This window comes from Passer domesticus, chromosome 2, assembly GCF_036417665.1.
Source record: "Passer domesticus isolate bPasDom1 chromosome 2, bPasDom1.hap1, whole genome shotgun sequence".
NCBI classification, from domain to species: Eukaryota; Metazoa; Chordata; class Aves; order Passeriformes; family Passeridae; genus Passer; species Passer domesticus.
Window position 1 is genome coordinate 35,011,609 of NC_087475.1, and position 60,948 is coordinate 35,072,556.

Here is a 60,948-nt window from a genome sequence, read left to right on the forward strand (position 1 = left end):
TTGAACAATCTGCAACTTATTAGCACTTTGCCTTCAATAGGTCACCTTTCATGGTATAATACTCTGTTTTCATTAACGACTGAATCCAAAAAGGCTATATTTTTAGAACTCAAGCAAAATATATTACTGATATTGTAAGCACAAAGATAAAGAAACACAAAACACTTAACTACAAAACTCGTTTCTTACACAAACCTGTCAGATTCAATGCTTTTCTCTAAATGCAGTGATCATTACAAGAACAGCTTGTACTCTTTAAACTTGAAATGTTAGGTGTAATATTTGTTGTCCAGCCAGGAAAGAAAGGGGGGGAAAAGAAAGCAATAAACAAAAATAAACAGAAATGTCAGGCTTTGACATGTTCAATCTGGTCTACATCTCACAATCAAGCACACCTGAGAAGAAAGAATATGAGGTAACGTAAAACTTATTCTACTTAGATTTTAATAGATAAAACTATGCTAGATACCAGTTATGTCAGTTTTTTTATTTCTTTGTGAGTCCATTTTGTTTCAGGTTTGCTCAAAAAAATATTTATATTATTAATAAAAAGCTCCTCTCATATTTTGTAACAGCAGTTACTCTGAAACATAAAAACCTGACATTATCCTCACATTTCTTAAAGACTATTCCACCATATGGACTTATTATTATTTTCACTGGTCATTTTCTTTTGAGTGCTTGTACTGGTCCAGCCTCTTTTAAGACACTCTTTATATGGAGACTTAATATTCTTCTCCATAGAAGGGAAGGAGAAGGAGGAAGGGTAAGTAATCCCCTCCTGCTTCATCCTTTGCAAAAGTGAGGTAACACCTCTAACCCTTCTACTGTACAAAGTGTGCTGGTTCCTTTAGGAGTAATACATTACTTATTTTGACCAAACAATCCTCCCAGCTGATGAGACACATGCAAGCAGTTGCATTTGCATGGGATGCACTGATAGACACTTGTTCACTGTGGACTAAAAGAAGTACCAGTAGCAGGTGGCATCAATAGTATCTGTCAGAAGAGAGAAAAGTTGAAATTCTCTACAGCTCTGCTTCATAAGTGCAGCCTGAAAGCAGAAATCAGTACTTCCTATAGTCCTCTGTACCATAAACAGTGGCAAAGAATTTCAAGCACCAGCATTTTTTTCCTTATTTCAGTGATGTTCAGAGGGATTTTAATTTTTTTATTTTTTTATTCTGGAATAAGATCTTGAAAGTTGACACATTGTCTCTTCCCAGTCAGTGCACTAACCATGACACAAAATACACCCCCACACATTTTACTTCCTGAAACAACAAATATGGGGAGATATCCTCAGTTCTTTGCATCTCATGAGGGGAGCACATGCACTGAAGGATAATCTGCCTAAACCATGTTGAAGAGGATGTCAGCAACAGTGTTCAGCAATGCCCAGTTATCAGAGTAGGCTGAAGAAGCTGAAAACATGCTGGTCCTCCTTCAGATCACCAGCAGTTTTGATCTGAGCACTGTTCCTCCCATCACCCTCAGAGTCCCCTCTGCACCTGGTTCCTCTGTGAGTCTGTGTTTTGAATGGGGTTGTGAAGTACACATGACTTCAGATTTAGCTAATCCCAACGACATGTGCAAAGCCAGCAGTTCTTGCCCTACTGGAGACACATCTCTGTCTGCATCCTGGCAGTATGTTTGCCATTCTCATGCCAGTGTCTCTCTCATATTGCTCATTCTTTGGTTAAATAGACTGTGAATAAAGCACACACACAAAAGTTTAATATATGAACTATAGTCAAAAATAGGAAATCTAAGGGTTGGTAGTCCCTAAGTAACACTTAGAGTCACTCAGGAATAAGTTTTAGAGCTCAGAACTGGAATACATCCTTCTCTTCATGTTGTCCCTTTCTCTTCCTTCTTTGCCTTCAGAGCAATGGATTTCTGTTGCTTGTTTTTTTACATGCCCTTTATTTTTACATGCCTTATCAGATGAGTTACGAAAGTTCTGATTGAATAGAACTATCAAATTTCCCAAGCAAGTGCTCTTAGAAGAGGGAGGCAACTGGTTAATTTGGAGTGATCTACCATTCATAATTTTATCCCATGTTTAATTTACCCCAGTGACTTACTTGTTCGTCTGTTCAAAATACATTAGCAGTACCACTCCGTAAAGGATCAGCAGTTCATTGATTAATGTTTTCCTTTCATGGTTTGTGGTTTGATTTTGTTGTGGGGGCACTGTTGGGGATTTTTTCTGTTTGGTTTTTTAATAGACCAGGAATTGAAGGTAATTTCAAATGTTAAATCCACTGTCTGAAACAGTAGTACATATTAATACAGTAAAATAGGTAATATTTATACATAAATTGCATGCAGAATGTACAAATTTGATCACTATATTAATGTCTGAGTGAAAAACAGGTAAGATGATTTATATGAGAGATTTCTTTGTGCAGAAGCAGAATTTTAATTCTGTTTCCATTCTCAGTTGATTGGAAATGATTTCTCATAATACCGTGGATTTTAACTGCTGTGTACATCCTTGCAAGTGATAATCATACACGTTTGGGAAATTGCTCCCATAAATGTTTTTCCATTTGAGAATCTTATGTTTTAAGTATCATTTTCAGCACATATTGGAAAGAAGGTTGCAGTTAATATATGGAAACATAATTTGTATTTAATCATGCAGTTGGGAGTAGTTATAGTAACTAAGTAGATGCAGACAGTTTAAAATGCACAGATTGTTACTGCAACCTAGCTTGCCACGGGCACTTTTTCCCTTTGATAGCTCAAGTGCCGAATAAATAAAGTACAATCAATGCTCAGAACTGGCCAGAAAAGCTGTTCCATGTAGGTTATGCTGTCAGCCCCGTTAAATAAGGCCGCACGGCTTAGCTATGATAGTGTGAAAACAAAGGGCATATGGGAGCTTTATTGTTGCCTTTTGCACGTTGTCTCTGGCATCCAGAGGGCACAGCAGCAATTTCACCAGGCTTAGCTGGGCTCCTCTTTGTGCCTGGGTGTTTTTTCCAACAGATGGAAGCTGGGCCAGGACATTTGCCATGTCTCCAAGCATCTGTGTGATGCCAGCTGCACGCCCGGGGTCAAAGGTGTGACGGGGTGGCTCTTGTACTCGGTCTCACCTGGCAAATTCTGTCCAGCACCTTTCTGTTCACACAGTGTTTAATCCAGTGTTTGACAAATATTGGGAAATAAACATATGTTTTTCCAGTAATCATTCAGGGACTGAGTTTAAAGAAAAAATTAAATTAAACTAGAACCTGAAACTATTTTCTTAAATGTTACCAATCTACAGACACAGATACAACAGTGGTCAAAATACAAATATATAGACCTTTTTTTCTTATTAAATTTCCATAAAAACTGTCAGAATTAGGATGTTTGGTTGTTAAACCTTAATAAACTTTCTAAGTATAAATTATGCAAAATATATGCTGTCATATGTATGCATTGTGTATATGTTCTGATATGTGTGCAGATACATGCACATGCAACAAAGCCCTGCAAAGCAGAGAGCAAATGATTCTGTGTTTATATGAATACAGTAGAATTTGTTGTAAAGCACTTATACACTGCAAAAATGGCTATCAGAGAAAAGCTAGAAAAAGCTATCTATATCTAATCTGTACAGTACCATGCCTAGTTTTTAAAGACTCACTTATGCAAGCTTCCTATAAAACATCGAAACACATCTATGCCCTTATACTATGGCAGAATTGTTGATACAAAATTTGCTGCCTCCTACATTATTGTTACACATGATGTTTGTTTTTCCTTCCCTCCTTTTCCAAGGTATAAATGAACTGCTTATGTGGAGTTCAGTAACATAACTGTACAAAATTAGTGACAAAGAGAAATGTCAGAGTTGATATTCCTGACACAGCCTTTTTAACTCTTGTTATGTCTTAGGTTTGCATATCAGAGATGGAATAATGCAGCAGTCCAAGATCCCAGGAGGCTCTCTCTACCATTGTCTTTTAGGTTTTAGCCTGTGGCCTTGATTGAAAGGAGAGCTTCAATTGGGACTAGTCATTCATTATTATTAAAAAATGGGCATTCTGGTATGTCTTTGTGAGGAAAAAAAAATGGGGGAAAAAGAAAAGAAGAGGAGTTTAAAATATTTGCTCTCTGTTCCTGTGTAAAAACTTCTTAGATGGAGCTTGGCAATTGATGTTGAAGTAGAGTTAGACAGCCTTTGAAACACTTACCTAGTTCACGAACATTATGGAGGATCTAGTTCACTGCAGTTTAGATTTATAGACAGCATTTTGCTTTTCTGTGATCAAAATGCCTGTACAGTTTCAAGGGCTTATCATCAGAGTTGAATCCACACAGAGCCTAACCTAAGAACAGCAAAGAAAAGCATACATTTGAAGGGCTTTGATGCTCCATCACATAGCCATTCAGTGGCTATAATGGAAGAGGAGTACATGACAGACTTTGGTCGTACCTGTCATTCATAAATCTCAGTAACATACACCAAGTGTTCCAGATTTTACAGGAAAATTGTGCCAGTACCTCATTCGGCTGCAGAATGAACTCTCACTGCTTTAATCATGTATGTTATTTTTCTTTATTCATATTACTGAAGACATATATGTATATGCTAAAATTAGATTATTTTCTTTTCAAGGAGATCTCTTTAATATATTTACATAATTTGGAAGATGGTGCAACCTATCAGATCATAAGAAGTAGGAATATTGATATGTTTTATACCTCTGGTTAAAGAATAAATATGTGCAGGAACTTACAGTTGAGAAGGAAGCAGAAAAATTACTGACTTAGTATTAAATGCAGGATAATATTTTTCTTCTTCTGTCTGGGTAAAGTCCTTTTGAAAGCAGTTTGGAAAAGGATAAGGACTTGTAACATAAATGTGGTTGAGACAGTAAGTTGATTAGCCAGAAGCTAGGTATTTTTGCCACTGGCTTCAGCAGAACTTAGATTTTGGCCCATGATCTAATTCCGTAGTCTTTCATCAAGAAAAATACATGAGTATCAAATATATCAGAAGTGTTCCTGCACAGGTTATCATCAATGCTGTGAACCGACAGTGAATGAAAGAGAGAAAAGGGAAAACTTTTTTTTTTTAGGGAACACAGTCATTCAGATGAGTGGCCAGAGCCAAATGCTGCTCTGTTTGACTTTCTCAGCATCTTCAGATGTACTTCTGGTAACACAGCTTTCTGTTTTGCAGCATAATATGAAAGCATATTATCTTTCTTAATCCAAAAGCACTTATTACTTCTGTATTGTTCTATCTGTTTCTGTGTCTGAGATGAACATCACCAACTACATTTCCTGTTCCTTGATTCTCATTTTTGTGCTTGGTTTTATACATTACTGTGTGGCTTCATTCTGGTGAATATGTGCTGTTATACTTTTATTTTAATCCTTAAGAAGAATCTTTTATTTATTAAGAATACATATTTCAGCCCTGCATATTTCCCTCCTGTTTTACTCACAATAATTCAGCGTATTATTCTTATCAAAACAATTAGCAAATGTGCATTTGCTTCTATTAATTTGATAAAAAAGAACAGTTAAATTATTATAGCAGAGGAAAAGTCTTGTTATGCAAAAGCCTTTTCAATTGTTTAATTAAGTGGTTCTTTCTGAAACGCAAAACAAAATCTCCAGATGCTCATTAGTTATAAGAGTTACTAGGGATGTGCAAGTCATGCCCCACATTCCCTGAGAATTCAAAGATTCATCTCTATTAAAGAAGTCCCATAGCCTTCTCTTGGTATCAGAAATCCTTTTGCATTCAAATATGTGTATTACATCTCGGTGGAAAGCGTACCATGTGAGAGGATACTCAAGACCTTCAGAGAGCAAGAGTCAGGAGAGAGTGAATCCTTCCCTCATGCTCTTCCCTCATTCTGTGTCCTGTCCCTCCCTGGGTGTCAGTGTCCAGCTGCAGCCCTCCTCACCAACATTTCTCTGCAAGTCCATTCAAGGACTGCTTCTCTCACTTGGTGTGATATTTTTAGCAGGCCTTCTAGTCTTATCCTTAGAAGATGTCTGTTACCTCTGCTCTCTGGTGGCAGCACACAAAATTTGAAAAAGAAGAAAAAATCAGCCTATATATTTGTGTGGTAGCACAAACAGAAGTGGTTGTTGGAGCCAAGGTTTTACTGTTCATCGACACAGAGCTGAGCCTGAACCCTGGTTTTCCATCCATACTGGCTAGAAGGTTTCAGTCTGGTTGATGTATTCCCCTAACCCACATTCATGAGTAATCTTTTAGGCCCTGCCAGTGCAGATGACAACTAAGCTTGCTAAGCCCCCACTTAAACTGAGATATGAGTGGTGCTAATTGTCTGTTCATTGCCAGACTGAGCAATATGTTTTCCAGATTCCCGAAAAAGAGAGTGACTTGTTGGCTCAAAACTTCTTGTCTTCCTTCATCACTTCTAGTATTTATTATTATTTTATTCTCCAGTAATACCTTGGTTCTCAATTAGGTCAGTGACTCAGTAATTGGCAGTGTTTCTGTGACATTGCCACTGAAATGGTATGGCGGCTGATTTCTTCATTACTTTTATGTAACTCACAATACACACAAGTCAGGTGAGGAATTTTTCCCCTTGAAGACTCCAGGTTCCAGCCTCTGGTGAAGCCTGTCAAGTTTCCCCCTTGACCTGAGTGATTGCTGGCCTTAGATTCAAAATAGATAGTCACATAGGTTTTTATAAGATCTTTGGGATTTACAGCCAGAAATCTGTTTTAAAATGTGTTTTCAATCAAATTATATTGAGTAATCTGCCTATCTATTCTTTCTTAGATAACATTTTAAATTTTGTTTGTAAAATTTCTCCATTCCACTTTAGCTACAGATGTGCTAACTCCATGGAACAGAGCTATTAACAACCTCCATGATGGAGTTCTTGCATGCCTCACACAGCAGTGATTTCTAAATGGCTTAGGAGTTTTTGGAAAGCAAAACATTCACACAAATGGTACCATTTTGAATAATTTTTGATCTCCTGCACCATATGGGAGTTCATAGGATCCTACTGTTCATCTACAGGAAAAACATTGCTGGATTGGCCTGTTCATGTTGACTGTTGCTAGACTTAATGTGAGAAAATCAAAGTACTGTAATACAATAAAGTCACTCATGAGTGGAGTTGCATCTCTCCCTAAGAGGGAAACTTAAAAGACTTGAGAAAGTTTCCTTGTGAGTCCATGTAAGGTATATCATGCATGAAAGCAAAATGAGGAGGAAGGAGGTTTTCCCACCTGAAGGGACTTTATTGAATAAAGCCAAAGGGAAAATACAAAAGTTGCTCAATAACAAAAGGAAAAAAAAATGCGAAATAACATGGATCAATTTACTAGAGTTTACAGAGATTGAGTAGATCACATAATCAGAAAACATCTTAAGCTTATGATTCAATGTAAGCATGTAAGTAAGTCACTCTTCCCTCCCTCCATCCAAGAATAAAAGTACATTTTGACTATTTCTTCTGTAAAATATTGTCAGGAAAATCATTAAAAGAGCATTTTTTAACATAAGAAAATCCAGCAATGAATGGGGAGTGCCGAGACAACACGGTATTCAATAGGGTCAGCCAACCACAAAACCAGAAAATGGTATAGAGGTTTTTGTCCTTTATCTAAGCATAATTTCCTTGTTTCATAGCTTCCCATGGCTCATGTGCCTTCCAGAAATGCCACACATTATGCTGTTACTAATCTGTGATTTACTGCAACTGCAGAGCAATGAAATGATGCCCAAAAAATAAATGAGTGAGTGAACCACCTCTGCAATACCAAGCACCACAGGTTGTTAGACCCATATAAAAAATACCTAGCTTGAAATAAACTTAATACAAAAGAGACTTCCAGTAGATAGTTTGTCAGTAGGTCTGTGACTCCAGCAGGGCCACCCCTGATGCCTGTGGGTTGCCTTTTAGAAGTTGTCATTCCCTCTCAAACTCTGTTTTGGCGCTACTGCTGACCACAGAAGAGGGAAAGGAGAGCAAATGTAGTCCAGAGTAGGCACTGCTGGTGACCTTGACACTTAAAAGGAGGCACAATAAACTGGAAAGATGTGCAACCAACCAAAAGCAATGAAAAGGAAAGATTTTCAAGAATAATGTAATTAGGCTGTGTAATTCTCTGCCATAGCTATTATTTTTAAAAAGTGACTACATATGCATAACCTTAAAAAACAATATTTGGTTATCATTATTTATAACAACAGTTTGGAATGAGAACCTTGAAGATGCTGGTACTGGCATTTGGTAGAGACAGAGAGAACCCCAGGATTTATCCATTCGCATGATTTCTAACAAACCTAACCACTCCACTAACTATAGCAGGTCAGCTGTCATAATTTCAGTGTGCTCTAAAACTCTGGGAATAACCAAATAAATAAATGCCTCATGACTGTCAATGCCATAAGGATACTAAACAGATGGGAGTTGTTTCCCTCAGAACACCTATTACCCCTTTGAAAATAAAAAAATATTAGAGAGTTAGGTGAGCCTGATTTGCCTTTGATGCTTTGTTCTGTTCTAAGAAAAGCTGGTTAAAAAGATTAATAAGTAGACACACAACATGGACCAGCTGAAAGATTTCAATAACCAGGCATGCATTTAGGATGCTTTCCCTCTCGGGGCAAATTAACAAGAAGTTATTTTGTTATTTCATATTTTTGGTTTTTTATAGAGTATTTTTGTTTCTTGCTTTTACTGAAAGTTTGTTAAGGGAAAAGTGTTGCTCCCTCTGAAGCTGGCTTTATCATTTTGCCAGATGAAAGTATTACAGTGGTTGAGTGTGTACAGTAGGTCAAATCAGTGACTAATGCTGCTTTATCGTATTTTTTTTTCAAATAAGATTGTTGCTCTGTTCCTTTGGAAATCATACGGAGGATTATCTGGATTTTAAATCAATATCAATAAATCTGGGGCAATTTGCTTGGAACATCTAATTACTTTTCCCCTCCCACTAGATTTTCAGGCCAGCTTGTTACCTCAGGGCTTCAAATACCTTGGGATCCATCTTTCTCTCAGAATTGTTCTCAATTAGCTTAGCATGCTTGCTTCAAGATCTTGGAATTGGCAGTCCTAGGTGGCAAAATCTTGTATTAATTTATGGAGAGAACCATTCTAGTAATAGAGTATATGTTTTTTCTATGTATTTTTTTCACAATATGCAAGAGTGGCTTTCAAAACATTACAAGAAGGAACTGAGAAAGTTAAATTACAGTGTTCTCTGGGACGGAGAAAAGAAACCCAAACAACTAAAAATCAGGAACTTTCTCTGAATTACTTTGTAGACTACCATATCTAAAGCTGGTATTAGGTATCTAATACCAGCTTTAGGTAGTATTTGAACAGCAAATACTCTGTTCAAAATACTTTGGCACTGTTGAGATGGAAATTAAACAATTGGCAGAGCCTCATCTGGTCATTCAGTCTTGGTTTCTTCTGCTGGCATTCATCTTCTCTTAATCTGGGGTAATGGTAACCAATAGTAGAAAGTCATAAAAAGGACTGCAGCAACCTGTCTGCTTTCCCTTCTATCACATAATGCAGCTCCCTGGGATGAGCTCTGTGAGAATTCAGAATAGTTCCCCATAGGATGTGTGGGGAAGCCTCACCATCATTGTTCTCTTTGTACCAGTTACAGCACTAGGAAAACCACAGAGATATCCTTTGTCATCAAGGAAAATGACGAGATACTACATACTCAAATAATATCTAGATGTGGGAAAAAATCCACAAGTAAAGGAGTGATGGAGATCTGACAAGTTCTGAAAGGAAAGTCTCTTTGGAGCTGTTCACTGTCTCCTCCAATACAGGAACTAAGCCACATGAACATGCTGCTGAGAATTGCAAAAGGAAAATATGGGTAATTTCTAATTTTGTACTTTCTTGTTATAGATAGTATGGAAAACAGCACAAAAACATACACAGGTTCCAAATAGATGCTGAAGAAAAAAAGTTCTGTGCAAGACTTTTCAGTACAAAAATACCAGTTCTTGCTCAGGAGCATCTCAAACTTCAGTCAGCTGTTTTCTGTAATTCTGTACTGGGGAGGAAGCATCATGACACATGTTCTGAGTTGCATCATCTTCCCCACATAGGTGATATTGCTCACTGACAGGATAGATAACTAGGTAGTCTGACCTATTTCAGACATTCTTATATATTTTATGTGAAATATTGTAACTGACTGTGAACTGAAATATGTTCCTTGAAATATGCTCTCATTTGCTTTTAAACACAAGGGTTTGAATGAGTCTCATCACTATAAGCAAGGAACTCCAGGATGTTCAATTAGGTATCTGAAAGCCTAGTGAATGATTGCACCAGGATTTCCACGCATTTTGTAGCATGGAGGTTGGGGGTGGACAGGACAATAGGAGAATAGTCAGAGTTTAAGGCTGGAAAGAATCAGCCAAGCACCTACACTGCTACACAGATAAATGTGTGTTAAATACAGTTATTCACAAATAAAAAATATGCTTTTTAGGAAGATAAAAATCACCTATTGATAATTTCTTGGGTTGTTCTAGTGGTTGATGATGATTACTATTATAAAAACATACCATAATACTCATGCCTTCAAATACCAGCTATAAGCTGTTGAAAGACCTGAATTTGTAAGAGTGTTGAATCTGACAGAAGCTGCTATATTTTTCGTACAGATACTCTTATACTTTGTAGTTAATCTATCAGTCTTATTTTTCTAAAAACTCTACTTCTTTCTCTTTGCTTCTTAGGGAGGACACTTCATGTGTTTTTAAACATTTCTGTGACTCTTATGTATGTTTCAAATTTCTACCATTCTTTCCAAACTGTGATTTGCAAAATGGATAAATGACCCTAATTACAGCCTCACTCCACGTGTAAAATTAGCCTTCCTACCTTTTACCTCAGTCATCCCCTTAGTGTGGGATGGGAGTATCCTTTGGTATTACAGTACTGAATGGACTGCTTGTCTTCTGCTCTTTGCTGGTTCTGATGTCTAGGTCACAAAACTGATTCCAGTTCATTTTACAACAATGGACCAAAGACAGATATACAATTCAAACACATATTTGATTCTATGTGAAATTTGGAGGGTGTTTTTAGTTTTATAATGATGCCTTCCTTATTGCTATGTTAAAGTCAGCCCTCTAGACCAGTTGGTGCAGCTCACTGACAGTCAGTAGTTTATAAACACCATTTCCAAAACTACCCAGAAAGTAAATGTCAAAAACATAAACTACCATGGTCCTGATATGTGCACAAGCTAGCTACAGAAAAGTTGCAGTGCATGCTAACCTAGACTCCCAGGTGACTTCTAGTTTGTAGATTTATTCTAGGACCCTAGAATAGAGGGTAGAGAATACAGCACTTAAAATAAATGTGCGAATTAGGTGCCTCATACCACTTGGTGTTGCACAGGACTGATCATATATACATATGCACAACACAAAACTTTTTAATGTCTGAAGGCAGATGTATTTACCACAGCTCATCAGGAGTGTGACATACTTTACCAGCAAGGGGATAACATAGTGATTCTGCTGGGACCTGAACAGGACCAGCCACCAAGTCTATTGGTATCTGAATGGCAAGGCCTTAACAGTAAGCATAATTTGCACCCAAGTTCTCCAGAACCTGAGGAGGAATCAGGGGAGCATCCCTGGCAATGGGAGTAATGGGGGAAAGGCACGCTGTCCTTGTGTGTTAGCAGTGAAGCAAGATGTGTTTCACAAAACATTGTTCAATGTTTATTAAAGCAGCAGCCCTGAAGGAGACAAGCATAGAACACTGAAGCTCTGAGTTTCACTTCTCTTGTAATTATTGGTAGCTGTTGACTGTGAGTCAAGCAACAAGCTCAACACCTCGATGGTACCTGTAGAGTTTCTGGATTTCTTAGGAAAGAAATTGTTGGAGAAAGCCTGGTGAGAAATATGGACAATTCACATGCAGTCAAGTTTACTTTGACTTAACCAAGGGTATTTCTAAAAAAAATTTTAAAAGGGCGTTCCATTCAGCTGCCTGTAAAATTTCTGACATTTTATCTGTCATTTCTGTGGATTACACTGCATGCTGCAAAAAAACCCCCAAGTACTGAAAGAACTATATGTCTCTTCCTGCAGGAGGAGGAAAACATGATCCTGGCTAACGGGACATACTGGGCATATGGAATTTGTCAAGAAATTCTTGTTTTGAGGTTACCAACACTTTTTCCACAACTTCAGTCCTCACTAGCTCTAGCCCTCTTTCAGCACACTGTTCAATTCTTAATTGAGCATTGGGATATAACATGAACTTTTGACACAAGAATTTAATTTAATGAAAAGGTTTTCCATTTTATGGCTAGAGAATGTCAGAGGTGCTCTTTGCATAGACACTGGGGTTTTTTTCAACTGGTTTACCAACATCCGTTTCCTATTTGTACCTAGGGGATTTAGGAAAAACACAGTTCCTGACACAGTTACCATGAAGGCCTAATGTTCATAAATGCCAGGTTGTCAGTTTCATCAGGTCTAAGCAACTGAAATAGAAGGTGCTTTTTAATGCTACCCCAGAGTCAATTAAAATACAGTAATGCTGACATCTGCAGAATACAGAATGATCAAAGTAAAGAATGCCCATACAGCTTCTGACATAAAAACAGTGTGTTTGGCGGCAGAGTGACACAGTGTAACAGGTCAGGTAATTATGAGAAAATCTATGATGTATCTGTTGCAATTGCTTAGCTTCTTTCCATTATCAGAGCCATCAAACAGAACAGTGCTCTCACTTCTCCTGATGGATCGTAAAGCTAGTGACACCCTCGCTCTCCTGATACAGATGGCATCTCAGGAGCAGCTGAATTAATTTGACAGTAAATAGATGATAGCAAGTGCTGTCTTCTCTCTCTCTTTCTTTTCTTGTTTTTTTTTTTTAATATTATTTTTTTAATTGCACCAAGACAGCTCTTAATACTTCTGGGAATACCTAAGAAAGCCTAAGCCATGATTAGCAGTGTACCCTCCTCTACTCTAAGTCCCTTCCAACACATTTGCTGCTATTTTATTTATACGACAATTGCTCAATGGCAACAAAATTTTATTCTCCCACATCTCCCCACCCTAACTCTCGGTCTGAACTATGTGCATTAATTAATTTTTGCCTTGATATGTTTATTAAATTAATGAAGGAATCTGACAGATGGGTTTACATGCTTAGGGTACAGTTATGCAAAAGTCATGGGTGTATTTTAGATGGCTGTACATTTTCTGCCTTAGTAACATTATAATTGGCTTAATGGATTTTCAGTTATGTGCATTGGCTTTCTCCCCTCTATGAAGCATACTAATTACAGCTTTTTACATTAAATTCTAATAGATGTCCATTTATCTTCTCTAAATTATCACAATAATTACAGTAATAAATTAGGCATGTAACTGTCATTAATCTAAACAATTTTAAGTGGTTATCATAGCAGCACAATACAGACTATGTTTCCTAAATGTATATTCAAATATATTTCTAACTGCATAACTATTGTATGGCAGGGTGTAGTTTCTCAACAAGCTGCAAAACCCAGAAGGCAGAATGCAAGAAGAGAGGAAAGAAAAGGGCTTTGGAAGGCATGGAAATGGGATGACAGAATGGAGTAAAACAGACAAAATTTGACCAGTGAAGGACCACTGCATACAATCAACAATGTCTGAAGAATTGTCTTGGACAGTAACATCCTGGCAGACCTCAGATTCCATCAGTAATCCGTGACTGGTTTTTTCCATCATATAAAAATGTGTTGCAAATGTTTCTTTACTCAAGAACACCTACTTGAAATTATAGCTGGCTGAAACACAAAATTTTACCTTTCACAGAAATGTTGGCAGAGACAACTTGGTTTTGTTTCTCACTTAGCACAATTTCCAGTTATTCAGAATACATCACATAATGGAAATTCTGAAAAATTTCATGGAGGAAATTCATGTGATCATTGCTTTTAAAGTTCTTATTTTATCTTTCCCTCCAAAGAGAGTTAGTGAGAGGAATATTGACTAGAGTCCAGCCAGCTTTATAACTGCTCTTCAGCAGAAAGCTGAGGCACTGACTTTGTCAGTCCATTCTCATTGGTAGCTGCCAGGCTTGATGGATTCAGGCTTGGGACAAATGCCTTTGCATCCCTCTGTTTCTTCCCTTCCTCCCTAGGCATCTGGACTTCCAAAACATCTGGCTCTTCTTGTGCCTGAAACCCAGCAGATGGACCCTTCATCAGCCACACAGTGAGAACCAAATCTGCCTCAATAGCAGTTCAGGCAGGACTGTGGCAGACTCAGACCAACACTCAGCTCACTCCCTGACTGTGATGGATGCTGGGTTCTAGATTCTTACAGGTGTGCTGTTCCCTCCTCCACAAGAGGTTGCAGCTAGTTTGGCTGTGCCTACACTAATGCCCAGCCATGCTGATGTGTTACGAAGAAAGGCCACTGCTCAGCAGGATGACATGGCCAGGGCCTAGACACTCTTCTGGGGAGACAACCAGGCTGACTCTTTGAAAATGTGAAATGCATGTTCCAAGTGTCAGCTCCTTCCTAACTGCAGATTCATGAGGATGGGTGTGCACAAGAGTTTGCTGCCCTGGCAAAACTATGGACAGAAACATATGCGTGTTCCCACCTGTGGGGACATGTGGATGCCTTTCACTGTTACCAAAAAGAACCTCTAGGCTCTTCCTCTAATGAAAAGCATGCTGGTTCAATTAAGTGCAATTTCTTGGAGCCGCCTCATCTGCCTGAGTGCTTTCCAATCAGCTCCATTGCACATACATTTCAGTAACATTAAATACTGGGGTACTTTTATCCAGCAAAGGGGAGAAATAGATCTGTGTTGTTGTCAGCTCTGCTTCCTTATCCTAACATGTAAAAACAGAGGCCAGAAACATCTGAAAACAAATTTGTATGTACTGAATAATTATATATTTTCAACTACCAAAATATTAAGCATTAAAGATCCTTATATGGTACTATGAAGCTTTTGGCTGTTTCTGTCACAAGACGGCAATGGAACTTGTGTAAACATTAAAAGCATTAGAAAAGTGAACTTTGTATGGAACTCCAATTTTTAAACCACCTGCATTGCAGTTAAAGTGGTCTTAGAACACTGATACCACATATATGTGTGTGTATTTTAAATAATGTCTACAGCTTTCCTGAGCACTAAAAGGGAACACCTAATGTGCAGTTTGAATTGAGTTTCAATATATAAAAACACTAACTACATTTCTTTTATACCTCTTCAAGATGAAAAAGAGTCACTAACATTTTTCCTAGTGACTGAATCATTTGGCAAATTCAGGCTGTTCTGTGAATTTAGAGAGGTTTAAATTGGTAACACTTAAAATAATAGCACATTGATTTGTGCAGCTCTGCAGTGGAATTCCTCTGGAAGAATGTATGACCTCTCCATTAATATGAAATGAGCTCCTTGTGATACCTTAATGAATATGCAGCATCCCCTTAGTGACATGAGTAACATTTGAAACCTTTATGCATTTTCAACGGGCATTTACCTCAGCTAATCCTCAGAGCAGGTTCATTCATAGTCATATTTCCTGTTATCTGCTTACAAAGTTAAGATGTTCTTATGGTTTGAAATTTGTCACTTACTCCAGAAGAAGAAGGAAAACAAGGAGGCAGTGGCTTTAATAGGCAATGTGCCAAGATAAATGGTCCCTGCTGTGCATGCTTGATTTGATGCAAGTGTTCTTTCTGTAGATACTACTTCCTGTACAGAATATTGCAGCCTTATGGCAACCTTTGTCCTTTGTCTTGATGATTGTATGAAATATTAATCTCTGAAACAGTAATGCTAAAAAGAAGCATTCTGCAATGTATCTGGTGGCTACAGCTGTGCACAAGGATTCAGATGCTGGGTTGTCTGCACCACAGTCTGAATGGTTATGTTTTTCTGTGTCTCAGCTCCCTCACTCGTCAAAGAGGAAACATCACTGTAAATTGAGTCCTGGGGGTTTTTGTGCACCCTACCTAGACAAGCTGGTAAAGCACACTGAGTCCATGTGGGACTGGGTGGTAAAGCTTTCTGATTATTCTGATTAAAATACTGGACACAGAGAGAGCAACATTTAATGTTCATTCATAATAGTGAACACTGAACAACTTGACCTAGGAAATACTTTCCAGTCTTGAATTCTTGGAAAGTTGTTGCTCTTATTGCTCAGGCTAATTTAGTGGTTTTCTAATTGAGAGTGCATCCATAAGGATGTATTTGGGAGGCTTTGGGAGGCTGACAGTCTCACAGTTAATTTTCAATTTTTGGGCACTGACAAAGATCAAATTTTCTTTATGCCCATTGATAGTAAAAATTTAAAGAAGATATATTTAGAGATGACAGGAAAAAAAACCCAACAGGTTTTTGTTCCACACATCCCTCATGGAGAGTATGAAAAGCTGTTGGAGACTCTTATCCTGCTTGTCTCTATATGCCTAAGAAAAACACCAGACAAGTCATGTTCTATACCTACATATCCTGCATGAGTCAGTTTCCTTCCTTAAACTCTTATACACTCTAAATAATGTGGTGAGTACATCAGTTGAAGAAAATAAAGTCATTTGCTTCTTGTAGTGATGGGGTTTTCCCCTCACCTGATGGTCTTTACCCTCTTACATCTATTGTTATTTATTTTTCTCTTAAAAAAACCAAACAAAAACCAAATAACCAACCAAAATATCAACTCAATATATTACTTAAGTTTTTGGTGGGTTTTATTGCTCTCCAAAAAGCCTACTAAAGCCTGGTGTAGAAAGCAGAACAAAGAAAGGGAGAAGGAAAAAAGGAATGAGATATGTTTGGATTTTTTTCTCTTTTTTCAGCAGTCCAAAGCTTACAACAACCATTCCTGCTTATATGGCTCTATTTCTACATTGTTTATAGCCAATGGACACAGGGATGAAAGGCATAAGTAAAGGGAGAGGAAAGAATTGCATAATTAACTTTTTAAATTAATTCATGACCCAGTTAAAAGGACAAGGAGGGGGTTATTAATTAATTAAGGTGGGAAACCCTGTGGGCATGTGAGATTTAGAAAGTTTTAACTTACCAGCCAGGTTAAAAGGCTTTCCAAGGGTGCACTCAGCACTCAGTGAATCTGAAATGCAGTTAATGCAAAAAGAAAAGGTGAAAATATATTGTAAAGGTTTTTTCAAGGGGAATAAAAGTCTAAAAAGACTGAAAATTAATTAGGCAAAATTCTGACAAATGTTTCATCAGAATTTGAAAAAGAACCCAACTCAGTTCTCAGTTTTTAAAAGCCTGCTTAGCTCTATTGAGCACACTGGATGCTTGATGCTATAGAGATTTGTACCTGTTTTTAAAATCTTCAAAGGTCCCAACACTTTCAGCAGAACTGATGGATTAACAGCTATAGCGAAAGTAGCAATATTTGATATTACTCCAAGTGAACATTTTTACTCTCTGCAGAGAGTAAAAACACATTTTTTCTCAATCAAAACACATTTTAAATTGGCCATCATGGGTTCCCTCTTTGCTCAGGTATCTGTGACTGCAAATGTCCATTTACTGCAATATTTGTCATTATCACCTTAAAGCCTCACATCACCCCTGCTGCTTCCAGCACATTTCCAGGTACCACAGGGTAAAACTTAGAATCTAGGTGAGGTCAAGAAGTCCTTACATCTTGTTTTTTCTTCCTGTTGTTTTTCTTTTTTATATTTTGATGTCATCAAGGTTTGCAGCTTTTAAAGTCAGGGATAAACCTTCCATGAACTTGTGCCACAATCAACAACAAACATGATTGTTTGTCAGGAGTTATTTTATGAAGTTATGAAAAATAATGCTTTTTCTTTCCAACAGTATTTAGAGTGGAATGCATGGTTTACTACTTGTTTATTTAGCCAGTCTTATATTTCAATTATCTAAAGATAGATATATCAAGGCTAATAATTTTCTGCTGACTTTAAATGCCACATTCTTTTGTTAACTGATACTGGCTACGTGTCTGTCTCACTGGTGTTTGGCAAAATCTCCATCATTATTCAGACGTTGTCATAAAAGTTAATTAAGCAGTAAATCTTTGCCTTTTTTCCAGTTGCCACTTTGGAATAACAAAGATCTGAAAAAATCCTCAAACAAATAACCAAAATATGTCAGGCAATGTGATGTGAAAGTGTTACTACAAACTATTTGAAAATTACAGGGAAGAGAAAATTATGATTACTAAAGACAAGCCATTGCTAAGGGTATTTGGCTCTCTTTATGCACAAAAAATGCCCTACTAGCTGTGCTGCATTACTGCTCCCTAGACAAGCAGCAATCTTCATTGCTTTATGATTCTCCTTTTCTTTTTTTATCATACTGAAGCATTTTGGTGTGAGAATTTTAAAATTAAATCTCCTTATTGTGCAGGCAGGATGTCCAGATTTATTCTATCAAATGCCACAGAAACAAAGGGAACAATCCATTTTTCCTGATAGAAGCCAACAGTTCATAAGAGGTTTGAGATGAGTGTAAGGATACAATTTGCCTAGAGAGTGCCTGAGGATCAAGACAACCTGACTTTCCACGGAATGAGTCTGTCAGCTGGCATCTTGCAGTAATTGCTTCCCATGGCAGGACCTTACCAGCCAAGGGAGGACTGCTCTCGTCAACCCAAGAATCAATTTCTACAGTAGCTGAATGATAATTGTTTGCTAAGGCTTGGGGAACTTGTTGCCAAGACTGAAACGGGGGCTGGAGCTATGATTGGCACTCATTAACCCAGGATTTGGATTTGATCATTTACCTTAGTAGAACAGTGTGTGGGGGTAAAGAAGGGAAAGGACTGAAGAATGTTCTTTTGTTTTGAAGAAACAAATGAGATCAACTGCAGCATCAGTATCTGAATATCAAGCCTGAATCCATAATTGCCTTCACTCAAAGGAACCAAATAGCAGGACTAGGTGGCAATTTGAATGCTTTCCTTCAAGAACTAATATCTCTTTGGATTTTTTTTTTTTTTCTGATAGATACTTCTGCTTGAGTGTTTTGTTCATTTTGGTCACCAAATCCTGATGGTTGATGTCCTGAAGTTAGAGTCCTGAAGTTAGAGTGCTGACTTACACTGCAAAGAGAGTGGGAGAAGACTTGCCAGGGGTCCAGAAGACTAACTTCTGACTTCCATAGTCATGCAGGTGGTTTTGCAAGACAGTCACCTCTACCTATCCTCTGTTTCAGACATTTAGGCACTGAAAATTTAGCTGCAGTTGGGCTCTAAAATGTTTCTTGGGTAGCTGTGTGTGGCATGCTCTGATTCTCACTGAACTCTGCCTGGTGCCAGGTACAATAATTGCCTAAGTCCCTGTGGCACAGCATCTTTTTCAGGTAGATGCCTTAAATGTGATACTGCCTTTATAATAGTCTCTTCTAGTGCTTCTTGATTATTTATGTGACTGTTCAAAGTCTCTTGACTGACATACAAACATTTTTATTTCTGTATCACAATCAGTCCATTTACTTAAGTCTGTTGGTGCTGGTTCAGGGAGAAGCATAGGGCACTGACTAAGTGGACAGTATGGCATTTAGAAGACTGCTTCACAGTCATGCTCTCTCAGGAAGTCCATATATCATATTTAGTAACTATCAATGTTTTGGGACATTCCAAACCAAGCTTAATTCTTTTATTCTCAATGCACTACCAGAAAACAAAAAAACAGTCCCTTTTTCATTACTCTGGTCTCACCAAGGCTGTTCCTTCCAGATCTTTGTGTGTTAGGGTCTTGGAAACAGCAAACCTGTTTCAGTGCCTGGCAGACAGGATGTGGCCAAAGGTGGCTTTCAGTGATGCCTCTAAAGAGTTTTAGTTCATGGAGATCTCAACAGAAACTCTTGCAACTTGTGTGTCAGCATCTTTATGTGTGTATAACACAATGGAAATTAAAAATAACAATACTTTACATAATATGAACAGTAGAGTTTATTCACTATCAAGATAATACTCACAATATAAGGGTATTTAGCTGTTAAGTGACAGAACCACACACCCCCCCCCCCCAAACCAATCCTGAAAGAGTTATTGTAACTTTCTCCTTTGCAACCTTATTAGTGACCCCAAGCTGCCTCATGCAGAGTCCCATGACACTCAGCAAAAAGATAGGGTGTGGATCCTGCAGAGACAAGATGGATGTCCTCTCTTGCACAACCTCGCAGTGCTGGAAATGCAGCAAACTTGTAGCTCTTCTGTGCAGGCCTGGTTTGCAGCTCCTTCCATGCACATTAAAACTGGCTTACCCATCCTCATTTTTCATAGAAACATCTAGGGGACTGTTTCATCATCAAACGTAAAATATCTACTCAGCTGTTGTCTTATTCCACACCTGCAAGCCATGCGGATGTCTTTCACTTTTTCCTGCCCATAGATAGTTTGGAGTACTTTTCTAAACATTTCCATTTCCAGAAAGCTCTGAGACGTATCAGGCAGTAGTATCCATTGCATTCTGAATACAAACCTGTTTATTCAATTTACATTGCATGGTGCAAATGCATCCCTTGTAGTCCCATAGCAGATCATTCAGTGGCAGTTGTACCAGGGTATTTGGATGTGAATTATGCAGTTAGAGTAACTAAACACTAGATATACAAGGCAGAAGACAAACATCCTGCAATGAACCAGCCCAAAGAAGACTCCATCTTAAAAAGGACTCCCCTGTAATATGTCCTGATTTGGGCTGGATGACTTGAGTGGAACAGGACAGGTTCAATGGCTTAAAAGACCAGAATTCCTCAGAAACTGCAGACTGATTCTTCAGCTCATGTGACAATTATATCTCAATTTGATCTCAGGGGAATACATTTCCTCTTTTCTAAGAGTGTGGACATTACACACTATCCCTTCAGAGCAAGTCTACCTGAAAATCAATGTGAACAGATGTCAAGTTACAGAAACCCAGCCTTGGCAATGTGTTTGCATTCAGATTCAACTGGGGGAAAGCAGTTTTGTAAAAATGCCAACTTTTCTAAGATTCACAGCTGAGAAAGGTACATTAAATGAATCATGCACTTTCAAAAAGCTGATATCCCTTATTAAACCAATCCCAGAAGAGCTCATGTCCTTTAACTAGAAGTATGTATTATCTAAGGTACAAGATTTTCAATCTCAGTCTAGAGACTTATATGTGCAATATATGCACAACAAATGTAAACAGAACTTTTATGTCTGACATACTTTCTTACCCATTTTCCAACTGGTTATGAACTGCTCCTTCTTATACAGCAGATATGGTGCTTCACAATAGATCTGGATTATGAAAGGCTTGTTCCTTATACTGCAAGAAACACTACAAGCTGAGTTCTTCTGATCATGCATCCAGTGGTTTGTATAAAACAACTAGCATGACATGCCTCTTTGATGTGTCAGAGGTATTTAATACTGTAGACCTGATATTTTCAAAGAACAAGGACCTTAAATAAGTATCTTCAAAGGATCTGTGGGCTTCCAGCTGTTTTGGAGAGGTATTGCCTTGCCAGAGAGGCAAGAGGAGTGACACCAGGTCCAGGTAATTTGTCTTACACTGTGGATTTAAGATCCATGAAAGGAGAGAGAAGAAACCATGCTCCCCAAAGTTATGTCAGAGTGTTGCCATGGAAACATTTTGGGACAATGCACCATTTTGATGGCTGGTTTGGAAAAGGTAGTAGCTTCTCACCTGCACTCTTAGTTTTGTTGGGACCACCTCTGTATTCCCAGCAGGCAGGCACATCACTCAGAAGAAGCTGTATTTTGAGGGCTATATTATGTAAAAAAATGTAGAAGCCAACTTCTGTGTCTCTCATACTCCTGCCTCTAATCTGCTAGTGGAAAGCAAAGTGGCACTGGTTATCCCTGATGTACATTTTTCAGTCAATAAGCATTTGCATTCCATACCTTTATTTTCCACATTCTTCTAGAATTACAGGAACCTGTGCTATCAAATAACTTACACAGAGTCTGAATTATGTAGCTCACTAGGATGAGAATAAATCCCTGCGCACTACCTTGAAAACATTAGGTTTAAAGTGAACATTACAGTATCAAAGTATTGCACAGCCAAGGGTCTTTGAAGGTTAAACTCATGAAATATGATGAAATTAACAAAATTAAACCTTGTGCTTTCTTTGTTCTTGAACAGAACATCTTACATGAAGGTCTCTATTGGAATGCCCTCAACAGCATACCAAAATAACAGTATTAGGAAAAAAACCCATCAAGTTATATATTTTGTGGTTAGTGGATTTTGCTGTGTTTCATTTCAGAGGAGCAGTTCAAGAAATTCTTTCTAGTTTATGTTCTCCTTGGGAGAATTCCTAGTCCTAAACTTGTATTAATTTTCTTCAGTGTGTAAATCATCCTCTGTACATAGACCTCCATTTATATAATTGGAAATCATTGCAGTTATTGTGTGTCTCTATCTCCTCAACCTTCTGCTGCACCCATAACCAATGACATTCTATCTCTCCTCATGATAGTCACTGCACTCTCCTGGAATGAAAAGTACTAGAGAATGTATCACCATCTTAATTCCTAAGGGCTGCCTAAAAAGAGGATATAAAGTCAGCTCAGATATGGCTGATGGCAAACGAGGTATTTTCCATCTCCTCAGGTGTTGCAGGTGTCATTTGGAGAATAACCTCTTACGGCCACAGTGAAGCACAGAAAAATCAAATTGGCTGTAAATCAGGACTGTTTCACTAACAGTGAGGTGATTCCACGGTGCAGCCCCAGTAAACAATTAATGACAGTGTCAGCTTCATGGCATGAACACTTCTAACAATTGTGGCTTTTTCCTGAATGACTAGCCCAGTCAAACTGACCTCAAAAAATGGTAGTGTTTCCTCAGGAAAAGTTTCTCAGGACTTAGAACAACATTGATTTAAAATATAGATCAAGAGCTCATGAGGGTTTTTTTCCTGTGAGAACTTATGACTTTTTCCAAATTTTGTGTGGGCACATTTGTTAGTGTCCCCTCCATGTAGTGGATTTTGAGTCAGCAGGACTTAAACTGTCCCCTGTTGCCAAAAACCACATAGCTGCATGAGTGAAGTACTGAATCTGACCTTAGAAGCCCAGCTGGCTTGTGCACTCCTTGGAGGATATTTTTATTCTAACAATGATATTTGTTTTCTTTAAGCATATAAATCATTTAATGAAAAGTACTCCATTTACACTGGTGGTAATTATATCACTGTAAAGTGTAGTGTTATTAGCTTGGCCCTTCACTGTTGTTATGTAGTGTTATGGCTCTTGAGTTGAAGATGGCTTGTCTCCTTTTGGCTTAGGGCACAAAGATTCATTCTGATGCATGTCTCTCTATGGACAGCTGTGTACGCATGGGTTGTGCCTAAGGAAAAGCAGGCTAGTGGAATTCCTAGTTTTAGTTGATTTTTGTTTTGATCACCCTCTTCAATTTCTGCCCTTATGGTTGTGAATCACTAGGCAGAAATCCAACCTACACCAGCTTTTATGATAGTGTTATAAGCACGCAGTGCCTCTTTATTCCTCAGTCGTGAATAGTCCTCTGTTTAATAAAAAGTCCACACCACTGTTCTCAAGTCATTTACTATGAGTAAAACTCATTTCTCTTTATTATGTGGTGTAAGCTCCTTACCTCTTCCATAACTCAGCAAGTAAACTCTGGAGCTGGGCCATGGGGGCATTAATACCATCTTTATTACAGAGGTGGTGGTAGTGAGATCAGATCACTAATTACACTGCAGACAGTGTAATTCCCCCTCTGTTCTCACTCAGTGAGACTAGAGGGGGAATTACACTCTCTGCAGTGCCAGCCCTGCTGAGCTCACTGCAGTGCCGGCAAGGCCATGGCACCAGTAAAGCCAAGGGAGCACAGGGCTCCTCCGCACCAGCACTCTGGTAGCACATCACTGCCAAAGGACCCAGAGCCTGAAATCTGCCCTCTGTGTGCTCCCTGTGGCCCGTGAAAAGGAAACTAAAGGCCTCACTTGATTTTTTTTTTTTTTTGTTAGAAATCCCAATGCAGCAAACTCTTCGAATACAGACTGTGTGAGGAAGATTTAAATGTTTGAGAAAGGTTGTATTCCAGCACACATCACTGGAAGGCTGCCAGAGGCAGCCTGGAGCCAGTGAGGAGAAAAGTGTTTATTGCGGTCAGTGTGGTAATATTGAGGGCAGCAGGGACAGGCTGAAAGGAGACTGAAACCAGAGCAGTTGAATGCAGAAAGTACACAGAAATTATAATCTAATAATGAGCCTCTGAGAAGGCAGGCGTGAGAAGGAGATGCCTGACCTGTGGAAAAGCTCAGGTAGCTAATATCAGGAGCCTGGCAGAGGCAGAACAGCAGCTGTGGCAGGGGCAGTGATTTGTTGCCAACCTTCACACTAGCAACAAGGGTGGGTGCAAAGGGTCCTATCCATACACCTCTGGAGCTGCTTAAAAGCTCTGACCTCAGCATCTTCCCGGCTCTGACTGAACCTGCATCTGACAGCAGGCAGAAATGTTCTTCTGTGTTTTCCCTGCAAAAGAGGTTTACAGTTATTTTTCTGCTTCCTTGTAGTTGCCTTAGTTCCCTTCTTTTCTTTTTCTCTTTTTTTTTCCCTCTTATTTTCCCCTTTGTAATGGAGGAAAAAAAGGTTAGATTAGAAAACTTCAATTAAGCCTTTAAAAAGACCATCTGCTGAATGCTGACTGGGGTTTCATGTAAACAAAATGCCTGTGCTGGTTACAAACAAATGATCTTATCTATTGTATTGTGTTACAAATTAAAATTAGATTAAGCCACCTACATGGTACCGCCGCTGAATCTTAAATTTCTTATGGAAACTGAATGTTTGCTGCAAGTATTCATTCGGCCTGATGAGAGCCTCATTATTTTTGTACCAGCAGTACACACTGGGTATAGCATAATCAAAGCCTGGGGGTACGTATTAATTATCCTTTTGAATAGTGATGAAATTTTAAAAAGATCTCCTTTAGGCTCACATCATCAGCAGATGAAACAAAGCTTTGCACAGCTTGTGAGCAGTGGCTCACATGTGTTTTTACATCTGTTCAGGATATTTCAATTTGAAGCGCAACAAGCCAAGTCTGGGATTAAAGACCTGGAGAAAGAGGGGGGAAAAAATCTGCAACAATAACCAGACCCCTCCCCTTCCTGTCTGCAGCAAGAGGGAGAGCGCCTTCTTGGTAATAAAACCTGGCTCCATTTTGCTTTGCTTTTGGTGGCAGTGGTGATGTTATTTAGCAGAGGGGTTTAATGCCATGAGCCAGTGCATGGCCTGTGGGCGCTAGGGCTGATTTTAACCTGTCACCTGTTCTTGTCACCACACTGGTTCTCATTTAGGCTGCCAGTACAAGTGGTTCTCATGAGTTTACTTCCTTCTCTAGTGTGGATTACAGTCTGGTTAAGGTCAAGAAATGTTTGTGCTCTCCTAGACTCCTGCAGATCTGTATTTGTGAGCTAGTGAAACAAAAAGGGAAGTGGGGATGTCCCTTGTCAAGAGGGTTATGTCATCCTCTTCAAATGGTGTCAGCACGCACCATAACTGCTTTGCTGGAATTTAAAAGGATCAGTTTGAAATACTTTTTAAAGCAATGTCAAACCTGCAAGCCAGAAATTGCACAGGTTAAGTTCTACTGCTGTGACAAGTAAGAGCAAAAGCGGTCAGTCAGAATGGAGATGAATTAGCTTCCAGTGGGAAAGGATTGCTGTGGTTCGGTGCTCAATCAAAGGACCGGATTCTCAGGCAGCCATAGAGCTAGAACCCCTCTGAAGTCTGCATGAACTCTGACTTGATAGATGTTTAAAAATCAAGCTGACCATGTTTACAAGTCTGTACACATATTGCTATTTAGTGGGTCTTCGTTTCATATTTTTTGCACTGCATCTCTTTCAGCAAAATGAAAATAAGAGAAGCACAGGTAGAACAGGAATGGAATCAGTGCTGTTGACCAGACATGAATTTAGATAAGGTGCTTTTTAAAAGTTTATTCATTTTTGCTTAGCTGAGCTCGCTAAATTCTGCAGTGACACATGCTATTTCCTAAAGACACATCTTGACTGTTGCCTAGAATGACATACAGAGCTTAATTTTATCAATGGACTTGAGAGAAAGCGATATAAATAGCTAGCAAATAAGCTGTCCTTTACAGGACAGACACTTCAGGTTTTATGACAGAGCAGAAATATTTTAGATAATTGTCTTGAAAGTACAGAGAGAAAACACCAAACTTAAGCTATATAATTATGCAATTACTTAAATTCTTATTTCTTTGGCCATTTATAGCAGATTTTATTTTTAATAAAATTTTATTTTTAATAAAACCTTGTCAAATATATAATTTATAATTCATTTAGTAGGTTGAGGCTGGAAGAGTCCTAGCGATATAGAATTATAAAATGTCCTTCTGTGGACCATTTTGAGATACCATAAGCATCTCCCTTTTTGTGTATGTGGTAAAACAAGCAGGACTCAGGGAGGGATCCCAGACTTGCCAGAACCTCTGTTCCCCATGGGCCAGTTGTGTAGTGCTAGGGCATAACCACCAATTCAGTGAGAGCACAGTTTTGTTCACAAGTCACTAGTGAAGGATGTAAGCCCTTTTCCACTGATGGGATAAAAGTGAACTCTGTCTAAGTAGGGACTGGTGGGAGAAGGCCCTGAATACTCAGGGAAAAAAATATGAATGCTGTCATTATTAAAAATTAATTATGCTAATGAGCTGAAGACTACACTCCAAGTTGTGTGGGTTTTGCAAACTAACAGCTGTTGTGGTTCTTTCTCTGCACTCAAGCCTACATGGCCTGTCATTTACTATTCCTTACAGAGTCCAGAGCATGGATCATAACAATATAAATATGGATGTATGCTTAAAAACATGATTAAAAATAGTTACTGCTTATGGACAGTAGCCAATTTGCCAACATGAATAAAAGAAATGCTATTTTTAAAAATGCAGCATGGCATATAATGGGCAAGCCTATAAAATTCAGATAATTAAACTTTTTTCAGAGTTAAAAATGACTGAATGTTAAAATCTGCATTCATATAAAATAAAAGGTGACCAAAAGTTTTTGCTTTTTTTTTGTATTTCTAAAAAAAAAGTGCTTGCAGGCTGAGGCTTTGCATGCCAAGTTTCAGCCTAAAGCAAAATTTAACAGCTGAGTGATAAACCCCTAAAAATAGGGGATTTTAATGAAAGTGCTGACACAGCTATATCTATGACAGTAAGAATGGCACAGCTATAATAAAAAGCATGTAGTGTACTTTGACTAACATAAATAGCTGTCCAGATGGCCTTCAATACAGTTCTCTGTGTTATTTTGACTCCAACAAAATGGATGCAACTCCTAGTTCCTGCATGGGGAGACAAGTTATCTAAAATTATAGGGTTCTTGGATTTTTCTGCAAATAGCAGCCGAACATGCTCACAGGTTGATGTCAAGTGGCACTAAGAGTTCCAGCTGTTGTCATGGACAAGGATCTTATCCTGGTGCAACCCCATGAGACCAAGTTGCTTTACTTTTTCTGCTCCATTTCATTACTTGGATGATCAGTGTGTTTTCACTAAAACATCAAGGTAATGCCTATCAATTAGACCAATCCTTTGGCTTTGGGTGCCTTTAAGTTGCTAGATATCACCGTTGCTTCTTGCTTTTGCAGTGACTCCTGGTTTTAATAATATTTCACTGAATAGGTGATATGTAATGAAACTTTTTTGACAAAGCTTCTTCTTTCTGACTTTTTTTAACCCTTCTCTTTTAGGAAGAAACCCCACAATATATTTATGTATTTTATGATTTCTTTGCTTTGCATCTGGTAAATCATCTTATCAGGTTGGTTTTGCCTCTCACCTCTTTCTCCTTCTCTCTTCTCCCCCTTTCTCTCTTCTGCCTTTGTATGTTGCCCTCTTCTATACCCTCCTTTGCCCTCCTCTCTCTAGAGCTCCTTTTCCTCTAGGGCTCCCATCTGTCTCTTTCCCCCCATACTTTTCTTGTGCATCTGGCTTTTTCTAGTGGGGCTTCTTTCTGAAATTTTTACACATCCACCTCACTGAGACCAGTGAGTATGTGGAGTATTAGGTGCCAGTATTAGGTGCCAGACTCCTAACTCCTGTCTCCCCTTACCTGAAGCACTTAAGTTAAAACTAACAGTTGAAAAAAAAATTTCAAAAGTCAAGCTCCTTATTTTGCAAACACTTCTACACATGTGTAACTTGGTGTGAGTTGCATTTTATGACTTGAGTCTGAGAGGTTGGGATAGGGACACATCTTTGCAAAATACTTGTGATTTGACTGGTTATTTTGCAGACAAAGAGTCAAGGTTTCTCTGGCCCTCGTGTAACAATACCTCATACAAGTTGTGCAGTATGCTGCCATCTTCAATGGTGGATTTTAAAAGTGAATTCTGTCTAAAAAGAGGATTCCTACCCTAGAATGTGCTCTCAGCACAGGGAAATGCCTCACACCTCTGCTGATGCAAACACGAACAACTCCTTTGGTTTGTCTTCCAGGAGATTTAACTGATTTTACTGTTGCTGCAGCAATTTAAGCAGGAGGAATGTTTCAGAGACAAATATGGGATGCACATTGTTAACCATCAGGTGACAAGAGACAGAAAGCAGGCAATATGAAATGCAATAAAATAGATCGTAAGAGAAAAACAAGATAACATCCTTTCTCCAAATAAAATATTCTGTAGGAAGGACAAGAGAGAACTTACATTTCTGAAAATCAGTGAAAACCAGAACAAAACCCCAGAATTTTAGCCAGAGGAAGTTGAAGGACCTAAGATTTAAATAATTTTCATTCTGTTTTACATGTTTGGTTAAGAAATCTGGAGAGCTTTTATGAAATTTTAGGATATTAAAAAAAATGAAATTAGGATATTAGATAATTAATTAATTTTAATTAATTTATAGTGCTTATTTTTCACTTTTAAGCCAGTAGGGGGAAAAAATTAAATGGAGATTAAATAAGAGATGCTCTTTTATGAATTATGGTGCAATAAAAAGATGGAGATTATTTCTAGTTTTTGTGTTCCTTCCTTAATTCTCTCTTTTTTTAAATCCTGAGTCTACTCATACAGACACACTGGATGATGCCAAAAACTGGGATGATGCAGCATCCCGGGACAGACCCTCTTTCCAGGGGGTTTCAGCTTTCGATTTTCGGCCTCCTGCCTAGCACAGCTCACCCGAGGCGCGGCGACATCCCAGCATGACACAAACCTTGTCATGTCTCATTGCTTAAATAACACAATAAGGAAATTAAAATCCTTGCTGGTTATGACTTTCATTGTCACGGCTTACGAAGCCTTGAAGAATTTCAGGAAATTGATTACCCGGCGGGAGTTTGGTACCTGAGAAAACCCAACAAAACCAAACCAAGAGCAACAAAGAACCTCTAACTAAAAGCGTTTTGGCGTCGGTGGGACGCGTACACCCGTGTGGGTGCTGGGAGCCGGGATCCGGGGCGGCCCAGGAGCCGCGGCGCGGCCGCATCGGCGGGGGCCGCTCGCCCTCTGCCGGGGACGCGGCGCTCGGCCGCCGCTGCCGCCGGGCCGGGCCGGGCCGGGCCGGGCCTGGCGCAGGCCTTGGGGGCTGGAAGGCAGGCGGAGCAACTCCGCCTTACAGCCCCCCGTGTGCACAGCCCCCCGTGTGTACAACCCCCGTGTGCACAGCCCCTCGTGTGTACAGCCCCCGTGTGTACAACCCTCGTGTGTACAGCTCCCCGTGTGTACAACCCTCGTGTGCACAGCCCCCCGTGTGTACAACCCTCGTGTGTACAGCTCCCCGTGTGTACAGCCCCGGCGTGCCACACACTTGGCCAGGCTGCTCAATGCCCCGTCCAGCCTGGCTTTGACCGCATGCCGGGATGGGCATCCACAGCTTCTGTGGGCAGCCCCTCACCACTGAATAATTAACATGACCCATTATACCTGTACCTAATTCACACCTAAACCTAGGGGGAGAGGAGAAGAGACAAGACTCTAATAAATGCAGCCAGGAAGAAAAGCAGGGTGGCTCGCAGCCGCACTGCTTCAGTGAGTGAGGGAGAGGAGAGCACGTCGAGCTTCTCTTTCCCCACTATTGCTCCTGGCACTGCCCCGGCACTGCCCCTGGCAGGCACCTGCCCCAGTACAGCCCCGCTACCGGGCCGGGATCCTGTCCCCCGGATTCATGGTGTGAGCGAGCTCTACATATCTGCACTCTCTTGGGACTCGTGAGTTTAATAACACTGTGAGTTTTATACTATAGGAAGCAGGGGACACCAAACCAAAGATAGGGTGGGTTGCTGACCATGGTGAAAGGCAAGAAAGATGGCTGTGGGAGACCTGCACGTGGTATGGTACTGCCCACCCTGCCCTGCTGCTTGTGGCAGGGCTGCATTCACTCCTGACACCCTTCCTTGCCTCCACCCTGGCCCAGCGAGGGCAGTGGGAGGAAAGTGCCAGAGGGTTCAGGGAAGACCATGGTTCCAGCAAAAAAGAAACCCACCCGGGAAGAAGCTGGTCTTTGAGTGCCTTCTGCCTCCTGTGGGAGAGGGGGCCCATGGCCTACTGCCGGGTTGGATGGGGACCACGCAGCAGCAAGAAACAGGGAAAGAAAAACAGGTAAGTGTGTGTTTCCAGTGGGAAACACTCCCTGGGTGCAGGTGGGCTCACAGGTTGTCCTCTGGCACTGAGCCAGAGACACCAACTTGGCCAAGGCCTCCTTCCCAGCAAGGGGGTGTCCCTTCCTCTGCAGGACACCCAGCCACCACCGCCAAATCTCACTGGCTGCATGACGTCTGGTTTTAGCCACATAGGCAAGAAAGTTCAGCCTTTGTGCAGAAGCTCTCGTCCAAAGTCAGCAGCCAGTGCAGTGCACCCTGCCAGCATACAACTGGGTGGGATGAGGCTGGTCCAGCCTTACCTCAGGATCTGATCACTTACAAAGGCTTCAATTAGATCCATCACGTTTTATGAATGGTTATTTTGTGACTTAATTCCCCCTGCTTTTTTGCAGTGGTAATTAAATGATCGAGGAAAAAAAAGAGACAGATTAATTGATTGAACTGATTCCAGGAGAAACCATTACTCCCGTTCCTCTTCTGCTCTATATAGTGTTTAAACAACTCTGAAAGAGAGCTTGGTGAATCCTGCCAACATATTTCTGTGAGCACTGCTTTGATTTTCAAATGAATTGTCTTCATCTGCTTTTATCCCCCTATTGCCTTGGCTTTATGTGAACATTTGTACAGCTTAGTTTGCTCATGAAAAGAAAAAAAAAAGAAAAGCTAGTGTGCTTCAATACAATGGAAAATTAATTTCATTTCTGTGAGCTCAAGAGTTATGTAGTGACAGGACAAAAGTGTCGTGTAAAAGACCAATAATCAGAAATGACATTGTTCAGATATGCTACAGTGCAAATGAATACTACTACGTCATGGATCAAACAAAGTTTATGAAAATTATTTAACAGAACTGCCAAAATCATAGTGTATGGAAACTCTGTGCTTAGCAAAAGAGGTGAAATATACCAAATACTGCTGTTATTACCAGTTATTCCATTTTTTATTGAAAATATTAAGAATATTTTTCTTTTAAATTACATACAGTTTTATGTACATTTATAAGTGTGATGGCAGCAAGTATAGAGCATATTAGTCAAATCTGTGTTTAGGGAATATGAATAATGTGAATTAATCATGAAAGTCCCTTGGTAGTAACAAATATACTTACAGATTTTTTAAAGTATTTTTAAAGGAAGGAAGGAAGCAAGAAAAATCACATAGGAGTACACTTTTAAAGGAATTCTACAAAACAATCATCAACATTAAGGAAGTGCCATTTTTCATCTGGATCTAATCTATAACTTCATAAAATTTTCTTGTTGAACAATTATTCAGAAGGAGACTAAATAAATATAGTGCTAAAAATAATAATAAAGGTTTCCAGGAAATTTGAAAAGTAGGCAAAAAACTACATGTACCTTCTCTCCATCTGTAAGAAAAATCACTATTTCAGCTTGTGCTTATAGGCAAATTTTCTTTTTCATAAATGGATCTATGAAACAATATCAGATTATACAAGTTTTTAGAGTGTTTGAGATTTTTCAAAGTTATGTTTTGATTTTTTTTTAACAAACAGATCTGATATTTAGGACAATGCATTTTCCTAACTCTTTGTTTTAAATGTCAGTACTGGGATTCCTGTTTCATCTTGGATGATTGTTCATCTCAGGAATGTACTATGGGTCCTTTTCCTTCCCAGACTGAGCTACAGGTTTGGAGAAGTCATTGTGATTTTAAAATCTCTCAGAAAGAATGCAAAAGGCAAATTAGAATGGTAAAAAAACATAAGGGAACTAGGAGAATGTTTCTCACTGTGTTCATTCAGGGTGTAGCTGAGTATATACATAGCATATACAAAATTCTCAGTTTTGAAAATTACTGAGTTCCTTCAGAAATTATATAGGAAAAAAGATACAAAATTGGTTTCATTACACAGTATATAAGTTTCACGTACAACTGTCTGTAAAGAGTCACCAGACTGATATGCAAAATCAATATGAGTCTGTGAGAGGGTAAAAAACCCCAACCAAACCTTACAATTATTTCAATTCTGACATGAATATCATATGTAAGTCAAAAGAGGTGTTGTCTCACTTATCAGAAAGGTTTTCACTGCATTGTCATCATGATTGTTTTGAGAATGATGTAGTCAAAAAAAGAAAGGAAAAGCTTCAAGAGAAATGTCTTGGAAAATCTGATGAATAGGAAACTATTCAAAATGGCTTCTGATTTGTAGTAAATAAATGTTTATCAGTTTTTGCTACTTTTTTCCACATTAATCTCCATAAGCAAGTTGGCTAGGTGTTGGGGTTTTTCCTAAATCAGAAATAAACTTAGGAAATGGGGCTTTAATCTTTACTCCACCAAGCCCCTGGAAAATAAAGCCTCCAAACCTTGCCCTGATGGCCACCATTGTCCATCTGCCTGCCCCAGCCAAGGGGCCTCAAGCGAGAAGGCAGCAGGACAGGAGAAACTCTGCGTGGGAGGTGAGTTTCTTTCATTCTGTACCAGCACGGGTGGCCTGAATTCAGGCAGATAAACATCATCTGCAAAATGTCCTCACGACATGAGGGGGAAAAGAAGCCTTATTTAGCTAGAGAATGAAAATGTGTTGTTTGGAAGTAGCTGGTAACTTGGGGCTAGCTGTGTATATGAGTTTATAAAGTCATTGTTACTGAACAGTGCCTGGCTGCAGCCTGTGGGCTAGGAGGGCTTTTCAGCCAAAGTGGAGGGAAGAAATGCCTTCTGGCAGAGCACAACTAAATATGTTGGAGAAAATAGTTGTTATTTCAGGTGTGCAGTTTCCCAGTAGAAAAAAAGTTAAATTAATTAATTTATTTTTCTAATTTGTGAAAATATGTGTAGGGTGACCTCTAGGCACAAGTGCAAAAGCTATAAAACCAGATTCATTCATTAACTAGCTGACATAATGTCAACCAATAATCGTCAAATAAGCAAATAACGTATGAGGACAACTTGGACTCCTCCCGTCCAGCTCTCTGTAGGAAAAAGCCTTTGAGTGTGAACACACTTGGCAGTGTGCCTTGAGCTCCTTGCTCCCTGCTTTTTTGGGTGACATAGAGAATGGAGCCTGAATCACAGTGATGAACCCTCTCAGTTTTTATTTAGTGTTTGTGTAATTTAACTAAATACCATAAACGTACCAATTTTTTCTCTCTCTGTTATTTCAAATATGTTAAATGTGAGATACACACCAGGTACCAAAAGGAAACTTAAAGTCATTAGACCTCTGAGATTGGACAGAGAGCTGCGAACTAGGATTTCTGGCTTCTTCTAGACCATGACCTGGTGGGGTAACTACTTAGCCCAAATGTGTGTATACTTCACCATGCTGGGCTCATAGTTTCTTAGCAATGTCCTGTATAGTTCTTTTGCCAATGTGTTCTCTTTGAGCTTCTCTCAATGCTAAGGGTGCTATAAACAGTGAAATCAGCTGACGGAAAGGCTGATGCACCTCAGTAATGGCATTACAGAAGCCGTGGAAGGAGTCCAGCTGCTCCTTGAAGCACTGGTTCTGAGGGAGCATCAGATTCCTGCAGGTAGGTGACAGCGGTGCTTAGACATCAGTGCTTTACACCTTTCCTAGCATGACTGTAGTGACTTTCCTGTTCCAGCATCTTTGATGTCCTTGACAAAAATACCTATCAGGACTTGAAGTGCCACCATTGTGCTCATTCACTGTTATGCCACCAGCAGCTACAGTTTTCCTTCCACAATACTTGATATGCATTGTGAAATAGTGTGCTATGGGTTATGTTACAAGTAAAAAATTTTTGAAAACTTATATTTCAGCTGTTTGACAAGCAAGTTTTTTTCCAAAGTAATAAGAACAGGTTTGTGTCCAAACACATCTTAAACCCCTTTATTTACAATCACATGAGTAAAAAAAAAATCTTTTCGGCATACAACTTCTTATTTGAGTTCTAACAGATGAGATTCTGTTCAAACCGTAGCACTGTGGCTGTGATGGACACAGAACAGGGCAAAGCATATCTGGTTTTCAACCTGAGAGGAAATTTTCCCCCTACCCTGTCCCCCTCAAAAATGTTTTCAAGAGAAGATCAGACACAGGTTTTTAATGCCTGGGGAAAAACAAAACATGACCCACGATAGATTTAGGCACTTCCATTTTTGCTTACTATTTTTAAAAGCATACATGTTATTTAAAAATAATTAGGCTGAGCCAGTTTATGTGCAATGTATATATTGCACATATGTCTAGAGGAAACCAGAAACAGGGTTGTATAATTGTAACCTTACTGCACTGAAGGCCTGGCATAATTACCATTGAGAGAGAGAAAGCCAAGGAGATTTTATCTGTCATATTTATTTCCCCATGTAAATATATTAAAACCAAACAAAAATAAACTTTTGATTCACAGCTTGACCCAGTTTATATAGTGTGCATTTCATTCTTTATTATTATTATTATTAATAATAATTTCCCACATACTCATGTGCAGTACAGCACTTGAGATGGCAATCTGGAAGGCTGATTTTTTCAGCTGCTGCAAATTTCTTCTGTTGCTGATGAAAAAAAGGCATCTTCAAATATGCACAGGAATAATTAATGGGTTTTATCTCTGAGTGGCAAGTGACGCTGCATGGGGCAAAAGTACTTTTTACTGTTTAAATGTGAGCATGGGCATCTGCGTAGCCTTTTGGCCCTTTAAAAAGAAGTAAGTCAGTATAATAAGGCTGTTGTCAATGTGTAATATAGGTAATATGTGTAATATGTAATGAATCATGGGACTGAATGTGAGGAAGAAAGTCTATTGAGTCGAGATATCCCAGAGGCTTTGGTCTGGCACGTGACTGATGTTTCTCTGTATCCTCGGATTCAACACCAAGGCCAACTTCACTCGCAAAGAAAAGATCCAGTTAAATAAAGACCATATGAACCCTGCTAAAATAATACAGTTTGAGTAAATCAATGCCTTAAGACTTTCTTACAAGTATATTAAGAAATTCACTGGAAGGGAACAGTGCATTTCAAGTGAGTACCAGTTAGGGACTTTAACACGCTCCACTCTATCTTTGTGATCTTGCAGGAGGTGGGATAGATTTTCTCCACACAGAGCACACGTTTTCATTTTTGCAGCACATTGTAAACACACTTTTCATACTAATGCCTTGTTTTGTTTCGGTTCTTTTCAAAGATTATGCATTAGTAATTTGTGCATCACATGTTGGCAAGCGGAATCACAGTGTATTATGCACACTACTAATGTGAGACAGAAACCTCAGCATATTCTAGCTCTCTTCTCATATCTTGTTAGCATCTGTTTGTGGTAGGCTGGGATGATGAGGTGCTAATATGATACAGTGAAGGAAGTGTAATCCATGAACATTTTTGTGTCACATTTGTGTAATATATTACACTAATCCAACCAGACTTTCATGTGCTCTTGCCCAAGGAATGCCATTCCAGCCTCGTCCCTTCCCCCATCAATGCCTTTGAAGGTTTGTGAATGATTTCCTGTACACAGGCTGTATAAGAATGTGCTCGCATTCTTTCTCCCATTGAGGAAGGAGTTCTTTATATGCCCACTTGCTTTCAGGGTAACAATGAACATGAACAAATTCATGAACAAATTACTCTAAGGAGGGAGGCATGTTCAATTTTACTCTTCTTTCTCAGCTTAGAGGTAAATGAAGTAGAAGGTGCACTCTTTCCAATAAGCATAAGATCCATTCAGAGTGTTTGGTGCAGTGTCTAGGGGCTGTTTTTGAACAGAACCTTTCTGCAGCAGCAGTCTGCAGTTTGCACTGCAGTAAGCAGGATGTCTGAACTGACAGCCATGGTCTCCTCCCAGGAGATACCATCAACCAGTGCCACCCTGCAGACTGGTTCAAATTTTTCACCTTGTTGGCCATATGCAACTTACTAGGTCTACTTTTCCTATCCATGATAATTTTTGCCCTGGATTGTTCTTCAGGTGATATCTACATCTTTCTATTTAGGTGCTTATGTAGGGTTAGCACACTGGGATCCTACTCTGATTGGAACTTCTTGCCAGTTCTGTGATAGAAATAAATACAGTAGCAAAATGAAATCATAAACTCCAAAATTTCATTATAGTTAGAGTATATAATTTTACATCTTGCCTCCTGATTCAGGAAGCAAAAGCCCAGCAAAAATCTGGATGGAAAACATGAAATTAGAAAGTCATCATGGTTTTGGCAAGTAACTGGGTATTTCTCCTCTTTGTGTAGCCTCAGCCTCAGTTAGAATTTATAAGGAGTAGTGTAAGAAAGATAACCAGTAGTGAAATCTGACTGTACTGTGGAGTCATATGATACTAGAATGCCCCGACATCCTTTGTATGGTGTAACTCTTTAGGTTGGTCATCCTATAACTTCCCAAGTGCTACATGCATTGCAAGTTCACAGCTTGACTATCCCTGTGGTGGACAATGCAACAGGTGCTCCTTCTACCATAGGAAAATACATATTTTTTTTTTGGCTGGTATTTTTGCCCATTAGAGATGCTGCAGCTTCAGGAAACAATGTCTCAACAGCCTTGGCAATATGGGGAAGACTATTCCTGTTGGAAAAGCAAGGAGAAAGTGGGTGCACATGTTCTAATAAATTAGGAAGTGTCTGTAAAATTTCATAGCTCTAAAATGCAGTCTTGTACACTGCCAAGTTGTTGACATGCTTTGCCTTGTACTAAATAACATTTCTTGAGCAAGTCTCAAACAACAGCCACAAAATTATTTTGGACAACTTACTCAGCCCAAGATGATTAGCAGACTTCTGCTTTGGACTACAAGCAGCTCTTTGAATTCCTTCCCTGGTAGATCCTGCTTGATTAGCTTTTGAGTTTTTATATTTTACCAGATATGGCAGGAAGAAGATTGACTTCAGGTGTCATCATTCATTGCAAAGTGAAAGTGGGTTTAAAATTATTTCTCTTTTTGTTTTGAGCCAAAATTGGGTAGTATTATATCTGAATTACTTGGAGAATATTTGTCTAGAATAGCACAGCATGGCAGCATAGCATCTTAAAGTGTCAAATTACCTGAGTGTAAACCTCTGCATTCTATGTCCAAACTGTGGTCCTATGATGCTTCTCAGCTTTGTTCCCTGAGTCACATTCAAACTCATCCACAATTCAGGTTAGAATGATACCAAGCTGCACACGATCTCCTCTTGAGCCTTGGTGGGCTTTCTGTTTGCTTGGTTGTTTGGATTTTCTTTTACTCATGAAAAAGAACCAAACCAACACCACAATGCAGAGTGACAAAGAGACGTGATGGTTTTCCTGTCCTGGACAGTGACCAGAGTCACTGGTTGTGCCATGCAGCACTTTTGTCCTCAAAACAGGCATAGATATTGTAAAGCAAAGACAAGCCATGCTCACCTCTTCCCTAAGCAAGCAAGCTGAACATTGTAGTATTTTTGTTTCATGAAGCATAATAATATTAGTTATGAGAATTAACCTCACAGAAGAATGACATAAACCTCAAGTGCTTGAGGGTAATGTTGATGTAAAAAAGATGAGTATATACAAACAGTGCATTAACTTGTCATTACAATATGGAAAAATAATGCATTTTTATTTCATGTACCGACTTCCTATTGATGTGATGAGGATTTGAGCATAGTTAGTTTACTGAATGTACTGGTAAAGCAAAGATGAATAAAATTAAAATAAAGGATGTATAAATTGTAAAACAGGAAAAAATGGAATAGACAGAATCTTTCAGAGTCCCATGAGCTGTTCTTAAAACATTTTTTCTCTAAGAATTACTCTTTTACTCATGTCTTTCCCTGACAACATTATGCTTTTTATCTCATTTTAATAAAAAGATAGCATTTGAGAGTATCTCAGAATCCAGCATCTCAGCCTCTGCCTTTGTTGTTTAAATTACAAAAAGAAAGGGAAGAAAAGAAAAGCCAAAATCCAAACCCAAAGCCTTTCAAGGGAACCTGATCAATGTGTTTTGGGCCTCTGCTTTATGATTCAAAGCTTCCTCAACAGCCATTAAAATCAGGAATCTTGATCATCCATTCCAAAAAAAAGCCATTGTAGCAGGACTCCAGTGCAATAACAGAGAACCAAACTTTATCTGATGCTATCTGTTGTGAAGTGGAGGTTTAACAATAGGAAAAGGTGCTACCCCCAGGCTTTCCCTGAGCCACTGTGTGCCTCTTTTCTCTCATCTTGCAGAAGACTTTAAAGCCAGAGCATTCCCAAGAGGTCAAGTGTTGGGCTATTGAGACTATAAAGATCTTGTGACCTCTCAGAAGGCCTCTCCAGGCCATGTGCCACAAGCAAAGGAGAAAAATGAAGACAGGAAGACTCTTCATTTTAGAAAGATGCTGGAGGGATGGAACTGAGTTGGTAGGGAATTGCCTAGAAGGAAGAGGTGCTTATTCTTCAGATACCAAAGAGATGCTATCATGGCTGCCCAGCTGAGAGTTTTGTAGCAGGAATGAACTTTCTTCAATATTTATAAATGCTTTGGAAGGATTGTATTGTTTCTTTTGTAAGGTTTCCAGTGAAGATAGTGAAAATTGTTGTTTTATCTGGGAAAACAACGTTTGTTTGCACTTTCAGTTTGTTACTTTTACTCTCCTGTTAATAATATGTATCTGGGGAAGGAAATGTTTTATCCCAATGTCTGCTTTCTTGGTATTTGATTCTAAAAGCTACACTTTATGTGGCAAGAATTGGCAAATGCTTTTTCCAGATACTGGGAGAAAATGAGACCCTTTTTGGCCATCTAAAAATTTGAAAAGACATGCTTTTACCGTAATGAAAAAATGTAGGTGCACATGGAACAGAGATATTACACTGATAAATTAAATTATTTTATTTCTGATCAGCATAATCATTTGCTGGAGGCAGCCAGAATTAAGGGTAGCTGTGGACCAAAGGTCTGTATTAAAGTCTGAATTTCCTACATGTTGCTGTTCTGTGACATCTGACTGGGAATAGAGAAGAATTAGTTTATTATCTCTACAAGCTCTTTGCTGATAACCAAGGCCTGTTTTAAAGATTAAGCCTGTTTAAATACAGTCACTGTTCAAAGCATAGAGGCAGTCCTGTCTGCTGGGAGAGGAGACCTCTGGAAATACATCTGTATCATCTCTGATGTTTGAGCACACTTTAGGAAAGGAGCCTCCTAAAATTATAAAATTATGGGTTCATTAGCCGTACTAACTGTCAACAAAGGGTAAGTGATTTGTTTAAACAATCAAACACTACACTAATTAGCATTATAATACAACATTCAGGAAGTCTTCAAGTCCCATAAATATGTGTAAGACATGGGAAATTGGTCTTTTGGGGCTGACTCAATAATAGGGCAGTCCAGATAATTAAGTTTGTGCAGTAAATGAAATACAGTGTTAAGGGACTAGATTATAACACATGCAGTCTTCATTGGTGTAGATTGGTGTCTGCTTGAAGGGCTATTGATAACCCAGCATGATGCATAGGAAATCTCAAAAATAAAATTTAAAGATAGGAAGTTCAGATAAGACAACATCACATTTTCCCTTAAAAAAATGAAGAAAGGGTGAAACAAAAGTTTCAGTATGAAAAAGTTGTTACTTAGAACCACTTTCTCACTGGAAAAACTGTAACAAAAAAAAAAAAAGAAAAGCAAAAGAAAAAATAAAATAAATTGGTAGTTCTATGTGTGAGCACTAAAAAAATTTTGCAAACGTATCTCTTCACTTATCTTTTTAGAATGAAAATAATGTGCTCTTCTATATAGATGAAACAAGCATAGAAATATCTGCATTCATATAATATTTTAATATTTATTTATAGTATATAATTTATTATGTATTATTTATGTAGTTTAAAATATTTATTTACAGTAAAAACCCAAACATTTATTGCTAATATTTTTCACATTTGCTCATTCAAACAATGAAGAAAAGACAATGTAAGGAGAATACAGAATGGTCATAAAGGTGAAAAGATTCCTAATTCACTTGAAATAATGCACTTTATTTCTTGTGAATAATGTTGCCCAGAATATAGAGGGAGTTCAATCCAACTCAACTTTATATTTTGCATTGCACTTGATTGCTTCGTAGGATGGCTCCATAGGTCCATATTTTGTACACACACAAAATAGGATTCTCAAAGGGTAGAGTGAAATTTTCACCTCATGGTGCACAGGTCAGAAATTAAGACCAAATTGAATAATATAGTTTTCTTGCTACAGCAAATATTGTTTACATTTTTCTGTAAATTTTAGCTTGTACTGTCCCATTGAAATATTTGGAAGAAGTTGTTTGGCCTCAGTGGAAACAATCCTCTCAGGAGTCTGTGATCAGGTTTACAGGGCAGACAACCACAATTTCTTCGTTATGGTTTTGATACAGATTTTTGTGATTTTTTTTCCAGGCTGGTTCATTTTGATCTCAATGGAGCTAAGCAGCACAGTTACTCAAGCAAAAGGTACCAGGGTAAAATTTATAGATCCTTGAAGATGGCTAAGCAGAGCTGACACAGGAGCTGCTGAAGCACTCAATGGGAGTAGGATTGTAGGCACAAAAGAGATCTAAGGCAGGAAGTTCTTACAGAGTTTCCTTCCTCATATTTATGTCCCAAGAGTTTTGCTCATTATTCAATACTCAGAGGCAATCTAATCACTGTTGGCATCACTTAGCACTTCTGGGTTCAGTTTCCCAGTCTGCCACTTGCACTTAGAGTAATTTTCTCTGGTCTCCTAGTTTATTTATTTTAAATAAAACCTGTTTTGTTATTTATTCTGTTCACTTGAATTGAGTAACATTAATTCATTTAAAACATTTACATAAAAAAATAAACCTTTTATATGTAGGAAGCTACCAATTTAATTTTAAGTAAAATAGAATAATATATACTTCTCAGTATATTATCTACTTGTAAAGTACATAGACAACTGCAATCAAAATTATGCACAAATATTTATGTAAACAGATATATGTGTCTAGATTATTTGAAATTAAATTTGTGCTTGTGAACAGACAAAAAAGTCACTTCTGACATTATGATGAAAGTAATATAATCTTTGCTGCTTTCTTCCTCATTGAGTTGTGTATTTTAAATTATCTAATTTTTCTCTAAGACTTTAAGTGAGAAAATGTCTTTGCCAGTCTCCAAATTAAGAGTGAATTTCCTTCTCAACGTGTTTGGTTAAAACAACCATTGGCCTTCTACTCACCTCTGTTGGAGAAAAATGTATTTGTCCCAGATGTATGTATAAATGTATCATGCATCCAGTATTTCTCATCAGGAAACTTAAGATATTGAGGACATGATTTTTAAAGTGTCTCTCGCCAGATGTTCTTTGTGCTCATTCTTACATTTCTTTGACCATCTCTAAACATTTTGCTTTACGTGTTTCTGTGAGGATCCCATTCACAGGAAACTTCAAAAGCTCTGTACCAGTCCTCCTGTTGTATAGGATGCAAGGGGACCCGTCATCTGAGCCAGCATCCCTGCCACGAGCCGTTTATTGCAACAAAAGGCTCATCATCATCATCAAGGTTCATGAGACGGCTCGTCATCAGTCACTCCTGGTGCAGAAGGTGTCAGATCTACTGCTGGAGAACAAGGATAATTTGGACTTTGCTTTTTGAAATGGAAAAATGTCAGGGGCTGCAGACAGTCACCTGTAAATTGGTTGATGATTTTCCACTTTTTTCAAAGTAAACTCTTGCTGTGATCCTTTTTTTTCCCCCTAATTTTGCCTTTGAAAGGCAAGCTGATTTTATCCAATCAGGACATTTTAGTTTACTCTCATATTTTAAATTCCAAGGAATTTTATACTTTTAAATTCTAGTTCTAGTTTGTAATGCTTTTTTTTTTTTATGATGCTGTAATTGAAAGGGCTGAGAAATCATTACTATAGACATTGGAAATATTTTTATAGAAGTCTACAGTAAATTATAAGCCTGCCTGACACTGTCATATATCTTTTAAGGGTTTGGCCTAAATTTTGACAGTTTCAGCACTAATGTTGGCAAGAACACAGCTGCATGTTCTGACAAGAGAACATCGATTTAAATCTTTAGTTTGGATGGGAATAATTGTACATGTTATGCAAATTCTCTTTTTCATTTCTTTTTCTTCATGAGTTTTTTGTAAAATCTTTGGTTATTGGTGTGTGAGCTTATTGTTTTATCCTTTATTGCTGCACTATTTCTGATTTTTCTTCCCCGTAAATATATTACTAAGCAAAATTGAGACTTATCTGTCACTGAGAATTTAGGCATGATATATAGCACATATATTGGGGGGATTGTATTTCTGGAGATAAAGATGTGAAATACAGAAAGAACCCATATTTACAGTAATCATTTTTGAGGCAGGAAAATAAGCCACCATCTTGCAAGCACGTGCGTGACTCATTTAACTGCAAGTAGTGTTTACTTTCATTTACTTTAAACACATGCTTAAAATTAAGTATGATCATAAGTGTTGAAGAATCAGCACCTCCACAGATAAAAGGGAAAGTGAGACATGTAAGTTATTTGCATTCAGCTGAAGCATTCAATATGGAGTCTCATGAAAATTGGACTGAAAAATTAATTCAGTTTGGTTTGAATATACACGCTCTTCTGTGGTTTGAAGAGTCTTCAAAGGAGTTTGGTAAACAGTTAAGTAGCAAGTACCAAACTAGGTTAAAGTGTCTAGTGAGGTACCACAGGGATCTCTATTAGGTTTTATTTATTTAAGTGTCTTTAAGAACTAGAGGTGGGATTCAGTTAGTGAGGCATATTAAATGAATATTAATGACCAGAGTTTAATTAAATTCACACTTAATACTAAATTGAAAAGAAGATGCAAACAATACAGGAAAAATAAAGAGAAGGGAAATCTTATGGACAAGACAAAATAAACTGAGGATCAACCTGAGAAAACTGATACAAGAGGGGGAAAATATTGTCATGCCAAAGGCAGCTATTCCATAGGAGGAAAAAAAATGCTGCAGAGAGACTTAAGAATGACAGTAAGTAGCACAAAGCTCCACATTCTTTTCTTCTTCTTCTTCTCCTGCTCTTTCTTTTTCTTTGTGTATCTGTATTGAGAAAGTATTGTGTCATTGGGCTGTTTTGGGCACCACCCTATGATATTTTGTTCCTATATTGAAGTTTTGTTATTGAAAATAAACTGATTGGTTCATTTAACTAATTATTCAAAGATAAAAAAGCACTGTCTCAGAATACTGGAAGAAACAAAAATTAGATATACAAGTAGTTACCTTGAGACCACCTGAAGACAGAAGGGATTTTATTTTGGACAGTAAAAAATATATCATTTATAGGTAAAAAGATGAAAGTAGAAGAAAATATCATACGGGTTCCCTTTTAGGGTGGAAATATATGTGTTTGGGTGGGGTCAGGGACTATGAGGAATGATTGTACCTGACTGAGGCTTACCTTACCAAAAAAACCCCTAAATTTTATTGCCATCAGTAATTTCCTTGACAGGGGACAAACACTTGCAACAGGCCAAACATTTTTTGACTCTGAGTCCCACAGTTCTATAACACAAATCACTCCTACACATAAAATGCCAGTCAGGAGTCTAAGTGTCAGGTTTATGTGGTTCTATAGTCTGCTAGGAGACAAGATATTCTAAATTTCATTAATTTTTCTTTGTTAGTCAACCATGTGTTCTATAGTACTTGTAGCCTTATCGCTGGCTGGGAATACACAGAGGTGATCCTTGAAAATTTGAAAGCTCTTTGAAAGTTTGTTTTTCTTATTATATAGCTTTGGGGCACAAGACACTGAACATTTCAACATGAAAGTTAAAAGGGGAACTCATTTGTTATTTTCTGCATCTTACTGATGTCCATTCCTTCATAGGCCCCCTCTGATTTATCATCCTAAAGCTACAGAATGGCTGTAGTTGATGTTCTGTCAAAGTTGCAAAGAGAATAGCTTACAGCTGTGCATGGATTGTATTGAAAAAACCCAGCATCCTATGATTTTACTTGTTCCTTCCTAGATAGAGCTTAGCAGCCTGGGCAAATAATGCATTTTTTTGTCTCAAACATAATGTGTCCAAATGAGTATTTAGAATTGATAGTTCATACAAGAAAGTTATACTGTAACTTATGAGCTGAAATGCACCTATTGTTATCTACTAGCTCTGTGTTTACTACCTAACACTCATATTTTCTTTCTCCATTTGCTTCTCATATTTGTGGCTCTCAACATGGTGTCCTTCTTTGGTCCAAATTAAGGGTGCATAGAACTTGAGATCAGCCTCCAAAATGAGGCATTAGTCACATAAAGTAAATCGAAAAAGGATTGAAAATCCTAATGGATCTGCCCCAGCTGTGAAGATGCCACAACATTTCCCTTGCTGAAGGCTCACAGAAACCAAAGCAGTGTCCATGCTAAGAACTACAGTTTACCTGGGCTCTATCTCACTGCAGCATCTGAGGAGGATTCAGAGGTCAGTCTTCCTCTGCCAAGGCCCCTGAAGCTGCCTAGTAAGCCTGTGCTCTAAAACCACACCAAAAGCATTTGGACAGAAGTCCTTGCATATAGAAAAAATTCATGACAGATCACAGAGAGACCACAGCAGGATCTTCTTTGTGCAAACTCATTGTACATCAAGGTGATAGCTACAGAGCATTTGACCAGGTCATGGGAGGCCCACATTTATTCTTTTCTATTTGACAGGATTCAAAAGTCCACATTTCAGTTTCTTCCAGGAGTGCCCTGTTTATGTATTTTATTCAATGACAGTTTAAGATAAACAGATAAGTACTCCTTTATATCAAGCAATTTTTGAACAAAACACAAAGGAACAGCTTTTGATGTTCTGACTGGAGTCTGAGATTTTCTATTTCTTTCTCTCTCTCTCTCTCTCTCTCTCTCTCTCTCTCTCTCTCTCCCTTAATGTCTCCCCCTCCCCCACTTCCATTTCTCTTCACCCAATTCCATCTCATCTATGAGTTAGCTCTAGTACACTGAGTGTTTGTATTCACATTGTAAGACAACCAATTCCGCATGCATTGGATTAAGTGCTTTTTGTCCAATTTTTTTTCAAGATTTCTTTCTGAGAGCTGATAAACTTGCAAATCTTGGTGATTGTGTTTCAAGGTGTCTATTTTGAATGTATGTGTTCCTACAGGGAAGCAAATAGCATCCCTCTGAGAAACAGTGGCAAAGATGTGTTGTGAGTGGGCTGATACTGAATGCACATATATATATTCACCTAGATAGAAGAGTGCAACACAACAAAAATCCTATGTTTACATTAAGAGAGCACAAAATTCAAGTATTGTCTTGGAAACATAATGATTAAAAGGATAACAGCCAGGTGCAGTCACACACCTGAGTGAGTCATTAAAATGAAAATGAAGAGTAAACAACCTGAATTAGCCAAAAGCATGACGATAGCTACTGCTTTAGGTTTCAGGGTATTTTCTTCTGATGTTTATGATAAGTGACAAAATAAATTCCTTCCTGTTTTGCCCTCATTATACTTTCCTTTCTGGTTCTAGGACATCCCTTAAGGTACAGTTGGTAGCTTACAGATATTTGTTCTTTCTATTACGAACATTGGTCTTTGGCAGGAGAGATTCTCCTATAGTAAAATACAATTAAGTAATCAAAGCAAGAACAGGCTGTCCTTAATAGGCAGAATAAGATCAGCATCTAATTTTTACTACATAGACCAAGGTCTTATCTAATGCAAAAATTTGGACTGCTGTAATGAAATCAAGTTAAAGTGTCTCCATCCTAGGGTAACAGTTCACTATAGCACTTGTACCAGTTTTACTTTTTCAGAAGGAAACCAAACATCTACAACCATGTCTGTACTGATGTGAATGCAGACCAGGTCTATACAAAATGTTCTATGTTCATGCCAGGAAAATTCAGTGGGCATGGACAAATATGTAAGAAAGATAAATTCAACAAAAAATTACTTCTTAATAATTAAAAATAATTGCTGAAACATGCTTTTTAATTTAAATGAGTAGCATTCCAAATAATTCCTGTTACAGAAAGGTTAATTGGGGTTTCCCAAGTTGTGATTCTGTTTTCAGTTCCTGAAATACTTCTTATGAAAAGTAAAAATGAGACATCTGCCATCATTTGTTTTCTTCAACTTTATAAAGAAGGAATCTTTATATATTTCTTGATTCTACTGCTGCTGCACTGAAAGCTTTTTTGAAGTTTGTTATTCTTCACAAGTTTTCAAGTGCCATATTCACTCAACCCTCTGCAATGAGCTTGTGTCACACATGGCAAACCAAGCAGACAAGTTGTGTGTCACATAAAAGTGATCTCATTTACAGAAAAATGTGGCCGGTTCCAAGTGTTTACATGAGTTAGCGAGATTATAGCTGATATCAGGCTGATCTTCTCTTTCAATCTAAGGAGTGAAGAACCTTGGGCTGCAGGTGTTTTTATACTCAGCTATATCCTGTTGAGACCTTGTATTTAAGGATTGTGTTGGGGCCCTCAGAAAAGAGAAACCTGTAGGTGCAGGACACAGACTGTCAGCATAGACTCTATGAAATGTCAGTGCCAGCAGGAACAGGACCAGGAGGAGCACTGCACACACAGTCTACATCCAAGAATGTGGTGCAGCTGTGACTGAAGTGGCTTTCACTTCCTACTGCCCCAATAGTACCATACCTGTGTTCACATATGATTCATCAGCAGAGGGCATAACATTGTGGAAAGCATGGCGTCTATGCTGAGCTCCACACCTTCACAATAGCTGATAATGGAATACCCTGGTTAAATGTAACTTATATATCAAAGTCATCACATTGGATTTTGGTGTTCTTGTATTTGGACTTAAAATTAAGAAGAAGGGACCTTTTGCAAAACAGTGGGCTGTCGACAGCTTTGCTTGAGGTTGCTGGCTGTGGTGCTGCAGAGTAATTCCTGAACCCGGATTTTTTTTAACAAGAACACTCTCACATTTCATTCTGGAGAAATGTGTGCCATAATGAACCACCACGTTTCTCTTGTGGGATTTGCCATGATCTCTTCATTAAGGAGCTAAAAATGTAAAGTTAACAATTTAGCCAAAGTGAGGGGCCACAGGAAGTTGCTTATTTTGCCTAGGATGCATTGTGGACATACCTGATAAGGTGGATCCCCTTCACATTCCCATAATCTTTTGTTCTCTGTGATTGCATAGACAAACAGAATTATCAGTACCTACTCAATTCCTCCATACCCCAGAGTCCTCTCTCATAAGAGTAGATGTCACAAATTTCATCACATCTTCCTTATCAGTGTGTTTCTGCTGGCTAGGCTAAGAGGGATGGTCCCACCTTCTCATCTTTCCTCCTACTCATTCAAAGCACAGAAACTCACACCTGGAAAGTCCCTGGGGGAATGATAGCACACAGAAATGGTGCATGGCTCTCTCACAGAGCTACTGAATTTTGAATGAAATGTGTCTCTAAAATGTCAATTTACTACAAACTTCAGGAGAAATCCCAAGTGCACAGGGCTGGGTCCAAAACTTGAGTCAGCCTTTTAGATTTTAATTGAAGCTTCATATGGAAAAATGTTGAGAAAAAAAGGAGTGTAAAGGAACATTTCATGGCTCAAATTAAACCGTTGTTTTTCAAAGGAAATGTAACTTGAAATAGTCATGTATTTCTTACTAAGTGGAAGCAAGTGTTATGCAAACAAAGAGTCATGTGTGAAAGTAATTCTTATCTTGCTGCCTGGAGTAGCTGGGGAATAAAATAAAATAAAATGAATCCAGGTCAGGTCCAAATAGAAAAATGGAACTCAAACCTCTGGAGCACATGGAGCAGGGAGTGAAAATGTTGTAAATCAGGGGAAGTCAATTGACTGCAGTAGGAAACATGCTCTCTTTTTGCACACCTGTAGGTCAGGGCCAGCAAAAGAGCTATTAAAACCAATATCCCTATTTAATTTTTAAGGATTGTTTACAGATCAAAGTGCACTCATTATAAATATGGATGCCATGTTTAAATAGTCCCTGCTTTACTGCCATAGAAAGTGCTCTTAAAATATTTCCTTTTTACTGTGAAATAAAACATTCTTTTCACCACCAGTCCTTCTCTACTCTAAATATTGCTCCTACTAGCAAATAGTAGGTATATAAAAGAACTCATTTAAAAGGTTTTCACTGTAGCTCATATCACCTCAAGTGAACATCAGAAAAAGTCCAAGCTACATCATCCGTAGGATTCAGAAAAAGTTCAGGTTTTTTAGGAGAGCTACTGAGCCTGGTACAACAAGGGGGTAATACTGTCCTCTGTAGTTTGTCTCACAGATTTAACAAGAGTTTGTATGACAAGAGATACAGAAAGCTATTAGTAAGAAAACAAATACCAGTAGATCACAAGTGCATTTTCCCTGTGCTTGAGGTCAGTGTCCCCATTTCATTGAAACCATGGAAGATGCCTGCTCTCTTGTCCTGCTATTAACTCCTCTACTGTGCTCTCAACCATCCTTTCCCCTAAATACCTGTCCTCTCCCTCCACTGCAGGCTGCACAGCTTTTTTTTCATCTAAATGCAAAATCACATGCAAAGGAGCTCTTGAACCATGAATCAATAGAGACTAGGGAATGTGTTTCACAAAAGTATTGTGATTAATTTTGTCTTTTTTTAGGTTTCTTTAGAAGATATTAGATGGAATGGACCTTTGATCTGACATACTATCACATTCTTAGTTTCATGTGGTTTTCCTCATCTGTACAGCCTACCTGTATCATCAGTGTTTCACTTCTAAAAGACTTAATCCTGAGATACAAAAACCAGTAGCTGTAAAGCAAGAGCAAAATTATTTCTACCCTGTTTTGTTCAGATGGTCTCTCTTCTTCAGCAAATGTACTTCAGGAGAAATGGTCCTTGTGGTGTGTTTTAAAGGTGGGTGCATTCAGGTCAGGAAGAAACAAGGTAGGAAACAGAATCCTCCCTATCTTTTGTCAAGTGCCAAGTGTCAAAATCACTCTGACTTCTGCCAGTTGATATAGTGTGGGGTTGTAGTTCAAGTGCCATAACTTGAAAGAGATAATTCTTATTGCTTTCCCCATTTCCAGGTAAACAAATGTTGAACTTCCAATGGGCCATCAGAACTTTAACTGCAGTTATTCTCTAGCACAAGTCTACATAAGGAAACTATGACTGAAGTCAGTGCAGCCATGCACATGTAAAGACAAGGTGACACAAAAAGGGAGATTGACCTACGTGGTGTTTCTACCAGCATGACGTATAATACCTTTTTGTCATCTCTAATTGGAACTTAGTCTTGTACTTTGTTAATTGTGTTCATATTTCTCTCTATAGAGCAATGAGTATAATAGTACATTCCTTGTAACTTGTAAAAATCATGGCAGGTTTGTTTTTGTTTGTTTTATTTTTGTTTTTTTTTTTTTTTTACCAAGAGTTTAGTCAAACTTAGAAAGCAAATATTTAAGTATGACTAAGTCTATAAATAGTAACAATCAGCTCAAGTTGCTAGCATTTTAGAAATAAGGGAGCAAATGGAAATGCTTTCATGTCATAGTTATAAGTCAAGGGAAATCAGCATTCTTTAGTTTTATAAAATAGTTGGGGAAAAAAGACACTAGGAGAGAAGTGGTCCTTATTCTTACCTCAGGTTTAATCCCCAGAGGAACATAGTTCATATCAGATTAAGTTAGAGTTGCTAGCGGTGGACAAAATGTCTCACAGAGGCTGCCCCTCACATCTGCTTGGAATTCTTTCATCATCTAAAGCATGGATGGACAACTTTCATATTCTAAAAACTATTTTTATTCCCAGACAGGTGTTATGAGTCCAAACAGATATAGACATATTGCTACAGGGCTGCTCCTGTTGACCAGAGCAAACCCAGATCTGCACCTTCTCCCTCCTTCAATATGGTGTGGAAACAGGACCATGGCTGACTGGCCAGTGTTCCCCAAGGTAGGAAAATGTCCTCACAGGCTGAGTCCTGGCCCTGGGCCATCTGTTGACTAGTATAGCATAAAACTATTCCAAATCTCTTTCCTTTATTCTTCTTACTGCAAGGTTCTGAATTATTAGATTCCAACCTTGTTTCCAAAACCACCTTTTATTAACAATACTGGCACTGTTTCTACTAGTGACATACTCTTCCTAAAAAATGAACTTCGTCCTGTAAATTATCCTGAAGGATTTTGTAATACTAATCTGGCATAGCTCCACCAAACAGCATCACCCTTTGAAGCCTTTACTAAGAACTGCTTGTCTCATTATTTTCCTCTTTTTCTTTTCATGCCAGTGGTTTGGCCTTTTGTGTGTTATCCTTCATTTCAACTGAAATGATGTTTTAAAACAGATCTTCTAGAAATAGTCTTTCTGAACTCTCTCCCTCCTCTAGGAGGGAGGAAAAATCATTTTTATCATAATTTCTACAAAGTATATTATATTTGAATTATACTCATAGTAAATTAAAATAACCATCGTAAAATTAACATTGTAATTAAATTGAATTAAAAGACTTTAAAGCTAGCTTCTGCTTTCAGTTATGTGAATAGAGAGCCATGTAACATAACTTCAGTGACAGCACTAGAGCTGAGCTCAATAGTATCCACTGAAAATCAGAGGAGGGGAGCTGGGGACTCCTTAACATGAGAAGCTGGTCGAGAAAAAGACAGTTATCATCTTGATCTGTACATTATGATTTATTTCTTTAACATTGTCCAGTGAAATATATTCTTATCCAAAGCAAAGTTCTGAATACTGACAAATTGAGAACTTGAGAATTTCCTGCTGGTAGATGCAAAGTGCAGACACAAGAAAACTATGGAGTACATGGTAAAATGCACATCTTCATGGACAGATGGAGAAAATTTTCCATTTCTGATTCTAGATATCTGATAACTTTTTGACCAAGCCTCTGTGAATGTATTAACTTATTAACTGTCCTTGTGACTCTTTAGCTGCTTCCTTTCCTGTATCAGTTAGGAACATCCAACCTGGACATTAGGTATGATGAACTGCATGATTAACTGTTTAACTGTGCTGATAACTAATCATCAGGACTCCTCCACTACCTCCCATGCAGTCTTTAAGTCAAACATGGTTATTTTCATCAGACATGTATTTTAAATTAACCACCCACATCACTGGATTTGATGCAGTAAAAGTGTGGCTTATGTTGTGGTCAGGTGAGAGTCTTATGCCACTCGTTGGGTTTCGGTATCCATGAATCAGACCTAGTGCTTTGGTTTATTTCCAGAGGAATTAAAAGTTAAACAATCAGAGACAGACCTTGAACAAACAAAGCTGGCTGTCTTGCACTTGTGGAAATAAGTTCATTTAAAATGTGTTTTGACACCTAAGATCAACCTAGAGAAAGAAAGCTTCCCTTCATTGGTAAGCTCCACCTCACCTGCTTAAAAATATTAACACAGATGGAGTTTCCCTTTTTAACAATAGACTATTTAGTAAATGTTGGGCTTCAGCTTCTCACCTTTACAGCTAAATCATTAATTATGACCTTTTTAGTGCTGTTATTAAGCAGTTCCCTCCTTCCCCTTCAAATTCTTTTCCTTTTTAACAGTGAACCTTCTATGTCAGTGGCTCATAGACTGGAGCAGCTGCAATCTGTTAGTATCCACAGATCAAAAGTGAAAAAAATGAGTTTACTGAAAAGGACAATACAGCAAAATCAGGAAGAGGCAGGACATGGACAGACATATCAAAAATTCTTTTTTGTTTGCCCCTGTTATGAACTGGAATTGTTTGGGGGTGCCTCTGTAGACACATTCATCAGGATTCACAGAAATGTAGGGTTTTAAATCCTGTAAGTTTCTGCTTTGTTAGGGAAGATGGGAAGGCTGCAGGCATCTGTCCAGCAAGTGAGCACCCAAAGCCAGCATGATGGGCTGCTGTGGGCATCTGCTCCCGTTCCTGGCTCTTTTGTGGCCTGGACACTACCTGGGGACTCCTGTGCAGAGGGAAGGCATCTGAGGGGATACTCCTGCAGACTTCCCTGAACTCTGTTCACAGAAAAAAGGAGCAACGTTTCCCTTTGTGTAAAAGAAGCCCTCCCTCTACATCTGTCCAGGCATTGCTCCCAGAGGGGATGGAAAGGCAAACTGGTTCTGGTCCTGGAAAGGATGCCAGCTGTATTACCCAACCCCTTGGCTCAACTACAGATGCATCAGGCTTATGTATAATTGTGTTTGTCCAGTGTGAGTGAAGATAAAATGCTGATGAGTTTGGTGTGAGAGCCCAGGCCACTTTTTCCCTTTGGCTGAGTATTAACTGAGGCCAGACACCATCCTGCCACTTCCCAGGCTGCCATTCACACTGGGGATGCTTCCCCTTTTCTGCTGAGTTTTCAAAGCATTTGGTGAAGGACCTGCTATTGAATTAGTGCAATGTGATCAGCAGAGGTGAGAGACAATCTTTTCATAGCAACCTGTGGCATTAAAGTTGAGATACCATCTTTCTTCATTGGATTAATTTAAAACTTTATTCTTTCCTTTCTGAGGTTGAGGGCACCTCAAGAAAAATGAAACAGAGATCTGCTGCCACCTTCTGACCACGTGGAAATCCTTCCATGTCCTCAGCACAGCAAACAGCGCTGTGGAACAGAAGTGGCTGCATTTCACTGAATGGTGAAAATACCCTTCTGCCATTTGCAGCTGGGTATTATTAGTTTTCATAAATACATTAAAAAATATATTAAAGGAAATATTTGGTGAAGGTTTCCCACTCATGTATATACTGTAACAAACAATCACATGCCCAGCTCTAGTGTAGGCAAAGTTTCCACTGAGCTCAGTGGAAAGTGTTAGAGGTGGAAATACTTTTCTGTGGCATGCCCAAAACTGGATACAGGCACAGAATTCACCTTACTCTGAACAATCACAAGAACTTTAAATGAGTCACTGCTTTAATTTTTTAAGAACTTTAACTTATGTTAATAATTTTGAATTTTTTGACATGGCAGAGATGGAAAAGGACATGTGCACACAGCCTTTTCCCACTGATGGAATCTTTAAAACACTCAGGGGAGCTATCCCTTGGCTGCTCCGTAATCACGTATTTCAAACCTTGAATTACTCTGGTATGTAAATACTGATAATAGCTAAATATAATTGAAAGTGGCCACATACACATGTGTACACCATATTCATGTCAGGATATTTTCCTGGGTCTTCAGCACCAACTTTAGCACTTGAACTTTAGCACTTGAAACAAAGGCTCTTTTGTCTATAATCAAAGTAGCAGGCTGAACAGTAATGTGCCCAGCCTCAAGAAAAGCAGCATTAAGCATTCACTTCTTAAAGGCATCAATATTGCTAATGATTTCAAACCCCCAACTCAGGCCTCCTGAAACCATTAGACAGGCCTTACAACCATCAGTGCTAAGACAACAATAAAAATGTAAGGAGATTTTTTAAATTTTATTTTATTTATTCATCTGGTTTTTGAATCTTTACAAGCCTGTGTTTTAAATTTTCGTCAATCATCCTGGCAGACGGTTTTCAGGAGAAACTCAGCTTCTCCTGCTGCAAGAGCTGGGGCTTGAAAGGGGGCAAAAGTCACATACACACAAAGAAAACTCAATGCAAATGTTAAATATCGAATGGCCATGAAATCAGAACACTCAGTAGCATGAGCATAAACCTTTGTAGCCCACAAAAATATGCAGAATATCAGAGCCTGGTTAGGCTGACATTTTATCATGGGTACTGCCCATGCTGGGGGTGAGGGCAGCCCTGATTCAGGCTGACTGCTTGGGCTCACAAGAGATTTGCCATCCTTACGTGGCCACTGACAGTAAGGCTCCTGCTGTCCTTTTGCAAAGCAACAAACCCTGGTACCTGGAAGGAATACCCCTTGCAGCACCCCTGTTTAAGCATTGGAAGTCCTTGTGTCCTCCCATCTCCTGGCTCCAGCCCTGCCCCTTGCCCAAAGGCAAAGGTAGCTGGATTGTATTCTGCGTCTGATCCAGCCACGAGGAAAAAACATGCTTGAAGAGAAGTCCTTCTGCATGCAATCAGCAGCCTAAACCACAGAGAGAAAACTCTGCTTATCTGACAGGCAACATCAAGAAAACTGAACATCAAAACTGAGCATCTTCAGTGAGTTAGGTGGAGGGACTGGGGACCCTCAGGTTCTGTTGCAGGGCTTCACAGAGACTGATATTGAGATAACGCTCCTTAGAAAGCAACCACCCTTAGAAAATCAAAAACAGTGATGATCCCTAAAAGCAAAGCTCTGACAGTATTAGTCTTTTCTGAAAATCTCAGCAGGAGTTTTTAATCAGGGTCAACCTTGAAAAGGAGAGACAAGTAATGATTTCCTACAGTCTGTAAAATTCTGATGATGGTAAAGTAAACATTGCTTTTACAGGGTTACAGAGTCAATTTCCTATCACTTTTCACTAGGACTATTGTAGGGAAGCATTTGGGTAACCACATGTTGTGCTAAAAAATCCTAAACACTAGCAATATTTCCTTTTTAGGAAAAGAGAGTTGTGAATGATTTAAAGCCTGATTTGGTAAATTAGGCCCTCTTTAGCTCTGAAAAGGAGTGGGGGAGAAGGGGGAGAGTACCAAAACTATATTGTACATTACCAGATTTCCAGGATTCTGCATTTTCTTACTCATTAAACTTCACATTGAATATGCATCACTTCTCTGCACACAGTTCAAGCCCTAGGGATTGTAGAGTTCAAATATATTTTAATTACGTTATTTATTATTTAAATTATTTAATTACAAAAAATAACAGACTCTGCACATGTTTGAAAATGCCATGATGTACAACTAAATCTTGAGTAATTGTTAAATTTCTTGCAGGCCTCCTGCTAGGAAGTACTGTTTTTCTTTAAAAGTGAGAACACTATTATATCCGTCAGTGGAAAGTTTACACATTGTATTTCTTCTTTCATATGCCGTTAAACATGAGGCTCTCTCATTTCCCCCTTTCTTCAGAAGGCAGGAGACCCATCTGGTAATATTCTGCAGATCAGCATTTCTTAAGGAGAGTTTGATTTAAGTGGTGGTTTTGTTGAAGCAACGAAAAAGAAACTTATGAACCTGGGTTATAGTACTATGTCTTGTGTTGTTATTAAAGTTGCTCCATGCTTGATCCATGCCAAATATAGACCTGTCTTTAGGCTGTGGAAAGTAAGAAGTATTCTCTTCTCATCACACTGTGTTTTGGAATTGAAGACAAGAAAAAATTGTCCAGTGTTTGCATAGCTTTTGAATTGCCATCTAATTTTGTTTGTTGACAATTTATGTGGATAAAATAAGAGTGCCTTCATAAGCTCAAGTATTTGGAAAAAAAAAACAAAGAATAATTTTCAAAATTGATAAGTGTCTGTGTGCTTTTTGTGTTCTGTTTTCTGGCTGGCACCGTGAGCATAGGTTTTGAGTTGCTGCAAGACAATATTGCCATCTTTCTTCCTTGGAAAAAAATTAGTGATTGAGCCTCTTTTTCTTTCTCTCCCTGAGCCAGGAATCCAGAGCAAAATGTGTGAAAACTGGGAATAAAGCTTTCTTGGCTGAGAGAGTGCAGCTAAGGGATTTTGCTGTAGAACAATGTTCCAACAAAGATCAGGAAACTTTTGAAAAGTTCCCTCTGAAAAAATTCCAAATGTTTTAAGCAGAAGTCATGTTCATAATATGTCTGTATTCTTCTTTTCTCAACCCCTAAATGCCCCAAATTACCCCAGACTTCTGTCTCCTTTTCAGCAGGACTTTGATTCCATAAAAGAGAGCAATGTGTGAAATCCACTGGAGAGTTTTCTGCTGCTGTTGCTGGTGGGTTTTATGGATTTTAGTCAAGAGTGATAAAGGCTCAGTGTAGGCATCAAGCACGGAATAGGCTGTACAGGAAATGCCAAGTCAGATCAGCGTTCTATGTAATTCATATTTTGTTTCAAGAAAGGGTAGTGACAGATAATTCAGCCCTGGTCATTTAAGTAAATGCATCATCTGCAAATATTACCATCTCAGTACTCAGCATCCTTGCCAAATGACTAGCAATTATGTTAAACAGTTCTACTCAAACACACTGGGGCAGCAAAATGCTAAGGTATGCAGTGGTGAAAAATGCACTTTAAATTGTAGCCTGATTTCAGCCAATCTAGCTTAAGGAAATTAGCTGGGGTCCAAATATATAACCGTATTCTAGGCTGTTTTTGTAGATGTTGTGGAAAGAAAAGTAGCTGTAGAACTGTAGAAGCAATCCAATCTAAGTGTCCCATTTGCAATCTATAAATAGCCTACCTTGGAAGGGTCTACTTTTATCCTCCCTTCTGTAAAAAAGGAAGAGAATAACTATTCTACTATTGGCATCAGTAAAAGATAATTAATGTATCCTTTTTTTTTTTTTTTTTTAATTGTACACCGTAAACCAGTGTATTTGACAGGTTTGCTTCCCTCAGAGACTTAGACAAAGACTTTCTGAAAGGTCTTTCTCTCCCCTTGGTAGAGAGACCATTGGATGTTGTTTACCCTGCCTTCAGAAAGGCTTTTAATACTGTCTCCCATACCATTCTCACGGGGAGGCTGATGAAGCCACAGGGTGGCTGGATAAGGGTGATGTGAATTGAAAAATGCCTGGGTTGCCAAACCCAAAGGGCAGTGCTAGTCAGAGTCAGTAACCATTGGGGTAGGTCAGGGACCAGTACAGGGTTCAGCCTGTTTAATGTCTTCACTGATGATCTGGGTGATGGTACAGCCCTCAGCAAGGCTGACAATGACACAAATCCAGAACGATTCCATGGAGCCATATATGCCTCATGCTGTCGAGGCCAAAACAGTGTTTCTCTGTTTCTGCAAGTTTCATTTGCACTCTAAAAAGATGTGTCCTTAGTCATCACAGAAGAGCTCACAATTTATAGGCCCAGAGGTGAACATTAAGAGTTTAGCTGAAAGCCTCAAAGTGAGGCTTGAAAAGGTCTCATCTCCCATGAAAACTTAAGAGATTTGTGGTTAAGTGAGATTTTCCTTCCCTTAACATAAATAACATGTAAGAAATTAATCTCTCACTGCTAGAATAAACTCTCTCCCATCTCAAATCTAGCATTAGTAGTTGGGAGAGTTATGAAAGCAGAGATGAAAATTTTCAAATTCTGGATATTTATTTTGGGTTCTTCTGAACCCAATATCAATTCCCAGCTGTGGTCCTTCATATGTCTCTTATACTCCTCTTTCCAAATGTCAGGGTACACCTATTGTGTTTCCTGGTACCTTTTGCTCCTAAGGAGGGTGGCACCAGGCAAATTGCAATGTAGAATAATCCTATCAGATAGAGCCATGTTTTAGAAATAGCTGTTCTTCTCAATGAGAAAGAAAAGTTGGGGGAAAGGGAGGATGAATGAACAGAAGAGAAAAGTGATGACTCTACAAAAAATAAGTGGCCTTTGCTGAAAATAAGGTGAGCCTTTGGGCAGAGTAATAACAGAATAAATTGATAAAATACCTTTCAGCATGGTCTCAAAGCACTACACAGTTATTAAAATCTACAGCCAAATTTAGCACTACAATAAAAAGACAAAACAAAAGCAGTTTCATGATATAATGAAATGTATATAAAATGCCAAAATAAAGTTACTCTAAACCCCAAACCATCTTACTTTCACCATAAGTTTGGAAATATGAAGTGATTTTCAAGGCATTATGTATTGGGCTGTACTGTTTTACAAACAGGGCTGTAAAATAAGTAGGCAATACGTATTTTTGGTAAGGGGCTGAAAACAAACCTACTAATTGTGTTGTGGAAATGCTCCAGAGTATAATAAATACCTTTTTGACATTACATTTTGACTTTAAATTTAAGATGGTCTAAGAGTTTCATTCTGTAAGAAGATGAGGGCAGATAAAGAAAAACTGACTTTTTTCATTGGGTCATAACTTATTTGGCTCAGTGAAAAGATTATAAGGTAAATTACCAGGTCTTGGTTACTCAGGAAATCAGATTATGTGATTGCAGTGATCCTTTTCAATTTCAAGAACATGCATGTTGGCCAGGAGTTAATATAATTTATTGTGTTTTTAAGTATAGCTGGACATATGTGGGATTCTTTTTGTATCCTAGACTTTCCCTAAAATTAACATAGATATATGGACTGCTTCAATCATCATTCACCCGACTCACTTCTTTTTCATGAAGAAAAGAAGAATCATATTCTAGAAATCCTTGTTTACCTGCATTACCTTTTTAAGGAGTTTATTAATACAGTCAAACAGCTCTTCATTCAGTCAGATGAATTCTACCTCAGGCTGTGGGGTTCAGAAAAAGACAAATACTTTCTATTTGTGCAAAAATAATAAAAGAGGCAGAAAATACTGTATTGACTGAAAAATTAAGTACCCAGCCTAGAAAATATGGAGTTTAGTTGAGATAGTTGCAGGTATTTATTAGATGATATCAAGTGACTTTGCAATATTTAATGTACACACCCATTTCCAGGTAATTTGTGCAAAATATTTTTTTCTATTTTGGTCAAACTAGAACTGTGTTTACCAAGACACTTTATTTGCATGTCTTGCAATTTATAAAACAATCTGTGTTCTCTCTTTTGTGTTGTCCTTCCAGTCCTTCTCTCTCTGATTTTTTGCTGAGCTGTAAACAAAATCATGGGATGTGCAATAAATAAAACAGGCTGTTTTGATAGCCTCTACTTTCTCTATGAAATGAAAAATACTGTCAGAATTATATGAAAATTAGCATCTTTGATTTCACACAACTTGAACAAATATGTTGTGACTGAAACCTGAAGAAATATGCACAACCTGAAATCCCTTAAAATGGATATTCCAGGAAAAATGCACTATCTTTTCTTCTCGGGCTTAACTTTAGTAATCTGATACATAAATTGCCAATGCAATCAGAATTTGATAGGTTTAAAATCAATTAGAAGGAACTGGAAATAGGATTGGTAATCTATGAATACTGAATAAAACTGCAAAACTGTATAAATCTGGAAGATGAACTCTTCTAATCTGTTCTAAATTTAGAACCTCAAGAAATAAGCTAAAAATTAGCTGTTTCCAACAAGGCACAAGGGCTACTAGGAACTGAATGAGACTACTGCCCATATTAAAATAGTAAAGGAAAAACAGAGACCACTTTCATTTCAATGCACAATTCACATTGCAATGTATTTTACATCTCAAGAACAGTAGCACATGAAAAAGGAGAGAAAAGGAATGCAATTCTACAGAAACTCAATTTAGTTCAGAAAGATTATGAGCCAAATTTGTTAGAAAGTGAAAGGCTTCACCATTTTAGAGAAGTGGATTTTTTAAATCCAAAACAAAGATGTAACCATAGCAAAGAAAAGAAAAGTGGCAAATACAAAGAATGAAGTTATGGTTGGTTGAGGGAATTTAGGTATATCTGAGCAATAATATAAACAGTAAAAGAACTGCTGTTGGTAACAGACTGTCCTGGTTCCTGCCAGGACAGGGTTAATTTTTGCGGTAGCCAGGAGGGGCATGGATGGTACCCAGAGGTTATTCTATATCACCTCATGTCATTTCTGGGGATGGAAATCCTGTGAAAGCAGTGAATCACTCACTTTTCTCTTGTACACTTCTGTCATTAATATTGTTGTTGCTACTGTTAATTTTCTTATCTCATTGCTGTTTCCAGTAAATTGGTCTTATCTCAACCCATGGTTTTCACCTTTTGTGCCACTCATTCCAGCTCTTGCCAGAGGGAAGGTGAAGTGAGTGAGCAGTGGATGGTTTCAGTGGGAACATGAAATTGGAGAAAAGAATTCCTAAATCACAACACAGACCTATGAAGAAGCATGGCTGTTGTAAAGCACCATTCTAAACTCAAGATGAAAGAATAGAGGGATATGAATAGATTAACATGGAAATGAGAAGGAGGATGATCTGCAACAAGGAAAAATACCCTCCTAGTTCTGCCCAGACACCGATGTCTTTATGCAATACTGCTTCTTCACCCAGGTGACAGACTGAAACCCTCCAGGTAGGACTTCATCTGGAAGATGAAGATAGGGTAGCTGTTGTTGACCATTCCAGGGTGGCAGTAAGTTTCCATGGTTAGAGGTAAAAGAAAATAGGTTTGTGGAAAGGATTATTTGGGGATCCACATAGATGGGAATTTGAAATAAGGAAGCAGCAGAGGCTGAGGAATTGTTTGAGAAGACACATGTATCTGTTTGGGACCATGGTTAAAAAGTTAATTTTTAGAGGTAGTTTTTATACACTGATGAAAGAAGATAAAAATAGAAATCCATATATACTGGGAGACTACTAAGAAATGACCAGAAAATGTATTATATCTTTATTGTAAAAAAGTGAAATTCATTTTTAAACCATATACTCAGTATTAAAGCTTAATATTATACTGGCAGGTCTTAGTCTGACAGGGTTGGAATTACACTGTCAAGAAAAAAGTTTAAGAGAATACATGCCAATACATGTGGACTTTTGAGTCAATAAAAACTACATCTATAAA

At 38.4% G+C, this 60,948-nt stretch overlaps 2 long non-coding RNA genes across 10 annotated transcripts; one reads left to right on the plus strand and one right to left on the minus strand.

Moving 5' to 3' along the window:
- Nucleotides 1-20,018: 20,018 nt before the first annotated feature.
- LOC135293728 (uncharacterized) lies at nucleotides 20,019-30,536 on the minus strand. Of its 3 annotated transcripts, none has more exons than XR_010355843.1 (3): nucleotides 30,458-30,536; nucleotides 24,248-24,474; nucleotides 20,019-21,794 (listed from the first exon to the last, which is right to left on the minus strand). It is a non-coding gene; the product is annotated as an uncharacterized LOC135293728 (long non-coding RNA). The 3 variants fall into 3 exon arrangements; XR_010355841.1 differs by lacking the exon at nucleotides 30,458-30,536 and adding an exon at nucleotides 29,899-30,075; XR_010355842.1 differs by lacking the exon at nucleotides 30,458-30,536 and adding an exon at nucleotides 28,389-28,467.
- LOC135293727 (uncharacterized) lies at nucleotides 29,801-60,312 on the plus strand. Of its 7 annotated transcripts, XR_010355836.1 has the most exons (6): nucleotides 29,801-30,199; nucleotides 30,968-31,116; nucleotides 38,713-44,958; nucleotides 49,557-49,677; nucleotides 50,281-50,424; nucleotides 52,046-55,740. It is a non-coding gene; the product is annotated as an uncharacterized LOC135293727 (long non-coding RNA). The 7 variants fall into 7 exon arrangements; XR_010355839.1 differs by lacking the exon at nucleotides 30,968-31,116 and having other exon boundaries at nucleotides 29,801-30,144; XR_010355835.1 differs by lacking the exon at nucleotides 30,968-31,116 and having other exon boundaries at nucleotides 52,046-55,739.
- Nucleotides 60,313-60,948: the final 636 nt, after the last annotated feature.